The 72,089-nt window shown below is 38.4% G+C and overlaps 2 protein-coding genes across 2 annotated transcripts; one reads left to right on the forward strand and one right to left on the reverse strand.

The window, feature by feature from the left end:
• Nucleotides 1–17,578: 17,578 nt before the first annotated feature.
• LOC141597137 (uncharacterized) lies at nucleotides 17,579–20,122 on the forward strand. The gene is made up of 5 exons (XM_074417490.1): nucleotides 17,579–18,099; nucleotides 19,169–19,221; nucleotides 19,336–19,380; nucleotides 19,462–19,506; nucleotides 19,736–20,122. The coding sequence occupies exons 1-5, from the start codon at nucleotides 17,926–17,928 to the stop codon at nucleotides 20,082–20,084; spliced, it is 666 nt and encodes a 221-aa protein (XP_074273591.1). The 5' UTR covers nucleotides 17,579–17,925; the 3' UTR covers nucleotides 20,085–20,122.
• Nucleotides 20,123–21,038: 916 nt separating this feature from the next.
• On the reverse strand, nucleotides 21,039–25,668 carry LOC141597136 (subtilisin-like protease SBT1.8). The gene is made up of 2 exons (XM_074417489.1): nucleotides 23,913–25,668; nucleotides 21,039–22,092 (listed from the first exon to the last, which is right to left on the reverse strand). Exons 1-2 carry the CDS (start codon nucleotides 25,537–25,539, stop codon nucleotides 21,422–21,424), a joined length of 2,298 nt encoding a protein of 765 aa, XP_074273590.1. The 5' UTR covers nucleotides 25,540–25,668; the 3' UTR covers nucleotides 21,039–21,421.
• Nucleotides 25,669–72,089: the final 46,421 nt, after the last annotated feature.

The raw sequence follows: 72,089 nt of genomic DNA on the forward strand, positions 1-72,089 counted from the left end.
CTTCATTCAAAAGACGAAACTTTTGATGAATTTGATTGTCTTATGAAACGTGTTCAAAACAAATATAAGACTAATCTTGTATCTATTCGTACGGATCATGGTACCGAGTTTGATAATCAAACCTTCATAGAATATTGTTGAGTTAATGGTGTAGGGCATAACTTCTCTGCACCAAGAACTCCTCATCAAAACGGTGTCATTGAACGTATGAATAGAACTTTGGAAGATATGGCTCGTACAATGCTTTTGTGTAGTGGTTTACCTCGTAACTTTTGGGCTGAAGCCATTAGTACTTCTTGCTACATCCATAATCGTGCTATGATTCGACCTATTCTTAAGAAAACCCCCTACGAACTCCTTAGAGGTCGAAAACCTAATATCTCCCATCTTCGTTGCTTTGGGAGCAAGTGCTTTGTGCATAATAACGGTAAAAATCGTTTAAGTAAATTCGACCCTAGGAGTGATGAGGCAATTTTCATAGGATACTCAGATCATAGCAAGGCCTACAAAGTCTTCAATAAGAGAACTCTATGTATTGAAGAAAGTGTCCACGTTATTTTTGATGAAGATAACGTGTTTGATAAGCCTTTACAGGATGAGGAAGAAGACTTGGATGAACCCGACTTTCGTCTTTCAAGAGATGATCCCCCGGAATTGGAATTATAGGACAATGAGATTGAGGGAATAAGTGATGAACTTAATCGTTCCTCAAAAGATAAAAAGGAGAAAGCCAAAGTTATAGTTGATGATACTATAACATTGACTCAAAATAAGGACATCCAAACCAATGTTATAGGTGATGTTACTATAACATTGAATCCAAATCAAGGTGTAGAATTCGAGGTTATAATCGGTTCTAATACAAGACCTGAATTGGATTCGGGGGGAACCTTCTCCAATTCCAATCTAAATGAAGTTGGGACAAGCTCAAATAATGATGAAGAACCAAGTACATCAACTAAATGGAAATACAAGAGCTCACACCCCATGGACAATATTCTAGGGAATATTAAGAAGGGTGTTCAGACAAGACGTTCCTTGAACAACTTCTGCTCTTTCTACTCTTTCCTATCCATGATCGAACCAAAGAATATCAATGAAGCTCTTGCTGAATCTGATTGGATTATAGCTATGAAAGAAGAGCTACAACAGTTCGAAAGAAACAAGGTTTGGCATTTAGTTCCTAGACCAAAAGATCGTTCAGTCATTGGAACAAGGTGGGTCTTTAGGAACAAACTAGATGATGTCGGAGTCATTGTCAGAAACAAAGCAAGATTGGTGGTTCAGGGTTATAATCAACAAGAAGGAATAGATTATGACGAGACCTTCGCACCTGTCGCTCATCTTGAAGCTATTAGACTTCTAATAGCCTTCGCTTCACACAACGGGATGAAGCTCTTCCAGATGGACGTAAAGACAGCATTCTTAAATGGATATTTACAAGAAGAAGTCTTCGTTGAACAACCTCCTGGTTTTAAGAATATCAAATTTGAGGATCACGTTTTCAAATTAGATAAAGCCCTATACGGATTGAAGCAAGCACCAAGGGCATGGTACGATAGATTATCTAAGTTTCTACTTGACAGTGGATTTAGTAGAGGATCCGTCGACAAAACCCTATTTCTAAAAAATGAGGGTTCTGACCTTTTGGTTGTTCAAATTTACGTGGATGACATTATCTTTGGATCCACTAACCGAAGCCTATGCAAATATTTTTCTGAGCTAATGACTTCCGAGTTCGAGATGAGTATGATGGGAGAATTAAAATTCTTCTTAGGTCTGCAAATACAACAAACTGAAGAAGGCATTAAAATCCATCAACAGAAATATATCAAAGAATTAATTCGGAAATTCGGGATGGAAAACTCTCATGCAATGCCTACTCCAATGGTCGAAAACAAGAAATTGACATTGGATGAAAACGGTAAATCAGTTGATGAAACTACTTACCGTGGGATGATTGGGTCACTGTTATATCTGACCGCAAGTAGACCTGATATTATGTTTAGCGTATGCGTTTGTGCGAGATATCAATCGTCTCCCAAAGAGTCGCATATGACGGCCGTAAAACGGAATTTACGATATTTAGTTGGAACGGTCAAGCTATATTTATGGTATCCAATGGAGTGTAATTTTGATCTAGTCGGTTATTCTGATGCCGACTACGCAGGATGTTCTCTAGACACAAAAAGCACGTCGGGTATCGCCACATTTGTCGGACCATGTATCATTACGTGGGGTTCGAAGAAACAAAATTCGGTTGCTCTCTCAATCTTGGCCGAATATATTGCTGCAGGACTGGTATGTACTCAACTTTTATGGCTTAAGCAACAATTACGTGATTATGCTGTTGATATAGGATGTATTCCTATTTTATGTGATAGTACTAGTGCAATTATTATTTCTAAAAATCCCGCACAACATTCACGTACCAAACACATTGAAATAAGACATCATTTTATTCGAGACCATGTTGAGAAGGGGAATATAAAACTTGAATTTTGTAGTACTGAAAAACAATGGGCAGACATTTTGACAAAATCATTAGCTAGAGAACGATTTGAGACTTTACGGTTCGAAATTGGTTTAATCAGTGGTACCTAAGTTTCTATACACGTTCAATTTCCTTATGACTGACTAGTTAAGATAAGATTGTATGACTGTGTCCGTATATTGCGTTGCATGAATAATTTCGTTATTAGAATATATATCTGTTATAAATTTCTAACTGTTATTTAGAATTTTATTATTATACAAACTTATTTCCTTATAAAATAAATATGGCACACCATATCTTGTATAATTCCAATTTACAAAAAAAAAAAATCCTTCCTAAATTGCTACTCTTTGTACACGCCTAAATATTCTCCACATACAATTCTATTTCCTAATTCTTATCCTTTACCTTATTAATTATATCACTTAATTTCCTATACCTACCATAACTCCTATTCCTAATTGACACTTACCATAATTGTTTTCCACTTGCAAACCTAGACCTAGACTACTCCTATATCTACCCCTCCCTTGCATGTAACCCGTCCAAACACCCCACTTGCATACTTTTTATCCTCTCAAAAATTTACCATCATCACAATCTCCTTCTTTACACAACCATCACCATCACCTCCTTTTTCAACTATCACCATCATCATGAATCCAATCCATGCAAAAACCACCCGATCATCAACCCGTCACCACCAAAACCGCCACTTTTATAACCAACCTTCACCACTACCACCGCATGATCCCCATTGCACCACTTTTCCTTCACCTCGACCAAACCCAAATACGCCCCTGTTTCGTGGTCGGGACGAGTCGATGTCCGAAGGTAAAAGAGGCCATTTTTTCAAAGGAAAAAATAAGGTAGTTGTCAATGAAAGTAAAGATGTGGAGGAACCTGAGGTTATAGTTCGGAATGGTGTTGCTCGTACCTTGCTTTGGGATGTTTCGAAAGCCGCGACCAAGGAAGGGTTGAATCGTGTTCGGCTTACTTATGACGAAAGCATCCTAGTTAATCGAGTTTTAAGGTATTCTATTCATGGTGGAAGGTACTATCCGAAATCTTGGTTGATTAATGTTCCCGCTCTTAAATTCTTTGTTGATTTTCTTGATTTTCAAGGGTGGAGTCACATTAGTCAGTTTTCGGGTCCTATTTATCCAGTTGAGGTGATTCAATTCTTTGCTAGTGTATCAATTAAGAAAGGAGTCTTGCATGCGGTTGTTAATGGGGTTGATGTGACGGTCTCTGTTTTGGATTTTTGCTCTGCTTTTTCGGTTCCCGATGACGGAATCGAAATAAATCCGAGTCTTGAATAGTCTAATGTGATGAGTGAAAAAGAGATTTTAATTACAAGGTATTTTCAGGAGGTTGGGACGGATGGAAGTAATATTGTGGTTCGTCCTCTCTCGGCAAAAATCAAGTTCTCATGAACTTTTTGTGGAACACGGTTGTGTCGAGGAGAGGAGGTCATGATAAGGTATCGAGTTTTGAAGCTATCATGGTTTATTCTTGGTTGGAGGGACATAAACTGAATTTGGGTAGGGTAGTGTTGTGTTGCACCGTATAATCCAAACAAGTCTCACGGTAACAAAAGACAAGTTGAGCACCACAATCGACTTACCATATGGGATGTGGGTGTCTCGGTTGTTGGAGATAAAACGAGTGGTGGGACAAGATAGTTACGGTGTTAGTGCACGAGATTGTATGTGTGATAGGTTGATCAAGCTTATGGGTCTTGTTGTTGATGGACCCGAGTTACTTCTTGTTAAGGATGTTGAGAAAACCTCAGGTGATTCGGGTTTGGGAGATATGGAGGCAAAATTGGAAGGTTTTATGAGTGGTTTAATGGAGAAGTTTGAGGAGCATTCAACAAATTTGGCTACGGTATTGTCACGGGTTGAACCGTCTCGGTCTTTAGACTCGGGTTTGGATGCTTCTCGGGTGTATTCTTAGATGGAAACCGTGGATAAGAGGTTAGCGGGTTTTGAAAGGGAATTGAAAGCAATTCGTGGGGAAGTGTTCCCACACGGTGATCGTCTTACTTTTCTTACAAGTCAACGTGGAGCGTTGGTCATGCACGGGAAAGCTATAGCAAGTGATCAATCGCTTACATTGGAGGCCACGAAAGCTCTCTCCCTGAAAGTGCTTAACTTTGAAAGGAGTATTCAGACTCTTTCTCAGCTTGTGCGGAGTTCTTTCGATCGTCTTGATGCTTTAGAGCATCGTACTCGGCCCAACTACATGAACCCGTACCGTACCCGCAACATATGATTTCCTCTCGCCTTACCATATCTAGTTCTTACCTTATTTAGCTTTCTTTTTATTTTCTATTGGTGTGTTCAAACTTCTCATTCGGCCCATTTTGGCAATGCACTTGTGGTTATAGCCCAAGTGTTTCTCTAAACATGTATACTATTCGGCCCATCGGCTTTATGCGTGTTTTCTTAAGTTTCTTTAATAATTAAACTTCTCGATGCTTTTAGTTATGTATAATTATATTAATTTCTATGAAGTTTTATCTCTTGTCTCGTCTTATATTATTCTAGTCATTTTTGATTTGTTCTTAGCTTTTCGATGATGTCAAGAGGGGGAAAGAACGTCTATAGTAAGCATCTACCTAAGCTTGCTCCTTGTCAAGACCGATTGTCTCTTAGAGTCCTTAAAGTTTCGGTTTTTGATAAATTGTTTCGATTTTGCGTTAATCTTTATTATTAAGATGACGGTATTATATTGAGGGGAACTACATACTTAGTCACAGTTTTAGAAGGCTTGCCATCATTAAAAAGGGGGAATTTGTTGAATCATATAGCTTATATGTTTATGTTTTGATGATGTCAAGGTGTTTTATATTTTATATACTTGTTGCGTTTAATCGTTTGTCAAAGTGTTTTAGAATCAACTTATTACAAACGAGCAACAAAGAAGATTGTGACAATTGTATGAAAAGTTCACGCCTTTATTCAAAGATCAAACGGTTTAAAGATTTATTCAAGATTTATGTGAAGACGAAGTCCGTCTAAAGATTAATCAAGCTTGGATGATGACGTAGCCTATACTCGAAGATCTCCTTGAAGATTAGAATAGTATAGGTGATTATCTTGTATCGATAAACAAGAATGAGTTTCTTGAATTGGTAAAGTTATAGCTTTGCAGCTATAACATTACTAGTAAAAGAGCTCAATGTTATAGCTCTCCTACTATAACATTGAGATGTTGAGTTTTTATACACGACTTATATTGTTTCGAAAATTGTTTTGAAAATTGTTTAAAGTTTATTTTAAATGTTTTAATAAAAGTATTTATATAATAAAGCCCGGTTTAGTACGGAGTTTGGTTTTATGTTGGACGTTGACTAGTAGTTATCTTGGACCAACTTATGAGTTGGACCATACTACTAATTAGGGTTTCAATATAGCCTCTCTTAAAACCTAAATTCTAATCCATATGTTAAGACTAGGGTTTGCACGAGTCACGAGGCATATGAGCCATGACATCTCGTGTTACCTAGGGCATATTTGGTAAAGATTTTATTCTATGATAATATCTTTACATATCTTATATATCTTACTTAATATATTTGTTTATGATAAAAGATATTCTTGTTTTAGGAAATCTTATCATAATCTTGGAATTTATAGTAAAGATAATATTTGAATAGAGTATATTCTATCTCTTGAAATATTCTTTATTATCTTTTAAGGCTTTTAGGAAAGAGATAATAAAGAGATATGGTTTGTTTACATATCTTATTATTTCGGCTATTAGGGTTTGTGCAAAACTGTGTGGCCTACTCCTTATTCCGTATAAATACTTTGCTATTTACAACATCAAAAATAGAGACCTTAAGCATAAAAATTGATTTTAATATTACAAAGCAAACCGTGTGTTTTCAAGCAGAAAAACCGATTTGTTATTTTGAAAGGTCGTGTGTTTTAAAACCTCGCATACTTGTTCTTATTTTATCGTTATAAGATAATAGTGCTTAGTTAATTTCTTAACTTGTTCATTAACGTGAACCTTTGTTAGAATCATTAGTGGTTTCTGTGGACAAGGCCCTCGGGAACTGCGTCCGCGTGATCCACACTAGGCATAATCGACTCGAGGTTCTTTCGAATCGAATTAAGACAAATTAGAGTCGCCACCAAGTTTTTTGGGAACTTGGAACCGTTCAAGTCAACTTTACACCTTTCATCGAAAAGCATAAAGCCAATCGACTACGAGTGATTAAAGATAAAGACTTGTACCCTATATCACTCGATTTGAATGACTCTCGTAATCCAATGGTATTTAGACGGATCCACAAACCATAGATCTTGAGTAAGGGGTGAGGGTACGTGTTAGGAAGCCCATAAGGACACCTAACCCCGCCCGTCAATAACGGCCTCTACTAAGTCAAGTGTCGGATTTCAAACAAGGTCATAGCTACTACGATATATGATATGCAAACATCGTTTTCAAAACCCTAACATGTGAAGTTTCTATGTCGATTTAGATGCAACTAAACTAACTTTGTCAAAGTTGTAATTTAGCATGTGGGTTGATTGATCTAACAACATACAAAACAAAGCAAACAAGGCTTAAGGGGGAATGGGGGAGCCGTGGGATCTACCTATTACAAACCAGGCATTTCATGCCGACACAACAATAAATTAAAGATACAACTCGATCTAAATACAATTGCTACATACGATACCATACACGACACATGGCCAATTCGGCCTAGGAAAATGTGCACAAAGGGGTGGCCCACGGCTCACATGACTCACGGCCTTGGGTCACTCCTCGTAATGTGTGCTTTCACTTAATCTTATCGAATTAGACATTGGGTCACGCACCAAAGCATGCATTAGCATAAACCGGGCCATGTTGCTTTAAACAACATGCGATTTACTACGCTCTCACTTGCACTGGGGTATAACCGTCTAACCAAACAAGACTAAGGTTTTTGAAAGAGGTTTTGACTCGATAAAAGAAAACTAACTTGAAAATTACAACTCGATGAACAAACGATAAATTACAAGCGACAAAACAAATAAAGAATGAACGATGCAAAAAACAAACGAAACAAGAAAGGCCAAAGGCCACGGCCAAACCTAGGTCCTAGGTCAGGTTCATTAGGTCAGATATATGATTGCGAAACGGGATAGGAAACAAGTTAGAAAACGAGTTAGAAACAACGTTGATCGATTGGAAGGATGTCGCGCAAAGGTGTATTCTACACGGCCTAAAAGGGGTCAAATTAGGTCAAGTTTGCTAATTACGTTAACTCATCGAGTGTTAATAAGAAGGTGCTAATCACGCACTCTTATACTAGCGAGAAATTAGGTTAAAGAGAGAGATGCGTTCAATTTAAGTTACAGAGTTGTCGATTGATTTTAAAAGCTATGTCGAAGCACCCTAACATGTCTAATTAGGTTATTTAAATGATCGAATGTCGTCTAAATAAGTTATATGTTAACAATCAGAGGTCAAACTAACATTTGAATGGTCCTAGGGTGTGTCGAATTGGCCGAAACAAACAAAGGGTAAAAAACGAGGAGCGAAGTTAGAAGTTCGTTTTATTAATGCCCTACCTTGAACACGAGGATATGTAAATGAGACGGGGGTGTACGACCGACTGATGTAGCGGTTTCTTTTCCATCTCAAGTCAACGCGGGTGTTCATGGTGGTACTTTAACTCATACTCGGACTAAACTAGTTTCGTAGTTAATTAGAACAATCGATAAACAAAAAACGATAAACAAACAAAAACAAACTATAAAAAAACAAACATAAAAAGCGAAATAAAAGGGATAAAGAAGAGGATTTGATGCACCCTCAACCTACATGTATCGTTGACACCGTCTTGGGTCGTAATCGATGGTAGATTTTATCTCGAGAGGCCGTCGTCGACGAAGAAACAAAGCAAACAACACGTTTTTATCGAATCTGGACAGCAACTTTCAAACAGCGATTTCTCTCTCGTTTCACGATGAAAATTCGATTTAAAAGATGTTTTGAAAACTAGAAAGAGAGGAAAACAGAGATCTTAAAACAACCCCTGCTCGTTTTGAGTTATTGGGCACGAAAAACGAGTACAAACAGAACTGGACAGACATGAACAAACCGCGAAAACAGAGTGTATAACACTCTGTTTTTCGAGGGATTTCGTGTACTCTCAAGGGCAATTTGGCTCGTAAATCTTTGTCTAATGTGTAGATGGATGTTATATGGTTAATTAGGAACAAGAAACTCGAGTTTTGATGGAGGTTTGAAGGAGGAACGAACTGTTTTTCGAAGAGGACACACAAACTGTTTCAGTTTGGATGTCGGTTTTGTGGAGGGTTTTTGAGAGGCAATTAGGGTTTGTTTCCGAGGTTTAAAGCTTGTGAGTGAAGGTAGGATGTATCGAGAACTTAGAGGAATGGATGTATGGTGAAGGGTGGGTATTTATAAGGAGTTAAAGTAGGGTAAAAGGGAGGAGAGGCAGACGGGCTTGGCTGAGCATAGCTGCTGTCCAGCAGCTTTTGGGGGGTTTTCTAGGGTTCGTTTGGGGATTTTTCTTGGTGATTAAGGTAAGGTAATATGGGTAGGATATTAGGGTATGGGTTAGGGTTAATGGGCACGGGTTTTGGTGGTATTTGGAGCGGGTTTTGGACTCGGGTTTGAGCTGCGAAACAGGGGGCTGCTTTGTGTTTTGCGCGGGCTGTTGGGGGTGATTTGGGACGGGATTTGGGCCATGGTTATGGGGTTCGAACTGGGGCTGGATGGGTAGTGGTTTAGGTTGGTTAGTGTACTCGAGATTCGTGCCAATTCGTAAAGAAAACGGGCTCAAAAACCGAGCTAAAATCGAGCTCAAAAACACATGTTCAAAACGAGTTCTTTTCGATTTTCAAATCGATTTTTCAAATCAATTAACACATTAAAATAAATGATTTTTCAAACCAAATATACTCATAAAATGATTTTTCAAATCAAATATTTATTTTATTTTCAATAAAATAAACTTGGGAAAATAAATTCAAAATAAAATAAATTAAATTGAAATCACCTTAAAAAGGCTTTAATTTAAATATCATTTAAATTAATAAAATGAACTCACTTAAAAAAACATTAATTTAAATATCATTTAAATTAATAAAATATTCATCGACGACACCCATTCTACATCGTAAAACGAGCTCCAAATAATGACAATGACAACTAAAGAATACATGTGTCCTATCATCATCGGGTGTTTGTCGGGTTCTCTATAAATTCCAATATCGACGGATACGGGTATCTACACTTTCTTATTAGCATAAGTTAGTCACTCGAGTATTTAACGGTACTCATTTAGTTACAGCTAGAGTTAGTTGTACGAGTTGGGTTAGTAAATTTGTAATCCGTAGAAATGTACTAAATTTATTAATCGAGAATAGTGGACGTAGGTTTCGACTTGTGAAACTGAACCACTTCAAAAACCGTGTGTCTCTTCGTTCTTTCGTTTATTTCGTTTATTCTGTTTACTTTCATTAGTTGATTAGTTAAAGTTTAATCAATAAACTTTAAATAATCAATTACATACGCATAATCGAAAAAGCTTTAAAAAGTTTTAAATCCTCAATTCACCCCCCCCCCCCCCCTCTTGAGTATTTTGGATCAATAGACTCTTCATTGGTATTTCTTTTGCGATTGAGCCGTTCTTTTATTGTCTAATGATATGAACTACCTCGGGCAACCGAGATGGTAGCACTCTCGCCTATCGAGGAGTGTCTTGCTAAAGGCTCCTGGGTAGTTGGGGGTGTTACAAAAACATAGTCTGAGGTCAGTCTAACGGATAATGTATAAAGTCTGAGGTGAGTTTGAACAATAAAGAAATATAAAATTTAGTGGAAAGCTAAGGTGGTAGAGTCTTATGCCGAGGTCGCAGAGTCTTAGACACCTAGTTTTTGAGCTTGATTAATCAAGTTTTGCAAGAAACTGAAAGTCGATTTAACGACTAAAGTACAAATTTAATTATTTGTAAGTCTAGTTTCAATCCTAGAGGCCGATTTTCTTCATTTGATATTCGCAATTTGTTTGCTTCGACTTACTCGCTTTTATCCTAGTGAGTTTTCAAGTGTTGATTTACTACGCTTAGAATATTAACTTGGAAACTTTGTTTAAGATGTTCAAAATGCTCATGTATTTTGGAATTTAGAGAGTCTACGTGATCTTTTCACGAGGCTTGCTGAGACGAGGAAACATTTGGTACACTTAAGGGTCTACTTGCTCCTCAAACTTGTATTGGTTATTCCTGCGACAAGTGTAAAAAAGGTTTTTTCGGCAATGACCTATGAATAAAATTCACAATAGCATGAAAGATGATTTAGTTACTTTAATAAAGAGAGATTTATTTTCTAAGATTACTAGTGAAGAACTCGTAAACCATTTTCAAAACATGAGAACTCGTTGGTTCCGACTAGATTAACATTTCACGTTAAGTTTGTAATTTAGAATTTATGACTTATATTTATGAGCAAGTCAACTACCTTTGGAAAAACATCTTTAAGAAGGCACTTCAAGTCGCTTTATATGCTTTTTGTTTTTTACGATTATGATGTACTCCCTCCTATTCTATAATTTCTCCCTTATTTTGTAAAACGGATTATTCAGGTTTTCTTACCTATTTCCATTTTTAGTAAGTTTTGCACCCATAGAATTACCATATTATCCTTGTTATGTTTTTTTTTTTACAATTTTTGCTTCTTATTGTGTTTACATTTAACACTAACTCAACACCTTAACCCAGCTAATTAACCACTAAACTAATTAAGTTAATCCAACCCAACACAATTAACCACCCACTAACGAGAAACCCTAATTACACCCACCTTATTAATCCTCCCTAAACCAGAAACCCTAAAAACCCTCTCGCATCCGCCATTTTCGTCGTCCCTTTCTCTCTCTAAATCGTCGGGAAAAACCCTAAAATCCTTTGTCGTTTCTCCCTTGTCTCTCCTGTTCTTAATTCCAATCTTCGATCTAAACTCTCCCACTCTTTAATCTTTCAATCAAACCTCCAACACGATGAAATTTTCCAAAAAGAGCGATGATTTTGAAGTTGTTGATAAAAAACCCAAAAACTAGTTGCATATTCTCAGATCGTGATAATGGGAGTTGTTTTTTTTAACAATTGCGATTACGATTACGATGATGTTGATGAGGATGTTGTGACTCAATCTGGTGATTATGTGCGTATATCCGGTGATGTTATGCCTGGATCTGGTGATGTTATGCCGGAATCTGGTGATTTGCTCCCTGATTACTCCGTTGTTGTCCTTGATTCCGATGATTTTGTCCCTGATTCCTTTAGCGAGATGGATTCTATGATTTCGGATTCTTGCATGCATGATCAGATTTTGCTAGAAGATGATGAGGGGAATCCTAGGGATGATATGGCGAGGTTTATGAAGGAAGATATACAAAAGAGGACAAAGAAATGGTTAGCGCTGCAAAACTCTCCTGAGCATAGACGTTGGTTTTTGCAAGAACTGTCTAAATATTGGCCTATGTTTGGCCTTGAACTTGAAGATGAAAATAAAGGAAGGTCTATTTCTGTTTCCCTTTCTCTCAAATTTTTAATTTTTTTCCTTTTTTGAGGACTAATGATGAACATGTCGCCTTAAATTGAGTTATTTACTCTTTAATTAATTTGTAATGCTCAATGATCTCTGTTTGAGGGCATTACTGTGCGAAGAACAACACAATTCATGCATTACGCCACCACAACTAAATGTGATGAGACTATGTCACTATGCGTGGGCTGTGTTGTTACTTTAATGTTCAAAACTGAAATGCCTAAATTGTTGAAGTCTTACGACAAGTGCACAGATGCCTTTGTTCATTAATGCTGATTGTTCAAAATAAATTGTGCAAAGTTCATAATTAACCCTAACATCTTGTCTATAAACCTACTATGCAAAAACTGGTACTGCTAAATTGTCTATCTTCCTACTTAGTTGTGTTAGCTTCAAACTTGTACAAAATATGCAAAAACTTGATCTGCCCTACCCCTTGCTTCTTCTTGTACACATGTCGATAAAACTTGATCTGCCATTAGTTGTCTGAATTACCTGCACACATGTCTATGAAAAACTCCTAATGCATTTCCTCAACACCTATTGGACCATTACTGCAACCAAGTTGGTCAGTAATGTTACCAACATGTTCAATGTCATATGTTGGATCATTACTACAACTACTAAGTTGAATTATTACTGCAACCATGTTGGTCTGTAATGTTACCAATCGGATCAATGTCACCTGTTGGATCATTACTGCAACCACCTTGCTCAGTAATACCTCCTGAATTGCTACCTATATTATTAATTGAATTTACGAATTAACTGATAAAACTTCCCTAACCAATATTTTCTACATATCGTATGCACTCCTTAACTAGTACCATGGGAGTTAAATACTCGGGTAGTATACCAGCTGCTGCCTGTTTAGACTTATGCATGTGAAGAACTAGATAATCATTTCCACCTTTGAGTTGCATTATTTCTAACATGCATGCCTGCAATGTGATGAAAACATAGTTAAGTTTAATCACTTCTAACTCATTAAATGCTCTGGTGGTATTTTTTACCAATTCACTCAATACTTTGGACTTTTTCTTTTGTTGAAGGGATTGAATGGCTCTAAAAAATCTCAAGTTCAGTACATTTAAATTTAGAGAATTTGGTGGTTGATAAGTAAATTCAATATTCCACCCATCTGATGTTGCCGCCCTTTTGAATTTGCATCCTTATTATTAATATGGGGTCTTACATTGTCCTGTTGTATGAGGATGTGTTTACAGTAATTTGAAGGCCAATTAGCTTTTATGGCTAACAGCACCTTGTTGATCAACATTTCTTTTGTGACCTGTTTATTAATTGACTTTATACATTTAGTTTCTAATGTCCCTGCACTTCTATTTTTGGATTTTCTTTTAACTGGAACTTCCATTACAAATAGCCATAAACCCAACTTTCTATCACAAATTATTTCCTTATTGGGACCATGTTTGGGTCTTGAAACAACACACATGAACATAACTTTACTAATAAATCTTTTGAATTGGACACATGTATACGGTCTTTTTTCCCTTTTACCTAAGTAAAATCTTTGACTAAATTTGGTTATAAGAAAACCATTTTTCATCCATGTGAACAACAATATTAGTTTCATCCTTAAAAGTAAAATTTTTTTTATACTTGATCATATTGTAAATGTAAAAGGCAATAAATAAATTAAACTATCAAGTTTACTGCGATCTTTTAAACCTGGCTTTATTGCCTTTGTGTGAGAACTGATTTGTTCTTTTGCCACCATCTGATCTGTTAACTGTAGATTGACTCACACCCAACCCATCTGCAACTTCTTGATGAGTGGTCTTCTTAATCATCTCAATATTCTCTAGCTTTTCAGTATCAAGCACAAATCTGTTTTTCATTTTTATGCCTTTCAATTTGTTGTTGACATTAATTGCTTGTCCTAATTGTTTTTGTTTCTTTCCTTCATTTCATAAGTCTGTTATGGGCTTCCTGCAAACCCCAAACTGAAATGCCACTTCTGACATTGCACCGTACTTGGATTTTCCATTGATGTTTTTTTTTAGTAAGATTTGAATAATTCTTGCTCTTTCTAAGTTGGTAAGATTCTTTGTCTTCATTTATTGATTCCTGTTTTCTTGTTTTTGAACTGCTGAGAAAGGGTTATTTTGGTTGGATGCTTATAGATGAAGAAGCAGTTATTGTATATAGACAAACCGAACTGTGCGCAAATTTAAAAATGGATTTTGGTGCAAAAATTAAATGTTCTTGAAGTTTGGCTCCTTATTTAAATTTTGGTGTCAAAATTCAAATAATGGTAACTAACTTAAAGTAACTTGACTTTGACATGTTTGGTTTTTTGTTGAAGGACAACCAACTTGACTGATTGAGCAAAGAGAGCTCAACCAAAATTCTGTTGATTAATAGGAGTATATTGTACCTTTTGTAATATGTTCATTATTACACTAAGTACGTACTGTAATTTATTAACTTTAAAGATATTATTGTTAAATGAAGGCATGTCTCTTTAGGTCATGGTTGTTTAACAACCAGTTTTTTGTATAATGATTTTAATGATGATAGTTTTTTAGGAGGGAACAATTAGGGATGATTTAATATGGCAGTTTTGTATTAAGCAAAAACTAATGATGTTTAATTGTGGCAAAGGAGTATTAACATGGCTGTTGTTTTTTTGGAGGGAACAACTATTTACTCCCTTCATTTCATTTAATTCTATACATTTACTTTATACTCGTATATCAATGCTCGTTTTCTTTTGTTTATATCTTTAGTTACATATTAATAAAAATTTGATATTCACAATATACTCGGTAAAACAATTTAAACAATATCTCACATGACTATCTTTTATGCTATATATTAGAAGTTGTATAGAAGATTGTCCCTACTTATAAATAGTGTTCAAAAAGCAAACGTATAGAATTGAATGAAATGAAGGAAGTACATTAAATATGAGTGGTCCCTTATTTACCTTCTAATTAATCTTCTCTCTCTCCAATCTTCAAGACCCACAAGACACATTATATTCATTGTTGAACTCCCTCCTTAATTCTTGTCCCCAAAAACAAAGGGAATAAAATATTGAATAAGAGGTACTTCATCCGTTTCATTGAATTGTTTACGTTTGCTTTTTGTGCAATATTCATAAGTGAGAAGAATCTTCAATACAACTTCTAATGCATAACATAAAAGATAGTCATGTGGGATCTTGTTTAAATCGTCTTACCGAGTGCATTATGAATATCAAATTTTTATAATTTTTAATGATACGTAACTAAAGATATGAACAAAATAAAACAAGCATTGACATACGTGCATAAAGCAAACGTAAACTATCATATGGAACGGAAAAAGTAGTATATTTTTTCGGTATCTCATGTTTGAATCTTGGGTTCAACCCTACTAGTGTTTAGTTGTCTTCTATTAATTAAAATCACAAATGGTCCATTACTCTCTTTTTAATCTTTATGCCAAAAATAAAGTTATATAAATGATAAGGACGAAGGTAGTAATCATAAATTGTACTCCGTCATCGAATAACAAATAGATGAGTTAATATGAGGCATCTTCACTCAATCCTCTTAATAAACTAATTATCATCTCTAACAGTTCTATTAATGAAAGTATCAGCGTTCTTAGTTTGTATAGTTTGAATTATTGTTTCGGAATATTTACGTGGTATCCTCGAGGTTTGACACTTTGCACGAAATACCCAATTTTTTCGATTTGAAAGACTTTAAGTCACCATAACCCGTACTTCCGAATTCAGAAGACTACGATTCTTTTTTTCAAACTGCTCGTGTTTGACTGATTAAAATTTGAGTGGCCATATCTTTTACTCACGGGTTTCAAATGCAACAAGTTTTTTTTTGAAATTGTAGTTCTCGAAAAGATGAACGGTTTGAAAAAAAGAATCGTCGTCTTTAGAATTTAGGAATACGAGTTATGATCACTTAAAAAATTTCGGATAAAAAAATTAGGTATTTCATACAAAGTGGAAAACTCGGTACCATGTAAATTATCCTTTACTCCCTCCGTACCAGACCAATGGTAACACTTACCTAATACGGCCGTATCACACCAATGGTAACATTCCTTATTTGGCTCACAACATTACCAAATTATCCTTATATCCATTTGATATTTACATAAAATGTCACCACATACCCCACCTACCAACTCACAATTAAACCCACAATTACACACCCCACCTATTTTCTTCCCTCTTTACCACTTCTTTTACTCTTTTTTTTTAAAAAACTCCATTTTTTTAATCACGTTACCATTAGGAATAGTATTAATGATGGTGATGAACGGACCATGTATGAGAAACTCTTAACTGCTTCACGTGTATATATCAGAGTACGACGTCGTGCTTATCGCCCTTTTCCATCTGCCATACTCTGCAACAAAAACAAACTGTACAAGTTCACGTACGTACAGCATGCACCATCAGAAAGTGAGTGAGTGAGTGTCTTTGTGTAAGATTTTGCTGCTGTAGCGCACATTTTTCTATCGTTATGTCACTATTTTCACATCATTCAAAATATTTACAGTACTACTGTCTATAAATCTTTACAATTGTTAAAACTTTTGCTTTCCTCCTTTAACACAAATTCTGATTTATTAAAAACGTGTATATCCGTCTTAAACTTAAACGAGTTAAGTAGTTAGAATAAAACAAAACAGAATACATGGAATAAGCAACATATTTACCTTATATAGTTATATGCACATGCGAGATGATAATTAACCCGTTTTAAAAAGACTTGTTGAAACAACCACTTTATTGTGTAGCTTACAAGTGTAGTGTTAATGCTTATACTCATGGTTACGATCTTAAAACTTGACTTGAGAGGAATAAAATGAATATTAAGGGTACAAAATTCATTAAAACGCGTATTCATTTAGTAGTATAAAGACTAGCCATTATAGTAAATAACCAATTATGAAGTATAATAAATAAAGTACGGAGTAATTCCACAAAAATTCAAATGAAATTGATTATGAAGTATAGTAAATAACCAATTTTATGAGTGTATTTGGGACTATCACTATCCAGTACATAATTTCTCTTTCTCTTTTCTCTGACAAAAAAAAAAAAAAAATACATAATTTCTCTTTCCTACTTAAATTCAAGGGACATATGCTGTATTTATAACATAATCTTACACAACTACTCAAATCAAATTCATTTATACATAAACCTGTCAAAAATGACCCGGCTCAAAAAATCGACCGAATGCTGCCCGAAAATAACCCGACCAAACCCGTCCAAAAATATCATAAACCCAAGAACTGCCCGTCCCAATAATAACCCGCACAGAGACCGTCTCTCTGGAGTTTTTTGTGTTTTATAAAAGCGCAGTGTTACTCAATTTTGTTTATTTCAGTTGAATTAAATGCAATTTAGTTTAATTCAGAAGGATTTAGTTCAAAAGAACGGGATGTATAACATATCTTTTTTTTTCTTATAATGGTATAAAGGAAATCACTATGCCTCAATAATGGCACTCTTATTGTAGCAGACTAGCAGACGCATAAGATAGCAATAGTAGAGAGCGAGCTCCCTACGCCATAAATGTCATGTCTCCACAATTCATAGCTACACTTAAATTATATTGTCAGTCCACCAATCCACCATAATAACCTTATTTCTTACACTTTACCCACTTACCAGTTACCCTACATACTTTTACTTTGTAAATATATTGTTTCCCTATTTCTCCTCTCTTTTCACTGTCTACTAGTCTAACTACCCCAGGTTCTTGCTCTCTTTTAGAAACAAAACACCTTCTTGCCCTTTCCCCACTTTCTGCCCTTGTATATATCATTTTTTTGGGTTTCAAAATTATTAATATGGCTTGTGCTGGGTTAGCCTCTAACTCAGGCTCCGGTTCTGGTTCCGGTTCCGGCTCAGCAACGGTCCATTCACTCCCACCACCGCGCCCAAAGTCTCCTCCTGACTTATATGGTAGACGTAAGGAAAAGGCTAGGCTTCAATTGCTTGAAAGAGAAAGAGGTTATCTTGAGGTTAGTATTCTTAACTTATCTAAATAAACTATTTTAAATAATGCAAGTTTTAGTTAAAATAAAAATAAAAAATTACTACGTACTACGTAGCAAAAATTACTTGTCTAAATATCGCATTTGTTTAAGACATTAGTTTTAGTACAGAGTATGTTTTTTTTTATATATTTACGGTCAAAGTTTAGTAACGTCGACATTCAAAAAGAGATGTGACGGTTCGAGTTGAGTGGACGGACTAACATCTATGTCAAATAGGCTTTATAAGTACTTTTGTGGTAGATTATGATTTAGATTATGTTGGTACTTGGGCTATCTATTCACAATGTTAAATGTTCAAATTTTAGTAGGAAATGTTAGAGGGGAATCTAATAATTTTTCTGAGCTTTACACATTTTTTACTGTGACCTATACATGATTCACTGTTTTATAAAACTGTTGAGTAATAGTAGTAGAGTGATAATTATGTGTGGGAAAGCTACAGGATTTCTTTAAAGGGTAATTTAAATTGACAGAGTAGAAGAACCATCTAAGAATTTTAGTATACTCTTAACTAGAAACATTCTTCAAATGTCAGTATGTCCCTGCCAAATTAAGCAAATTTATTCTCAACTAAATATTATGATTTCTGGGTTATTTACTGTTTAAGAATTTTTTTTTTATTTTTTTTGTAGATTCCTAATATATTAAGTTTATGAGATTTCTGTCACATGACCCTGTGAATGCAACTAAAGTGCAAAGGTAGTATTGTGTTGGGAATGAGGTTCTTTTTTGGGGTTTGGAAAAAGAATCTATGCGACTCTTTTGGTTACTTAGTCACTTGGCCACTTAGTTTAGACGTCACTATCTGTTTTAAGCTTAAAACGGGTCAAATATATATTCTGTAGTGGCATGTATATAAGAATGCATAGGGAAAAACAATATATTTTCAAGTCTCTTGTGCTTGTTTATTTCAATCGTGCTCAAATAATTGAGTGTCGGACACAGGTACACGAGATAATTAAAAGAATCGGAGAAACATGGATTGGCTAGTGGTTAACTTGCATTTTTCTTATGAAGTTTTTTATGCAAACAGGAAGAACTGAAATATGTGGAAGGACTTCAACCTGCTTCTAGATGCTGCAAAGAGTAATACTTGGTTTTGCAATACACTTGTATATCATCTGTGTAGCATATTGAACTCTTGTTATATGGACACTTCAGAACTCACCCAAACCTTTAACTTACTGCAATTTATGGCAGGATTGTCGATTTCGTCTCTGCAAATCCAGATCCTATAATCCCAACGTAAGACATTCATGACTTTGATTTAATCTTTTATGTAAAATCTTCACCTTACTCATACTTTGTGGATTGGATTTTGTCCAGAAACAAGAAAATCCGCAAATCTTGTAGCCTGTGGAAGTGGCTATGGTATGTTTCACTCAAGTTTTAGTATCTGTATTTTACAATGTCAACTGAGTTAATTGATAAGGCAATTGAATAGCGGCACGCATAACCACAGCTCGAAACTCATCAGCAAGAATACTGATTTTGTGATTTCTTATACACTAATTCTAATGTTATGCTTAAATCAACTTTTGCCCTGAATGGCATGCAACCAAAGAGAAGTATCGATTCTAAGTATCAATTCAATGTGCAGCGGATCATCATGCGTCAGTTGTTCATCGATCTGCTGTTGCACCAAGTGCTCAGCAGGTATCAAATTGCCAGAATGCTGTCGTTGCAATTTAAAGGGGTGCTGCTCATGCATCAGCTGTTCGCTACCAAAATGTAGTTGCTGGTGCAATCCCTGCTTTTGCTGCTGCTGGTGTATAAAGAATGCATGCCCCAGAAGTTGTTGCAGTTGCAAGTCGAAAACCTGCACAAACTGTTGTCGCTGTCAATTTAAATGCTCTTGCCCAAAATGCCCCTCGTGCTCAAATGTATGCGCGTGTTGTGGTTGCTTGAGGGATTGTTGCTGCTGTAACAATTGTAGTATATGCTGTTAAGGGCTTGGAATGAATGAAACTCGGCGTCTTTTGGAGCAGATTGTGGAATCGGGTTCTATAAATTGTTTCTGTTGAATGTCAGGGAAATTGAAGAACCTGGTTAGTTCACTGGACAGTTTATTGGGTGTGTCTAGGTTGATACCTAAAGGCATGACACATGAGCTATGTTGTACTCCCTCCCAGTCACTATAATGTTCCCTCTTTCCTGAAACGGATTATTCAACTAATATTCCCCTTTCTATTTTTAGAAACTTTTACTCTTATTTTATTCATTCCTCTCTCCTATCACCAAACCCCACACAACTCTTTTACTCCTATTTTATTATTTTCCTTTATGTTTTGGCCCCACAATTCTTTATTTAACTACTAATAATTTATCCCTCTCTCCTATCACCAACCCCACACAACTCTTTTACTCCTATTTTAATACTTTTCCTGGAGTATTGTGCCCATATCAAATGGGAACAATATAGCGACTGGGAGGGAGTATAATATTTCAGTTCCTTTTTTGTATCTCAACCGGTTGTTCAACTGTGTCGTCGCCGTCTCTGACTAACAAAACCTCCAGAGTCTAGAGGAGTTCAGACCTTTCTCATCCTTCATTTCCTGTCTAAAAGTCCCAGCTAAAGCCTCATACGGATGACTCTGACGAAGCCAGGATTTGAACTTGGGGGGCCGAATGAGTAAATATATAAGATGCTCTCGAAAAAATTTCGGAAAATTTCAAAAATTTTGTTCCCCCCGAAAACGAATGAAAATGGTGATGTTATCACTATCTACCACATTTAGAAATTTTTGAAACTGGGAATTTAAACCGAGTAAAACATGACAAATTTTACATGGTAACTCTATTTATAGTTGCGAGAAGTAAACGGTTAAAGTTGATATCTCGATTAATCAAATAAGGGAATAAGGAATATAAAAAAAGGGATAAAACTTAAAAGTAATACAATATTGCAAATAAACCTTCCTTTAATTGATCAAGGGAGCAGCAGGCCACCAGCATTTAAAGAAACACATCAATTGCAGAAGTAGAAGAACTAGATAAGCATTTTCATGGACTAATAATTAGTGATTACTGATTAGCCATCAGATGCAGTCGGCGACAACTTCAAATCATGCTTTCTAATTTTGATTGAGAGACCTAAAGCCAATACTTCTATTACCACTATTATAAAGCACTCAAATACAATTTCGAAGTGGAAAACACCGGATCAGATATATAAAGCCTCTGCCTCGATACCCCGACAGTGTTTATAGCCACTTGAAGCATCTCCGGTAACAGGTGATGCCTATAGGAGGAAAACATACAGTACCCAGCTAGAAGAAGGAAAAGCTCACAGTATCGCATCCCACGTGAAGGAAACTGGGCTTCTGACTTGGGACTTTTTGCTGAACCACAAAATCGACCCAAAACCACTTTTACTAGGAGGAGGTACCATTCCTTTCTTTGCGGAAAACGAGACCGTGTATTTCTTCTTTTCCCCCACACTCCTGAAATAGAGCTGAGTAGGCCTCACCTTGACTCCCACATTTGGGGGTGCATCGGCATGAACTTGGTATAGAGTGTTTGGAGAGCCCACGTTAGTCAGCTCACGGGTGTACCTCACGACCCTGGACTTGCCAAACAAAATGGAGAATGACGGGTAGTTTAGTTGGCCAGGATCTGAAAGTTTTGTCGAGCAAGTTATGTTGGGCCTCTTAGTGACGGTCTGGAGGTGGACAGGGCTATACTGCAAGGAGCAGAGGAAGGCAATGTAGTCATTGGTTGAAAGGTCATAGACTAGTCCAGGTGACATGGCCTTGTGAGGGTCAACATGGCCTGCCCCGTGAGCCCACGGGTTTGAGAGGGACCCATCAGCAGCATCGCGAAGTGGGGCTTGCGTGTTGTCATGATTATAGGCGGTAGTCATTAGGGCAGATTTGATCGCGCTTGGGCTCCATTCTGGATGGGCTGCTTTGAGCAACGCTGCCAGTCCACTTATATGAGGGCATGACATTGATGTTCCTGCAATCAATACCCCATAAACCAATCGTAGGAGATTTAACTAGAATCGCTAGATAAACACAAAATGCATTACGAGACCCATTACAACATTATTACAGTGACATGATGGCTCCTACAAATAGCGAGGTAAGGGGGACGAGTGTACACCATCTCAACCGAGTGTTAACCAAACAAGAAGAGACTATTTCCAAATGACCCATAATGAAATTGAGTCGACAATTATGTCACTGTTGGTTCACATTAAAAAGAAACCAAACTAGTTAAGTGAAACATTTTGTTTACTCCATTATAAATTAATAATACAGAACCATAGATAGTGGGTGTTTGACTCCATGAGATCCATATATCATAAATCTGTAGCATGTGCCAATGATTGATTTATAAGCACTGAAAGTTCTAGGTTGGTTCTACCATTCCTGTAAAGAACACTTGAGATTCAGACACCTTATGTTACTAGATCAGTAGTAGATCATGACGGATTCCCGTCTCCCGGCCCCAAGTACTCATTTCAATTCCCATCCTTGATTTCTGGCGATATCTCCACATTTTTTCATATCATTTATAAACCTTTCTAAAAGTTGGAGAATGATGAGGGACTCCGTATAGTAGACATCTTATGAACAGTCAGGCAAATCTAGGATGAGGTCCATAAAAGCAAGTAAAGGTGGCATAGGCCAGCTAATGTGTGTTGAATATATCCACCCATTCACACATAGAACCGCAAATTATGCTAAGGCTTTAACTTTATCAAAGTTGGAAGTATGAGTAAGCTCCCCATCATTTGGCACCACTTTAAGAGGTTTGTGGGATACCATACCATTAAGGACATCATCACATCAATGCATCATGACCTTAGGAAACATAGATGATTGACCCATTTCACACTTTCACTCATTGCATTGAAACAAGATGCACATAATGATAAATATTATCCCGATGCCTTAACCGGCTTCCACCCATGGAGAGCCATAATGAATACGACGACACAGCTCCACGCAAAAGGATGAAAATTATGTTGTGAATTGTATCGACCAGCTCACCAACCGCTAATACACAATTCCAAAGGAGACACAATATAGTGAATTATTTTATTTGAGTTCATCCAGTTCGAACCAGACAACCACTTTGCTTTCATTAGACTTGCATGATAAACATTAACATGCCAGCAGACAACTCTCTGTTCTCTAAAGATCAGTGTTCATTTCTAATAATGCTTGGAAACTAGACTTGCAGCCAGGAGGACTGAATCCTCGGTCTAAACTCGGGCAATTAGAGCATAGATTTGTACCTAATTTCAGAATTTTGAAGAATTAAACGTATCATTGGACAATAAACCCGTCCCAAGTATTTACCACATGCTATGCTACATGACTCAATGTCTGAACTCACAGCAAAATCCCAGGTTTTGCAAATGAAAATATCAAGAAGAGGCCTTTTCTGTCGAGCAATTTCTCTTATAATCTCAATCAAACGTAATTTAATATTCCGTATCTGCGATCGACATTTCCTATTTACAATTACCTCACAAAATCCTACAAAATTGTAGCCTAATTTAGCAATTAACATCTACTCCCAAGTTTAGCAATTAAGCCAATTAGTAGCTTCCAAAACTATTAAAATCCTAACAACTTTCCAGTTTCCAATCAAAAACATCTCAATCACAACATTCAAACAATTGACAAACAAACAAACAACAAAACAATTAAATACCACAACACAATCATTAATCAAATCGCTTATCAAACATAGAAACAATTCCGAAACAAGCCTGCAACATCAACACACATCACAATCAAGAAGTTATGAGATTATGAAACTACCTGACATAATATTGAATTGAGTCTTCCTAGTATCTTTATCCAACCCAGTTGGACCAACAGCCTCGGACCAAGCAGCCAATATATTAACCCCCGGTCCAATCACATCCGGCTTCATTATCTCCGGTGTCACCATATTCGGCCCACGAGAACTAAACGCCGCCACTACAGGAGACGGTCTTACATTCAAAACCGTCCCACCAAAACTCAAAACAGCAGTTGCCCCTTTTCCATTCTTCCTAACATACTCCCTAATCACATTCCCAACCTTCATCCCAACCGCCACCGCCGGAATCAAATGCGCATCCGCCACCAATTCCTCCCCACTCGCCGCCGTATTCGCCAATATCATCCCTACCCCACCCGCTTCCTTGACCACCTCCCCCTTCTCCACCCTCGCATTTATACCCCTATCACACAACACCACCTTCCCCTTAACCATACTCGGGTCCAACGTTCCGGGTAAACACAAATTACTCGACCCGTTCCCTTTAGACCCGTATACTAACCCGACCGGTTTCCTCCCCATTCCGGGCCCACTGTAGAGCGACACTCCGATAAACTTCTTTGACCCGAGAACCGCGAAAGCGGGGAAATCACGGTCTAGAGTACCGGCACCAACGGTCATAATCCAAGGCGCGGTGTTAGCCAACGAGGCTTTGGTGGGACCACTGTTGCCAGCAGAGCAAGAGACGAAAATACCCTTTTCGACTGCAGTGAAAGCGCCGATTGCGATTGTGTCACGGAAATACGGAGCGGACCCGCCACCGAGAGAGAGTGACAGTACATCGACACCGTCTCGAATAGCCTGATCCATACCCGCAAGAATATCCGACCCGAAACAACCCGTCTTGAAACACACCTTATACGCTGCGACACGCGCACGGGGAGCCATCCCACGCGCTGTCCCCTCCGCGTAGCCGAGTAGACTGGCGTTGCGGACGTGTGACCCGGCTGCCGTGCTGGCAGTGTGGGTCCCATGTCCATCCACGTCACGGGGACTTAAGTCGGAGACGCCGGAGACACCGCCGGCGCCGGACGCCATCATGTATCCGTGAGAGAATGTCTTGGCCCCAATTAATTTTTTATTACATTTGACGTCGTTGTCGCATTTGCCCTTCCATCTGGAAGGAACAGGCGGCATACCGGAATCCGAAAAGCTAGCGGATTCGGGCCAAATACCGGTATCCAATACACCAATAATGACGTCAGAGGTGTCGATACCGGGTGCGGAAGTGGGTCCCGTTTCAACAGGAAGGTCGAGACCGAGAAATTCAGGAGTGCGGGTGGTGTGGAGTTGGTAAAGAGTGTCTTGGTAGACGCCGATGACGTCAGGGGAGTTACGGAGTTCTGCGGCTTGGGAAGGAGTGAGGGAGGCCGCGTAGCCGGAGTAAGCGGCGGTGTAGGCGTAGAGTAATGAATCGGAAGCGGTGTCGGTGTCAGAATCGGAGGAGGAGGAGAGGGATTGAAGGGAGGAAGAGTAGTAGTCGTGGTGCGTGTTGAAGGTGGAGGGGAGAGAGTGAGGGGATAAGTGGATAATGTAGGTTTGACGAGAGGTGGAGGAGATGAGAGGAAGGAGAGTGAGTAGGAGAAGGAGAGGGAGAGGGAGGGAGTAGATCTTGGACTCCATTGTTGTGGAGTGTGGAGGTTGGGGAGTAACTAGATTTTATGGAGAGAAAGGGGGAAAAAGAGGAGTTTAAAATGGATGAAGGGGAAGTAAAGCAGAAGAATAGAAAGGGAATTGGCAGCAATTGTTGTCGGGATTTGGGGTTGGTTTTCAGCGTTTTATTAACATTTTTTTGAATTGAAACAATTCGGTTGTTTCCTCAAGTTTGGTTTTAATTTAATTAATCAACCGTAAATCTGCATTTGTATTCATAATTATGTAAAAATTACTCCCTCCATCTCAGTCATTTGTTGTCTTTTAGTTTTGTTACAAAGATCAAGAAAAAAAAAAGATGTTCAATTACTAAATGATATGTGGACCAAATTAAGTGTGAATGACCAAATTGTTCATCAAATGCATTCCTAAAATAGAAAGGATAACAATTAACTGAGAAACCTCAAGATAAAAAAAGGACAACAAATAGCTGGGACAAAGGGAGTATAAAACTGTTCTATAGTGCAACCACTTCAAAAGTACAGTCGTATTTTCTCAAAGTATTCGAAGAAAAAAAACACTCAAATCTGTATCCTGAATCCGTTAAAATGTGTGTGAAAGAAGGATTGCGATCAAGCAAGGTTAGTTGTAACTAAAGATGTCTTAGCCTAGTGGAGTAGTAGCGAAGAAGGAGGTAGAATAGACAATAGGTTTCACGTTCAAAACTCGTACCTCTGATATTGTATTACCCTTGTACCTCATCCTACACCAAAAGCAAAACACAAAAATTAAGCAAGGTTGTAAGGAAAACAACCTAGATTCGTGGAGAATAGATAATCAACCGTCAAAACACCAAATCAGTAGAAAGTCCGATCGTGATCTTGACTAAACAGCTTCGTCTGTAAATAGGTAAAGTCAGGAAAATAGATAGCGTAAGCATCTCAGATATTACTCTGAGATCTATTCTAGTGAATAATTATTTATATTCTATAGTCTACATTAGGGGAAAATTCAAATTTAATGGTTTGATATTATCTTACAAAGTTACATAATTCTGATTAACCCATGAATTTGTACCCCTCTCATCCGAAGAATGAAATTTAGATCAATTATTTAGACATGTTTAATTTAGTTGAAAATTTAGCTCAACTGAATTAAATTTTGAAAAATTGATGGATCAGACTTATTTACTTTGTACTTGATAGGAAATTATATCAAGAAGGTTAGACTTGAATCTTATTTTAATTTCTTATCCACATTATTATAACTAGTGTAGTTCCCGTGCTATAGCACGGTACTTTTTAGATTTATTTTATAAAGAGATATTATCAATTAAATTATTTGCATAAATAAAGTATACTTTTAATTTAATGTTATAATCTACTAAATATAATATTAATAAGAGGTTGAAAAAAGAGTTTATTACCATAAGAAAACATTTTAAGTTAAGTTATTTTTTTACTATTAAAAATAACACAATAATTTTATACCGTTACATGCAACTAATTTATGACATTAATAGTACAATTATAAGTTAGTTGTATAGTTTTATTAAAACGCGTATTGACCTTAGAACGAAAAGCAGTAAAAACTATTCCTTGTGCCGAAAAAGACAATTTACGAATTATTAAAATAATGTTTTCACTTTTTTATTTCTAATAGAAAATATATAAGTGTTTTTACATCCTTAAAAAAATAGTCCATATTACTAAGACAAAAATTTACATAATAAATAACTGACGATTTCTTACAAAATAGGTAACATATAAATATAATATAAATTTAAATTTATACGAAATCAAGTTCACCCATCTAGCTTATAATATGACATGTAGAGTCCAAAATTATGGGCTATTAATAACTTTTACTTTAATAGATGGGATTTTTTGTCAGAAAATACCTAACATTAAGGGTAGTTTGTACCAAGGTACCTAACATTTTTTTTTTTGCCCAAAGATACCTAATATTTACAATTTATATGTCCTATGGCACCAAATGCCTATTTCCGTTAAAAAAAAGTCAACAATCGTTAGTTGACTAACGGTTGTCCTTTACATCTTCCCTTCCAAATCTATATTTTTTTCCCTCCATTTTTGCACTTTATATATCATGTTTTCTTTCATCCTCCATTATTACTTCACTCCCAAATGTTGGTGCGGCATTCCTGGTGCTGCGAAAACTTCCAAAATCCGGGTCGAAAGTTTATAGCTGGCAAGTTTTATAATTCAGAGACGGAAAAACGAACTTCAAATTAATTGGGTAATTAAGTTGCAGTATAATTAACGCAAAAATAGGAATTAGGGAACAATATTATTTTTTTGGTGAACAATATTATTAAAGCAAGATCGTCGCAAGAAAAAAAAAAACACAACTCAATTGAATACAAAAAGAAAGCAAGAGGAAGCAGTAAGAAGTTGTTTACCTTGGAGATTTCAGCTTGATTATGCAATGGCAGTAAAGTGTAAGTAAAGTTTGGTAAAAGTAAGAAATAAAGAGGAGAAGCAAAGGGCCGAATGTTTGATAAGTAAACGACTGTAAAAATGTGGTAACAATTACACAAATTCTCATTGAAGACATGACATATCCGTCACAAGCTGAAGACGGATACCATTTTACCTCACAATGTACCCACTTTTTCTCTCTCTGCAACACTATTCATGTGGTCCCCTTTCTCCACTAACCCATTTTGTTACCATTTTATCTCACAAAATATCCGTCACAAATGGTAACCCGTCACAAGGGAGACCAATTGTAACAATTAAAACACAAGCAACTTCTACCAAGTTCCGTTAGTCAACTAACGATTGTTGACTTTTTTCAACAGAAATAGGCATTTGGTACCATACGACATATAAATTGTAAATATTAGGTATCTTTGGGCAAAAAAATAAATGTTAGATACCTTGGTACAAACTACCCTAAATGTTAGGTACCTTCTTACAAAAAACCCTAATAGATGAGATAGAAAAAGTGGGCTACGTATAAGGTACACAATTTACAATCCATTAAATCTTGTTGTGTTAATAGTATTCAGATAAATAGGCCCAATTAAGAAGAAGTTTCTTTAGGCGGGAAAACTAAGAGAATTTGTATTCTCTTAGTAGTAGGGGGATTAAAATCCATAAAAGAATTAGGACTTTTACTCAACCCTTCTAAAATCCTTCATTGTGCATCAAAGTATTAAGCTAATGTCAAATGTATGTTGATAATAATTACATTTAAAGCAATTTGTTTGAGTATCTAAACATGCAAAAATGACTTTTAATAAAGAGATGAATTAAGTAGTAAACAATCACGATAACTTAATCTACCAACTCACTCTGTCATAGTGAATGTATGTTGTGAAAGACTGAGTTTACATAAAGACATGAAACTTATTCATTGCTTTATATTTTAAAACAATTAGTTTAATTCATGTCAAAATTATGTTGTGGAAATTCATATCTTGTGACATTGATAAACTTGTTATTACTGTGATAATTGTAAAACTGAGTAATGGGAGTCTTTGCACAACCTTTTTTTTCTATTTTTTCGTATGAATGAATGTACATAATCACCAATTTATATGGAGGTACTCATATAATACCCTAGGATGATGGTAGGAAGAAGACAAAGTCCTTTGTACAACATTCTAACTACATGTCACATATGTAATTATGTATGTACATTCAACTTACCCTTGTACTATCCTTACTTAGGGGACAAGTAATACATTCTCATTTCTTACTTGGTGGATAAGAGCACCCACAATAGAGAGGATTGATCATCCTCTTAGACCATCCACAATAAAGAGGATGAGAGATCCTCTTAACACTCTCTTTCCTCTAAAGGACATCCTCTCTATTATGAGGTACTTCCTCCATTCTCATTTAATGTACCCATTTTCCTTATTGGGCCATTTCACTTTGATGTACCCATTTCATTTCTTTCTATTTTTGGGTATGATAAATGACCATATTGTCCTTGTTACTTATCCATATTTACATAAAATGCCATCAATTAACACTACTAATTTTCTTATTAACCTAATCTATTTTACTAATAACTCCCTCCCTTTTTTTTCCCACCATATTTTCCATATATACCCAAATCTTTCCCATATTTAAATCACTCTCTCTCACCTCTCATCATTAATTCTCTCATCCGTCCCCCTCTATTCTCTAGATCCTTCCATTGAAAACCCTAAACAACTCCTTCTCTCATTGCGCCGTTTGCTGCCTCTCACATTCTCATCCTTCCATTCTTTCTAGATCTTTCTCTCTCTCTCTCTCTCTCTCTCTCTCTCTCTCTCTCTCTCTAATTTCAGACCTCTCACATTCTTCATCCTCTTTGATTTTTGATTAATCTCTCATTATGTCTACAAAAAAACTTGTCATCAAATCACAAATCTGGAACTTCTTATCATGCATCGCTTGATCATTGTTTATATTTACCAGGTTTGGGTCATGTTGCTCCTAATACATACTCGGGTTACGGGAGCCTACTTGATTCTGACCTCGACGACGATAACGAGGCTACATCGGCGTTTAACGCCGATGTGTAAATACTTTTGTCCCCAGTTCGGTGATTGAGTCCATCCCCATTATGTTCGAAAGTTGATGATGTTCTTGCATGTGGTAGATCTGGTGATTTATCACCAAGTTCGAGGAGATTCAACCAGTTGATTGAACGAAGCGTAGAGAGGCAAAAGAAAAGGGAAGAAAAGAGAGGTAATTTTTGATAATTGTTGCTGCATGTGGTAGATCTTTTTAATTTTATACCATAACCTTTTCTTTAATTGAATAATAACGGGTTGTTTTTGTTATGTGCTTGTAGATGTCCCTGATATATTAGTCGATGAGGTTGTTGAGGAGAAACTCATGTCGGGGGAAAGTCAGAGATCGGCTGATTTGTCACCAAAGTCAAAGGGGTTCAAAAGATTTTGTGATAAATACTTACATAAGGGGAAAAAAACTTGATCACAAGGGAGGTTCTTTTCCAACACTTCTTTTCCATAATTGTTGTTTTCTGGTTTTTTGCTGTTTTCTGGGTTTTTGCTGTTTTCTGGGATTTTTGCTGTTTTCTGTGTTTTTCTGCTGTTTTCTGGGATTAATGCTGTTTTCTGTTTTTCTGCTGTTTTACGGGTTTTCGCTGTTTTTTTCGGGATTAATGCGGTTTTTTTTCTTTGTTTTACGGGTTTTTTGCTTTTTATTTTTTTTCATTTTTCGGGATTAATGTTGTTTTTGTTTTTTCACGTTTTTCGGGTTTTCATTGTTTTTGGGATTTTACGGGATTTGATTAGGACAATTTCGGGTATTCTCATTGTTTTACGGTGTTTGTAATACTTGGGTTTTCTGTTGATTCTAATGAATTTTCTGAGTTTTGCTCAGTTGGCTGATTCATTATGATGTACCCATTTCCTTCTATGACACAATCCTACACTAAACCTCAATGAAAGTCCTAAAGTGACTGAGAGGTTAAGTTAATGTTCTTTGATTGTCACAAATATCGATATAAACCTAAAATAAGTGCTCCATGTTGTTGCCACTAATGTCATTATGTGATGTAGCCATGTTGAGTTACACTTCATCTTAGGTTTTTATGATTAATGACCCATATTTGATGCCACCAAGGGTTTTTTCATGTTGAGGCAAATTTACTGAGTTTCCATGTTATGTTGCCCTTGATGAGGCACTTATATGTGGTCAAGTTACTCAATGAGGAAAACTTGCTTGCTGAGAGTAACAATGCAATGAACATTAAACTTAAATACTTCTAGCCATTTGCATTTCCAAATTGATTGCTTACATAGTTCATTTGTCAACAAACCGATCTTACATACTTCACCAAAATGGACCATTACTATGTTGCTTAGTTTCTGATATTTGGCTTGACAAACAATCATGTCAAAAAGATCCATGATGATTGTTTGTCATACCAAACACCTAATTGGGTTTTCTCAAAATGGGACTTCAATACCTAGGTCTAACATGAGTTGATCTAATTCACCTATACATCCACAAGTAATTAAAAGCGAATACACTCCTTCACCAATTCTTCATCGACTTGTAAATCTCTAGGAAGTGTCCCTTGTCTTCTTTGTCTTTGCTTTGGCCAAGTGTGGTAGTGGGTAATCATTATGCCCTTTTTTTTCATTATTTCAACCATACAAGCTTGCAAGCTTAGCCAAACATTGTCTAGTGTTAATCTTTCGCTTCATATGCTTCGTGACACTTGTGACCAACTCATCAACTGTCATGGCTGGATTTTCATCTTGTAGTGATTGTATTGACCTAAAGAAACCTAAATCTAAGATGTTTAGGTCGGGAGAGTTGGTGGTTGTTGTGTTAACTCGATATTAAACCCATTTGATGTGGTCGCCTCCATGAAATCTTTATCTTTCCCATTAAAATGAGGCTTTGCATTATCTTGTTGAATGCTTATGTTCTTACTTTCGATGTTGGCCATTTTGTTTAATGGTGGAATAACTTTGTTGATAAATGCTTCTTTTGTGACTTTCTTGGTGATTGATTCAACTGGTTTTGTCACCGGTGTTCAAACCTCTCTATTTTTGCTTCTCCTTTTAGTGGTTCTTGGAATGTAAATGGCCATATACCTATTTTGCCATCAAATAGAACTTCACCATTCTCCTTGTAAGTCGGCCTTGAATCGCAGCCCAAAAACATTACCTTTGTAATGTATCTCTTGCTCTTACAACTCCTATATGGGAGTGCTTCATTCTTTGCCTATGTAGTACCTACACATTGGATTTGTCATATAGAACCACTTTTCATCTATGTGAATAATACATCCCATGTCCTTAAACATTACACACCTCAAGATTCTATCAAAGACTAATTTACCCAACACAAAATGTAACCTAATGATCTTGTGATCTTCACTCAATTTGGATGTATAGAGTTTGTGTGAGATTTAATGATACCTTCCTTTACCCATCTATGGCAGGTAGATGGTGAATGACCTATAGCCTTGCCCAACCTCTTCAAAGTTGTTCTCTTTGATTTATGAAGTGCCATGATGACCTCTATTGGACAAGGTACCCTTGCTTTACCCTTCTTGCCTTTAATTTTACTCCTTACATTGATAGGCACTTCATGTTCCCTCTGTCTTTTAGCTGCTGTCCATATCTGAAAAATGCATTTCCTTGTGACATTGAATTTTTCTGCAACTTCATTCATCATCCCATGTCGTGGTTTCCCGTTTTTGCAGCTCTCAAACAGAAGGCACACAACCCTATGCCTCTCATCGTCACTCAAGTTCGGTTTTTTCATAGTGTAAACTCAGATTTTGTAATTTTTTTTCTAAAAGAAGTTGTTGTAATGTTGCTGTAATTTTTTCAGCTGTAATTTTTTTTGTAGAAGTTGTTGTAATGTTGCTGTAATTTTTGGTTTTGAGGAGGTTTTTCTTACTTTGGCAGTGTAATTTGTTAGGCTCAATGCTTTATGTAATCCTATTTAGCCTAAGTCTAATGATGTGATGTATTTTGGTGGGAAATTTAAAACTTTCATTTTCCCCCTCATTTTGTAAAATATCTTTTCCCACACATTTTTCCCTCTCTTTTTCTGGAAACCAGGTAATCTGATTTTTGGTGGGAAGATTAACACATACCCCACCACTAAATAGATGTACTTTATTTGATAATTAAACACACATTTTACTTCTAATCTTTATGCATTGGTTTTTGATCCAAAAGTAAATGGGAACATCATTATAGAATGGAGGAAGTACATGTTAGATGCCCTCTTAGCAAGAGGAAGATGCTTACTTCCTCTAGTTTTAGAGGAAACTAGAGGAAAGCTTACCTTGGCCCTAGTGCCTACCAACCAATCACTATTTGTCTTTTACCTAATAATACTTTTGTTTTTTTCTTTTTTAAAATTTTAGAGATTATTTAAAGTATAAGAGATAATGTAAGAGGATCCTCTCTATTGTGGGGAAAATTAATGAAAGAGGATGGTGATGGTGAGAAATGAGGTGAATGAAAGAGAAAATGAGGTGTCAAAAAAATAGAAAGAAAGAGAAAAATTAAGAGGAAGATAACATACTCTCTATTGTGGATGCTCTTAACCCTCTCTCTCTTCTAAGAGGACATTCTCTCTATTGTAAGACATATGTTACATGTCCTCTTAGTAAGAGGAAGATGGTTACTTCGTCTACTTTTAGAGGAAAGTAGAGGAAAGTAAACATTGACCCTAGTGCGCACTAACCAACCATTATTTTCTTTGTGTCTAATAATTTATTTATTTGTCAAATATGAGATTATTTAAAGTAAGATTAATAATTTAAGAGGATCCTCTCTATTGTGGTAAGAAAACTAGAGGAGATAAAGGAAGATGATGATAATAATGAAAAATAAGATAAATAAAAAGATATTGAGGTGTCATAAAAATAGAGGGTGAGTGAAAAAATAAGAGGAAGGTAACCTCCTCTCTATTATGAATGCTCTAAAAGTAAGGTAGTTTTTGGGTCAGTAAACTTCTTTGGTTTGTCAATTGTTTCTAGATTTTATGCATTTCTTTTACACTCCCTCTGAAGATGAGTGTGCTGTTGTGTTGGTTCATGGTGAGAGGCTTTGTAAATACGTCTGCTAGTTCATGTAGGAAGGCATTTGCCATTTATCACATCCATTTGATATGTTTGCCCGTCATTCATCATAGCTACAATAGCTAACAAGGATCTCACGTACTGTGGTGGTCATCTTGGCCATTGGTGCAAATGTCTTTATATTATCCAGTTATGCCCTTTGTTTACTTCCTTGAATGACAAGCTTTAGTTTACCAACTTAAAATATGCAATGCCCAGAGTAATTTTGAGATTTCAATGCTTCATAAATATCCTTGAAAACACAATTTTGAAAAATATTATCTTTTAATCGAATGGTTTACACTTTCGCAGTTTAAGTCTACTTAAAGCTAAGAATAAGTGAACATAATCTTTACTTTTTCGCAAATTCTCCCTTGTGACGGGTACTATTCCGTCACAAACACTGTTCACATTTGCGACGGGCTAAATGTGACCACTTTTTGATAAAATGTGACCATTTTTTTTAGGTGACATTTTATGAACAGTACTTGAGTGGTTACATTTTATCAAAAAGTGGTCACATTTGCCCGTCGCAAATTGTGACCGTTACAAAGGAGAATTGCTGTTTTTTTTAGCTTAATTTTAGTTTTTATAAGTCCGGTTCAGATAGACATTAAATAAAATCGAATTAATTTCAACTAAATTTATAAGGATTGATATTAAGTTTAAATGAACATGATCTAAGTGTTCTTAGTCAACATTGACAAAGGTTTTACTTAGACAATAGATGAGTGCGTAACCGGATATTTTTAGGCTCTTTTCTTTTCGGCTGAAAAGAGCTAATTGAATTGAACTTAATAGAGCTGAGATGAACAAAACTGAGTTGAACTGAACTCAATAAAGTTAAACTAAATTAAGAGTTAATTTGTGAAAAATATGATAAACTGAACTAAACTGAATTGAATGAAGCTGAACTAAACTCTGAAAAATAGGAAAGAATCATGGTGATCAGCTAACAAACGCGTATCAAAAGAACAATACTCCCTCCATTCAATATTTATCACCCCATTTCTCCATTATATATGAGAGGTATTATATTGAAATGGGGTGATAAATGTTGAATGGAGGGAGTATATCCCATGAGAGTGCATTTATTGGTTTCATATACAGAATAAGAATATGATGCAGTAAGAGACAATTATTATTAAACATAGTCAGAATGTAAGGTGGCCAACCATGTTAATTATGCCACAGAGGAGTGTAACACATGGTGAGGCGGGATTATGGGAATGTAAACATTCAAGTCGCTCTCCGGTTGTAACGGCTATTTTTACGTATGAGCGAGCACCCACACCGTTAGTTGTCATGCATTTGCCACAATAACAACAATAACAATGCTCCATACTCTTCTTTCTGCCTTCCTTTTTTGACTAATTTCGCCTAACTTTGTCTCTAACGATTATAGCTTCGACCAACTTTTTCTTGTTATTGGTAGAATTAAAGCCCTATTTCTCATTTGGAACGGAAAGTTACATTTTCTACTTCTATTTTTACGTGAGCACCCACACCGTTAGTTGTCATGCATTTTCTACTTTTTCTTATTATTGGTAAAATGACTAAAATCTAAGTTTGAGCTCAATATCGGCTCGGAAATTTTAGAACTCAAAAAATTAAAGTTCGGAATTAACTTGGATTAGGCTCGAGCTCAACTCAAGCTCTGTTAAATCATTATTTTCTGTACCTTTTTAGCTTTTAAATCAAATTTAAAATATATATGTTTTAAGATAAATGAAAATATAAAATACTTGTCAAATATACTGCTAAAAATATAATCATAAATGCTAAAATAAAGTTTTATTAAGAACAAAAAAACCATTGTAGAATACCAAAATTAAATACAATATAAAAATAAAACGAGCCTAAATGAGCTTTCGATCCGAGCTGTACTAAGCTCTAAATCGCCTCGGATTTGGTCAACCACGGCTCGAAATCGGTGCAAAATCACTTTTGACCGATTTGCTAACTCAAATATTAATATTAAAACATTATAATTATTCCATATCTTTAACCTAATAAATACTCCCTCCCGATCATTTGTTATATATTCATTTCGGCACGAAGACCAAAGAAATGAGAAAAAAAATAGAAAAATAATGATAAATTAAGGAGTTCTCTCACATGTCCATTTGCCCACATTACATACTCGTTCATTTGTGTATATTTTAACATAAGTAGAAATAGATAACAAATAAGGGATAAACTTTAAAGCAGAAATAGATTATAATTGATCGAAACAAAGTAGTAACATATCTTCGAGTTCAGCAAGTCTCCGTTGTGACCGACAAAGTTTGCGATGAGTCAAGGCAGGATTACCCATATAGGTAGATAAGACAAAATATATTGTTATTCCCTAAACACACTACTTTTATTTTATCTACCATTCTACCCATATATGTAGTATTTGATCTGTCGCAAATTTATAACGGATATGTCCGTCAGAATCTGTCCTTCGAGTTATCCTAATTAGATAAGCTTCTTAAAGCTTAGGTCAACGTTAGACGTACGTAAACAGAGTTTATATTGAGATTTTTTTTATTTTTTTTTGACAGCAAGTTTATATTGAGATTGATATGCGTAATGTTAAGGCATACACCTGCATGCCGACCCCAAGTCTACAATATATTGACATGTGTCTAAATATATGTTGACGAATGAAGCATGCAAGAAGTTACAATCTCGTCTTCATTGGTTTACATTTTGGCATTCTGCAATTTTCAGGAATACCGCTGTTCCAATTAATCCTTTATTCATTCACACATTCATTTATGCCATTTATGCCACAGACCACAGTATACAGTATACTCCTTTATACATTTGAATATTTGATTGATTATTATAATTCATAGATTGGATGACCATTCCAACGTCCCTAAAACTCAAATGCCACCGTCATCATCCACGATACAACGATAGTGTGCATCAGTGCATGTGATCCATCAATTCCATTAATTCCATTAATTGATAGTTAAAATAAACACAAATTCGTGTTTACTTTAAGATAGTATATATATCAAATCACATAGTGACATAGTGAGTTACTCACGAAATTGATAAACTAAGTGATTGTGTAAATGATTTTTGTGTTGTCTTATTTCATTAGTTTCTTAGCAATATATAGTACAATGAGAACGGAATACAATAATTGAATACAAAGAACCTACTTAGCCAAATACAATGAATTGGCTAATACAAAGAATTGGTAAATACAATTGACGGAAAACTATGCAATGGTAAATACAAGGATGACGGAATACGGAGGAGGCCTACACGGCCTAATACCCCCCTCAAACTAGAGCATGGAGATCAAGAATGCCTAGTTTGCGAAGGAGGAAATCAAATTGAGACGATGCCAAGGATTTTGTAAAAATGTCAGCGAGCTGGGATTGGGTAGGCACATGAATCGCTGTAATCAAACCATCAGAAATAGCGTCACGAATAAAATGGCAATCAACCTCGATATGCTTCGTCCATTCATGAAAGACAGGATTTTGAGCAAGATTAATTGCTGACTTACTGTCTGTAGATACCCAGTATCTCACCTTCCAAAAACCACCCGATGATGATCGGACTATAACGTGTTTTTGATATGCGTGTGTGGATTGGCTATACATGAGACGGTTTAATGCACTACTCGGATATGAAAAATGATTTCAAAAGTTTTCTAACTTCATTTGCATTAAAATAACACTATTTAGAGTTAAAACCGTCTTCGGACCCAAAACCGACAACTCGAGTCAACCTGAGTCAACCCGATTCAACCCAAATCTCGAATGTCAAAAATAATGCCATGAATGTCTTTATCATGTCATTTCCATTAAAATAACTCTATTTAGAGTTAAAACCGCTTTCGGACCCAAAACCGACTCAGAAACCCGCAACTCGAGTCAACCTGAGTCAACCCGAGTCAACCCAAATCTCGAATGTCAAAAATAATGCCATGAATGTCTTTATCATGTCATTTCCATTAAAATGACCCTAATTAGAGTCAAAACTGACACCGAGCCAAAAACCGACTCGAAATTCAAATCCCGACTCAAACGGGTAAAACCCGAGTCAAAGATACAAAATACCTACCCCAAATATCACCTAAGAGTAAGCTTACACGGCTAAGCAAACCACAAAGACCACAAATCACAACCAACAAAACATTGGTTAGAACAAATGCAAAATCCAAATTTGCGAAAGGGACAGTACACTCCATTGAGTCACGGGGTGGCTCGCGCCTCAATGGGGTGTCTCCTTAGCCTCCAAGCAAAATCGACCGACCTACCATCCCACATTTCTCTATAAATACCCACCATCACACAACATAATATTCACGCGAGAGTTCGCCCCCTCACATCTCCCTTAAACTTCTATACTCGACTTCCTAAGTCACAAAATCGACACGTGTTTACGACCTACCGATCGTAAACACAAGCCTTACACATATTGTTTGGTACCGTCGCCGTGCATTCGACCGACCCATTCGACCAACTCAACTCATCAATCAACATGTTTTAATTAACATATTTTTAACTCATTTTCAAAACAAAATCCTTTTTTAAGGCACTCTTTTTAAACTTCTTGATCGTGAGTAGTCGCTACGAGAAAACTTGTCTCTAAAGTCGTCTATGTCGCAAACATCATACACGTAAGTTTGAGGGTGTAAATAACTCACTTTATTTCATGTATTTACTGTTTTTATGAGTCTATAAGCATGAACAATGCATAACACGATTCAAATATAGGTTAGACGAGCCAAAACCGAGTTTTGGACCGAGACAGAAGCCCTTTTGTAACGCCCCGTAATTTCGGACCGTTGATATATTGCGGAAGTAATTTATTAATCAAGTAAAATTTGATATTAATGTATTTGAAGTAATAATAATTCAAAGAAATATAATTTTATTATATTTTGAAGTAAAGTAGTATTTATTATGATAGTTTCGAAATGTTTAAAAATAGTTTAAACTGTGTAAAAACTTTTTATTTCGAAATAAGGGCATATCGGGGAAAAATGACAACTCTTTTGAAAATTGGGCAAACGATTTTGGAAATGGGTCGTATGAGTATTCAATTTTCTTGTAATCTCGTGTTTAAGAACTTTGGTCTTGTCGGAATTTGCGATTAATGACGGTTAATTATTATCGAAACGAGCCAAAACCGACTCGTAAAATCCCGACTAAAACCCGCTCCCTTCCTCCTTTCCTCTCCCTTTCCCGCGGCACCCTCCCCCTTCCCTTTCCTTTTCATTTTCTTTTTCCTCTTTCATCTTCCTCTATGTTCTAAAACCTTCCAAAACCAAAAACCACCATCAAAATACAAAATCCAAGCAAATTTCATCATAATTTCTTCGTTACTAGTCCGTTTTTCACAAAATTTATATTTTCGGAATCCTCTCTTCGAGATCTACAACCTAGTATGTTTTAATTTCAGTTTTCTTGATGTTGATTTAAGACGATTTTGGCATAATTTCGGTTTTTATACTTATTATTGTGTTTTTATTGTTTATTTAGGTGAAGATTTGGAGGACGAGTTTGGGGACTCGTATATTGTTGAAGATAGTGGCTAGTTGTGTGTTAGGGTTTGATATTCAAGGTGCTAATTGCTCATTTTCTAGCTTAAGGTAACATATTTCGAGTTAATCGACAAATAGTCGTCACATTCTTTGCTTTTTGTATGTTTTTGTGATTTTTGTTTGAGTAGTAAATTTTCACATGATAAAATGGGTTGCATGCATGTCTAATGCTTGTCTTTTGTTAGTTTAAGTTAACATATTAGTATAGGAATGATTAATTGATGTTTCAGACGATGTTAAACTGAACAAAAATGGAGAAATGGAGGGTGGGGGTGGTGGCCAGCCGAGCAGGCAGCCGTGCGGGCCAATGGCCGGGTCGGTCAGGCCGTTGCTTGTTTCGCGGTTTTTCATGCAATATTGGTCATTTCGGGTTAATTAATGTTATAGTTAGTATAAGTCACATATGAGTACACTTTTGAATTGAATCATATTAGTAGTAAAAATTATGTTAATGGTAAAAATTATGTTTGTATTGGTAGTTGCACATGTTAGTATAGGTTATAAAATGAAATTGTAATGAATAGGCTCAAAATGAATTTTATAGCAATAATTGCAATGTTTTGATGATTGTAGAAAAATCGAGCCTTAGTCCTTTTGATTGATTCGATGTCGATCAATTGAGTGATTGGTCACCGCAATTTAACCCGCACTGTCGCAGATCGGGGTTTCGGGTAAAAATTCGGTTGGATGAAATTTTATATGAATTGGATAATCGGCCTTTTTCTTGTTTTAGGCCATTTATTATATTTTTATTTCACATGTGTAGTTAATTGATTTGAGTAGCTTCTTATATTGTAGAAACGGCCCTAGATTCCCTGAAACCTTTAATATTGTTAATATTGTTAGAATTGGAATTGGTATTAAATACTTTTTGCAGGTTGTTGTGTTTGTCATAGATAGGTCTTTATAGTCTTTGACGAGTATATGTTCACTGCTTAATAGCCTTTGTGTTCCTGACTTGGTGGGATTATATCCAAGTTGGGGCATGACCTCGTTACTTATTTTGATAGTAAGTGGTCAGCTTAAGTACTAGCCAACCCTTTGGTGGACTCCTTAGGGTACTCACTTTGTTTTAGAAAAATTGTGGGTCTTGGGTGCGGTGGTGTGTATCCGCATGTCTAGGTCTGCGCAGATTTTAGGCTAGGGTTGTGTTGTGTCTTGGCCATGTTTTGATAGAACCTCTGAGCCAAGATACCGGTTCGATTACCTTCCCTACCTCGTGGTATAGACTCGAGTTACAGAGTGACTATTGACCGTACTAAGAACTTATGCATGTCTTTGATATATTGCCCTTTCTTGTATGGTGATTTTATTAATTGTAATAGGTGAGATGTAAGCCGGTTACAATTGATAAAGTTTGGATTACTATTTGTTATATGTTTCACATGATAGTTTAGTTTGGTCAGTTTAGGGGTCATAGGTTAGAATACTTGATAATTAAATTGTTTATCATATTGTTTACATGTTACACTACATGTTACATTAAATATGACATTTCGTGGCTGGGAGGACTCGAAGTTACTCCCCACTGAATTGTGGCTTTCGTGTTTGTATAAAATGCGATTGTGAGTTGATGATGCTTAGTTGGGGTACACGGACGAGCTAGTGAGCAAAAGAACCTTGGACCTAGTTTGGCTATTTTTGTAGTAAACCTTTTAACTTTTGGTTGTGTATATATTTTGATGGGACATATGTCTCCCTCTTTTTCTTTGGGTTGTATCACTATAATTCCTTGTCTTTAGCATAGTTATGTAAATTAGTTTATTAGCTTTTGCAGGTTTTGGGCACTCTTAAGTTGGAGATGTTTGTGAATGGTTTAGGAAAGTTTTAAAAATTACAGGTTTTGTCTAGTTGAACCAATTACAAACATATCCTGTCAGTTTTTCTGTAAATTTTACGTATTTAATTAACGTTTTTTTTAAAGGGTGTCACACCTTTGATATGCAAAGTGGCTCACGCCTCTTGTGGGTCTCGGGTCAGACTCATCCGTGATTGTTCTCGTCTTTCCTCTTTATTTCATTTCTTATTTGTAATCGGTTTTTACCGTTTCGCATGTTTCAAATCATTTTTATGATAAACTTTTTAACCATAAATCATAATCACCCTTGGTTCTTTATACCATGACGGTTTAATCCGTGTCTCGGTGATATTAATTGGTTAATTACATTTTGGAAGAAATCCTTTTTTTTTTATTTACCATTTTATTTCATTTTTATGATACATACTTTGGCCATTATAAAAGTCATCCTTGGTTCTTTATACCATGACGGTTTATTCCGTGACTCGATGATATTATTGGTTAATTATATTTTAATGGGTATTTTAACACCCTTTTCTTTTATTTAGCATTTTTCTCATTTGTTTACATTTGTAAACATATTAGTCATAATTCATAATCATCCTTGGTTCTTTATACCATGTCGGTTTAATCCGAGTACGATGACAAACTTGACTAATTACAAATAATTGAACTTAACATAATTAGTTCAAATCAAACATTTTCCTTTTACACATTTTATTATGCTTTTCAAACATGCAAATCCGACAACGAATATTACTAACATAATAGTAATTATTCCGAGTCATGGAAATCATATTTGCAAATCTTTCATCATAAATACGGTTTTAAACAACCTTTTCAAAAACCATGAGATGCCCCCTTGGGTCGGCTCATGGCTCGCGCCCTAAGGGACCGCCTGTTTTCACATTTCAAAACCAGGGCAGAGCCCCTTCTATCGCCAATAGGCTCGCGCCCCAAGGGGGCTGCCTAACACTGTTCTGCCTCGTTTTTAGCACTTGTCTAGGACGATCCCGATTACGGTTAATCCAAACACATGACGGATCAGATTGGCAAGCTTACGTTTTTACACTTTGTCATTTGACACCCTTTTTCAATAAATGGATCGTGTTAAGCATCATAACCCGAACTTGGTAAATGGATGTTTAATTTCCGTTCTCACATGCAAATCAACCATAAATCCAACTTTGACATCTTATACTTGATATTTGGATTAACAAACCGACTTAGAAAGCTCACATGTTAGGTTAAGACTTTTGGATGTGCATTCATGCATTTACACTGTTTTATCAACTTTTGCACTTAAACAACCACGATCAATCAGTAGAGGCCGCTAAAGCGGGCGGGATTGGGTGTCCGATTAAAGGGCTTCCCAATACGTACTCTCACCCCTTACTCAGAACCTTTGGATAGTGGACGGCCTTATCCAGGGCGTACGAGAGTCATTTTAGGCATAAAATGCTAAAAGGGGGACGATTCCTTATCTTTAGTACCTATGTCAAACACTGCTTTGTGCTTCGTTTGACCGAGGTATAAAGTGGATTTCGAACGGGTTCCAGGCATCCCATAAATGCTTGGTGGCGACTCCGAACATCTCCACATCGTTTCGCGGCCCTTGCCGAGACGATACCGACCGATCTAAAGCGATCCGGTCGAAAGCATTTTACGCCGCCGAGCGTGGCTTTCAAAAGACATTTGCATGTCCCGTTTGGCTTGGCGTGCAGGTGGCCCGTGACCGCGGATCGGTAGGCGGCCTAAATCCGCAAACCGAGACATGGCCCATGTCCACACTGTCACTGTAAACATTCAAGGGACAAGGAACAAGAATACCGAGACTGTCAAATAAACCCACCAACCATTTCAATTCGCACAAAACTGCAGTCATGGACCGATATTCGGCCTCAGCAGAAGAAAGAGACACCGTCTGGTGTTTCTTTATTTTACATGAAACGGGAGAGTCACCCACAAACACGATCCAGCCTGAAACCGATCGCCTCGTCAAGGGGCAACCCGCATAATCCGAATCGCACCATCCCGAAATAGCAAGGGAGCTATCGGATCGTAACAATATTCCTTGACCCGGTCTACCTTTGAGGTAACGCACCACCCTAAGAGCTGCATCCATATGCTCTTTGCGTGGTTTGTGCAGAAACTGAGACAGGATATGAACTGCATAAGAAAGATCTGGACGAGTAACCGCCAGGTAAACCAAACGTCCCACAAGACGGCGATATTGTTCGGCATTCTCAAGAAAATCACCCGAAGCAAGACCAAGTTGGTGATGTTGCTCAATGGGAGTAATGGCGGGTTTAGCGCCCAAAAGACCAGACTCGGAAATAATATCAAGGGCATATTTGCGTTGACACAAATAAATTCCCTCGGAGTTACGAGCCACTTCGATACCTAGAAAATATTTCAGCTTCCCCAAATCTTTCATATGAAAACGAGTCCCAAGATATTCTTTAAAGGATTGAATGGCCGCCGAATTATTTCCGGCAAATACGAGATCATCGACGTAAACTAAAACGTGGAGACAAACCTCGTTGCGAGAATAGCTGAAAAGAGAATAATCGGAATGAGATTGAGTAAAACCGTAGTCACGCAAGGCAGCGCCCAATTTGGCAAACCAGCAACGCGGAGCTTGACTAAGCCCGTATAAAGACTTCCGTAGACGGCACACCTTACCCTCTTTACCTCTACTGAAACCCGGGGTTAACTTCATATAAACTTCTTCGGACAAATCTCTGTGTAAGAAGGCATTATGCACGTCCATTTGATGAAGCTCCCAATTTTTGATAGCTGAAACCGCGAGCAAAGTCCCAACAGTTACCATCTTGACGACAGGTGCAAAAGTTTCACTGTAATCAATTCCTTCAACCTGATGATTTCCGAAAATAACCAACCGAGCTTTAAACCTCTCAATACTACCGTCGGATTTATATTTAACCTTGTAAACCCAGCGACAGCCAAGAGCTTTCTTATTCGGAGGTAGATCGGTAAGTTCCCAAGTCCCATTATTTTCAAGGGCCGTGATTTCTTCTTGCATTGCTTGACACCATTTAGAATCATTGATATCAACACGAAAATTAGGGGGCTCAATACCCGCAGTAATCGCTGCCAGAAAATGTCTATGTCGAGAGGAAAAATTATGACAATTAAGGTAATTAGCAATAGCATAAGGAGTACTTGAGGATGTGGAGTCGGGTGAGTCGGGTTGCGGCGTAGCGGAGGCAGTGTTGGTCTTGAGAACATAATCATTTAAATGCGGAGGAGGCCTTTTAACCCGTTTTCCACGCCCAAGCTCGATAACAACTCCCTCAGCTTGGACCGGTTGTCCATTAGTACCAGGCCCACTCTCATTAGATACACCCTCCCCCTCATCTAAGACCCCAAGCCCGTTCGTAGCATTAGGCTCATCCTCAACATTAGAGCCCAGTGCTGAAGGGCTAGAAGAGTCGGCAGGCCCGTCACCAAAAGTAATGGGCTGTTGGACCGTAGAAAGATCATCAGAATAGGGAAATGTAGTTTCGTAAAATCTGACATCCCGTGAAACGAGGTAATCCCCCGTAGCAAGATCATACACCTTCCACCCCTTCTTATTAAGTGGATATCCGATTGTAGACATCTCGTTTCTGCACCTCCCGCAAACCACCCGGTGATGATTGGGCCGCATGTTTGATTCGCGGAACGATTTGTGACAGTTCGTAATATTATCGTCAAGTGTTTGCTCAAATATTAATGTCGACCTCTTAGTTGTCATCTACGTCCTGATACGGTCGTTTTGGCAGTAATTAGAGTACATTCGGAGTCCGGGTCAAAAACCGTCTCCATTTTCTGATAACTGTTAAATCCCGAGTCGGAATGTTCTGGAATGTTCCGGATATTTCTATTCCATATTTCACAAATTTTATCTTTTGGCAAATAATATCCCGTAATATTCATAAGATAATCGAATTATTTCCGTCCTACCATAACTCAAACGCGGAAATCTTTCTTGACGGGAGGAAACCTCACGGGAAGACGACGAGCGCTGCGCCTCTTCCAAGGGACGCAGTGTCTGCTGCGCCTCTTCCCAGGCCCTTCTTTGCATGATTTACGTATCTTTTTTATATCTTTCCGAGATTCACTTCCAAAGAGTCTCCGAAACCATAATTCCGTCGCGTGATTAGTATAAATAGGAGCCTTCGTTCCTCATATTTCTCACGCGAGTGTCCGCCCTTCTCTTCTCCCTTTGCATTCTAGACTTCGTTCTTACTAATTGGCGCCTACGTGCTTGGACTTCCGACCACGTAAGCTCGGATCTTTCCGGGTACCAGCCTCTCCGTTGCATGACCGACCAATTTGACCAACTACACTCAATCAATCTAATTAATCAATTTATTTCAATCGTTTTCCTCTTACGAGGGCACTCTCTTTGCATTCGCGTCGAGCATTCACTAGTCGATATCTTAGTTCATCTCGTTCCGTCAACATGTAAGTCTGAGGGTGTATAATCCTCTTTTATTTATTGTATTTACTTTTCGTATCACCATTGTAAGATTTATGTCGAATACACCATTAAAACCGATTCCTAAAACCGTGCTTTAAAACCTGTTTTTACGGATTTCCATGAGACAGAGACGTCGAAAAAAGACGCAGCAATCTGCTGCGCCTCTTGAAGGAGCGCGATTCTTGCGCCTCTTCGTGAGGCTGCCGCAGTTCCTGCTTCTTTTCTTCTTCTTCGTCCTCTGTAATTCGTCTTTCTTATTTGTTTTCATATGTTTGTCTTTAATTCTTTCACATGACAGTTTATATTCACATGTATATTAATCATCCTCATTAACATGTTTAATTCGTCATTGAATCCCGACTTAAATCCCAAGTAATCTCATATTTGCGGGTTTTCGTCATTAAATTCAATTCCGGGTTTTGGAGATTCGATTTGTTCGTATTGAGTTTCTGGGATTCGTCTTTGATATAGTTTTAAATCATTTGTTCACATGTTCATTGTATATTCGTCATATATCGTCATATCTAATGTTAGCTAATTGATTTTAATAGAGGACTCATTCATTAACATCGTCCCTTCATCATTAATCCGTTTAAATTCCGTCTCATCCAAGTTTTACTGTTTTTATGACCCATTCACATGTAATTAACCTGTAAATCACTTTCATCCGAGTACATAATCTAATCAATCCTTAAATTCATCAATTCACGTTAACGATTTGCAGTTCCGGCTTCACAGCCAGAACTCACCCTTGAACAGACGCGCAAGAATCGCCGCGCCTCTTCCAGGGCGATCTCTGCGCTGTTCGAGATGAGTTCTGTCCCTGAACTCCGTTTCTGCCTTGACCTAGTTTGATTAGTCTACGTATTAATTCACTAATATCCGTAATATCGCTAATTCCTGTTCGTTAATTTGTTTATTTTATTTCTCTTATTCTTTTATTCCTTTTTCTCAAATTATCCGTTTTAAAGGTATTTTCGACATAAATCACCTATTCCAATGTAATTATTGTAATTTTCATTATTGCAATTTTCAATTATTATATTGCTTTTATGGTGTGTATGCTTTCACATGTAAATCAACATTAAATCCTACTTCGACCCAATTGTATGTTAATTAATTGTTCACCGACTTAGCCTAATTCTCACATGCTAGGATTAAAACTTGGATGTTGCATTGCATGCATATAGCCGACGATATATCGAGTACGAATAACTTCCCTAATCATTAGTAGAGGCCGCTATCGAGGCGGGCGGGATTAGGTGTTCGATCAAAAGAGCTTCCTAATACGTACCCTCACCCCTTACTCCAGATCTCCGTGAGCACCCGTGTTCATTGGCATCCACGAGAGTCATTCTAGACATAGAATGCTAAGGGTAACGATTGCTTAGTGTTCATGTCACTACTTTGTGTCTTGACATGACACGAGGTATTCGAACGGTTCCAATTTCCCATAAAAATTGGTGGCGACTCCTTACAAAATGCAAACGCTTGTCCCTCGTTTCTCGCCAAGCGCCCCCGTGGGCGGCCCGCTGTCCACAGTTTGGCGACTCTGCTGGGGATAATACACTTACGTGTAGCAAGGGTGAAACTTGAACAAGGTTAGGGAATAAGTTTGTACAAGACAATTGTCGGTTTTCATGACTCGGTCTTCCTAGATCGTTTTAATTCGGCCTTCCTAGGCCCAACCCAACCCATTCGACCAATCGTCCTGTCTAAACGGTCCTAATTCTTATTTGGGCCTAAGGATGGATAGCGATTGACGTCATCCATACCATGATGCTTACTCTTGTTTGTATCAAGGGCCTTCACTACTTGAGGAAATGGACTAGGAATCGGCCTTACTCTTGTTTGGCACGAGCCTCTCCACAGACTTCGGGTTTGATGGTTCGGTATGGCAACCCACCCTTTAAACCAAAACCCTTTTAAATGCACTCAGCATCCCGTTATAATGCTTGTATGAATGTTTGTACCTTACGTGATCACCATTTTCTAAACAAAACCTTTTTGTAAAATAAAATCCTTTTCAAAATGTAAACATTTTCAAAATAGCGCAAAATGAGTCAAAACTCTGTCCATATATCGAGTCAAACTTCGGGCCTCAAACCCATTTCAAAACTAAATACAAAAACAATAAAAAACGTTAAAAAAAAAAGAAAACAGAAAAATCCAAATCTAAAAACAACAAAAAACAAAAAAAAAAGTCCAAAAAAAAAAACGAAGAGAAAAAAAAAACGAAAAAAAAAGTCCAAAAAAAAAAACGAAGAGAAAAAAAAAGCGAAAAAAAAAAGTCCAAAAAAAAAAACGTAAAAAAAATAAAAACCAAAAACGTTTTATTCAAAATATTTTCCAACCATGTAAATGTAGATATGTAAATTCAATTGGGCTAAGTTAGAGTCAAAAGTTCAAACCGACTATGTCCTAGTCGGAACTCTGTCGAGTCATAAACCCGTCTCTCCTTACATTTTGGGTCTCTTCAAATCCGAGTCAAGTCCTAAGGCGTCACGCCGTCATTTTGGACCCCCTACCCCAATTCAGTTAGGATCTAAACACTCGAGTCACACGTTCCGAGGCTCAACACACGAGTCTCAATGGGCCTCATATTTGAGTCTAAACTACTGAGTCTTCTTAACACCTATAAGCAAACCTCGAGCCCAGAATCAACACGTGTCATCAATCCCGTCAATAAGGTCAATCACATAAACATCACTCTGTCAAAGTCAACACTCGAGTCTAAAGGTCAAGGTCAAACACCGTGAATTCAAACACGAGAAGTCGCTCACGACATTTCACGAATTCACAAGTCAAGTCTAGACGTGTCATCTTGTCCCTTCCTTCGTTTGTTGCCTTGGTATGCGTGATCCCATGTCGAATCGAGTTGTAATGCGCGTCATTTCTGTCAAGTAGGAATCCAGCAAGTTCCGTCAATCAGCAAGGTCACGAAGCAGATCAAGCCACCATCACCGCGTCTCTCCAAGATGTTTATGCCATGGTCCTAGGAGTTCAAGCTACAGTGGAAAATTTGAGCATTCGCGTCTTCACCCTTGAAAATGCAATGGTGGAAAAGAACATGCCAATTAGGGAAACCTCTAGTCTAGGTCATCCAAAGCTTACCTCTTGCAATAACCATCGTCCTAGAAAGCCGAAAACAGCTGAAAGGAAACCTGGGAGGCATCAAAGGGTGCTTTCTGATTTAGGCATGTCTTATGCCGATGCTTTGAAGAGACTTTCTGCCCAAGGCAAGATGCATCCAATAGGTCCGACTCCGGATCCACCTTTGGAGAAACAGGTGAACCTCTGGAAGAGCAACAAATACTGCTTATATCACCAAGGTAGAGGTCATGATATCGAAGAGTGTTTTCTCTTGAAACACACCATCCAAGATATGATCGAAGAGGGCAAGCTTCCTAAGCCACCTTCTGTCGGCCAATCCAAGAAGACCGACCCTCTTGGGTCCAATATCACTAAACATGATGAAGAATCATTCCTGGATTGTTCTCATCTCCTCGATCCTCGTGATGACAAAGAAATCAACGTGCTTGAAGACGACGATATCCAAAATGGAATGCTCATGCTTTCCAGGGCCTTTGACAATAAATTTTCCAAAATAGAGGGAGCTATTGATAGTCTAAACTCTCGGCTTTCCAACATAGAGAACCAGTTTGCTGAAATGGGTAAGAAGCTTGATGCCCAACCTCTCAAGATGAAAAGTGTCCAGACAAACCCTCAATTTGACAGTCTTAAGGAGAAAGTAACTAGTGAACGATCTATTCCTAACAACTCTCCAAGGTCATTTACAAAGGCTTCCGAAAATAAGGGCACACCTCCTAGGAAATTTACCAACATTGGTATTACATACACCGATGCCCTTCAGAGACTTATGGAGCGACGGATGTTAAAGCCTATAGGACCTACTCCCGAACCCGAAAGGAAGTCCAAGTTCTGGGATGAGAATGCCTACTGCAAATACCATAGAGGCAAAGGGCATGATACAGAGAAATGTTACAAATTAAAACATGTCATTCAGGATATGTTTGAAAGTGGGAGGTTGTCCCTCTCAACCTTTGACCCACAACGTAGCTTAGGCAATCCTCATGGATATATCACTTATCAAGAAACTCTTCTTGACTGTTATCCTTCCAATGTTCCCAATGATGAGGATGAGGTGCTCAAATGGATGAATGCTCAAAGTCAGATGCCAAAGCCAGTTGCTGGAAGAGAAAATGTTCAAGTATGGGCCAATGATTACGAGTCTAGGTCTAATATCGCGTCAAAGTCCGGGTCCGAGTCCGAGTCTTAGGCTTTCTATCTCATATTTGTTCTAGTATCTTTCTCCATTTCCATTTCTAGTGACAACCTGGGGGCTGTCCCACGAGTCACATGTCTTCTCAAGTCTATGTTAAGTACATTCATTACTCATTTCAATAAAAGCACACTTTTCAATCCACATATTCTATCATATCTTATATGTTATCCCTTTTCCCGTGACAACAAGAATTGATTTGAGTCATTTTTAAAACGAACAACCACAAGTTCCAAGTCGATGTGAGTGCACTTCTTTGATGTTCCATTCCAAGTTGTAGAGGACCTGAAACTCCGTGTTCTTTCCTTACCTATTCCATGTCTGGCAATAGAAACCACAATATGACCCCAGTTTAGACAAGCCTATCTCAAGAGATTCTAAGATGAATCCAGACCATCTCCCTTGTTAACGATCCATGACGGAAGGCAAGCCCATTCCCCACAATAAACAACCCCTGTTTACAAAGACCAACCCGTTTCACACTAAATGTGCTAGTCTGACCCAAATCCATGGTAGAAAGCAAATCCAAGACGATACGAGCCATGATCAAAGACAAAAGGCTCAATCAAGAGAAATACCCAAGATCAATATCCGAAGCCGTAGTTATGCCTATAGCCCAAGACAAAAGAGACAAAAGAAGAAGGCTCAATCAAGCAAGTCAATATCCAAAGTCAAAGTTGTCTTCAAAACCTGAATCAAAAATTTGAGCAAAAGCCAAGATATATTCTAGACCAAAAATCTGAGCAAAAGTTTAGATATATTCAAGACCAAGAATCCAAATCTGAATCAAGAACAAGCCTGGAATCAAATGCTATACAAAATACTCCTGAAGTCTATAGACCCAAAACATCAACGAAGCCGGTCAGCTAGCACCCTCGCTTAGCCTTCCCCACATCACACACCCTAAAGTCCTTCTCGAGACCGTTATCAGGGAGATAGTTAAAAATTTTGAGAATCCTCTCAAGCTTGTCAAGTATACCTATCCTTTAGGGCCAAGACATGGAGACTTGAACCCACGTCATTTTAACCTACCTTTACGTGCTCAGGCTACATCAAGCCAAGAGACTCCATTTCCAAGCTACATTACAAGCCATAACCCCATCAAGCCTTAACTCCACAAAATCAAGCTCCAGAGATTTGTTCATTAAAGCCTCTTATTACCGAGCTCCACATTCCAAATATCCAATCCAGTTTCACCTTGACCCAAACACGGAGTCTTCAAATACTTTGCTACCTAGAACGGGACGAACCCATATCATCCTTAGGGTCCACTAAGTGTGCTCACATTACAAGGAAATTTTACAAAATAAATTATACCTCTTTGGTCTATGATCAGAGGGAGTTATCTCAAATCGATTCTTCGAGTCACCAAAGGAATATTACCCTTGCGACCCATGCACTTTAAGGCCCTAACAAAATAGCTTAGGCACACACTTGAACTACGAGCATGGTTTGATTTCACCTTCTCAGGTGGATACGTAGGCAGTCCTTTCTTACACAAGAAGGATACAACCACAACACCCAAACAAAAATTAACCAAACCTCAGAACTACGATCTGGTTTGATTTCACTTCACGTGAATACGTAGGCAGTCCTCAGGGACACAACCATCCCAATTAACAACTTTTAAACCTCAATTAACAACTTTTAATCACCACCTCAATTATCAACCATCCTAATTATAAACTTTCCCTCAAGGACACAATCATCACAACCATTCCAACCTCAATTAACATCCTTTCCACAACCAACACCTCTATACTGGGGGCTCCTTATTGTCGCCCAGCCTCCTTTTTACCAAAGTCCAGAGCCATCTTCTCATCTTGGGGGCTTCTCTTCCGAGATGCCACCCTTCCTTTATTCCTCTCTTATTTTAAGCCAAGTTAGTACTCGGTCCGGACAATGACAAGGGTCTTAGATCAATTCTCCGATTTATCGTGCCTCAAGAGGGGTCTCTTTTACAGCGAGCAGCAGCAAAAGAAGTCCTAGTAGACAGATGGTCTATGGCTCATGCCTTGTCTTTATATGCCTTCATCTTTCTTGCAATTTCTTTTACCTTTGGAACTGATACGCATTGTCATGCACACTTGGCTAGGGGTTGCGCATACTTAAGCAAAGTCTGTCTAGGTCATCTATGTGTCGCGTCAAACCTAATTTAGTGTCGCGTCAGTCAAACCTAAGTCTACATTTTGCATCGCGTCCTAGTAGATCTGCGTCATATCAGTCACGTGTCTAAAGCCCATTGAATATGCATAACGCATTACAAACGACAAATTTCTTTGAACAAGTTTTTAACAACTTTTATAAAGAAACGCCTTTTGCAAAGCCTATGTGTTTCCTCATTTAGAGGTCCATGTGATAATTGCTTACGTGCATATATTAGATTGCATTCTTGTGTGGCTACTAACCATGCAGGTAAGTATCAGAAGCAGTGCTCGCTCCGACTAGGGGCTTCACCCAAGTCTTCATTCTCCCCAGCGCAGCAGTATTTTGCAGTATTGCTCACTCAAGATTTCTTCCATGGCGATCAAGATGTTCCTAGTCGTCAAAATATTTGTCCCCAGTGCAGCAGTATTTTGCAGTATTGCTCACTCAAGATTTCTTCCATGGCGATCAAGATGTTCCTAATCGTTAATATATTCCCCAACAAGAATTCGCTTGAGACCGACGCAAGCAGATTCAACCTCAAGTTTTGCCAGAGTTCGCTTGAGACCGACGCAAGCAGATTCCCCAGCAGTTTCTACCGACGTCCTGCTATCCTTAATATTATTGTTTCCTCACGGAGTTCGACAAAGGTGTCGTTCTCCGAAAGTTCCCAAACCAAAGCCTCCTTCCTTAGGTTCGTAACCCCAAAGTTAGGATTCTTACCCCTAGATTCTTAGATCCCAAAATGGCTTCCCATAGGTTCATAAGCCTTTAAGCTTCCACACCAACGACCTTAGGTTCATAAACCCATAAATCCTTTTGGATTTCCCATACCATAGAAAGCTTGGATGCATGTATCCAAAACAAGAATTAATATCCCAGTAGTTCCTAAACTTAACCTTAGGATCCCAATTCCTCTTAGGTTCACAAGCCTTTAAGTTCTCATACCAGCCGTCCTTCTAGGTTCATATACCCAGGTTCACACACCTAGCTTCTTTTAGGTTCCCAAACTCCCTAGAGTTCATACACTTCTACCCTTAGGATCATATTCCTTTAGGATCACCTTTTCCTTTTAGGATCATATTCCTTTAGGATCATCATTTCCTTAGAGTTCCTACGCTCAAACCTTGGTTACCCCTTTAAGTTGAACTTATATTTGGCCTCCTTCCCGTCAATGCTTTCCTTTAGGGCCCCATACCCTAGCACCAATCCTTATATATCTTTTAGGTCTTACCCTTAGCTCCTACGCTTAACCTTAGCTCCTATGCACCTCCAGAAGCATCTCGAGAAGAAGTCTCAGGTATGGTCTCTTCTTATGGCTGGCGAGCCTCCTTACGTAGTCTAATGAACTTTAAACGACCCTCCCCGATAGTCGACAGACTCTAAAATGTTCCCGACGATAGGTCCTTGGTTCAGACCCCTTGAGCCGCCTCGCGTCGCCATAGTCGTCAGGTTGTAATCTTCGATTGACCTGATGGCTATACTTTGACTTTCGCCTTGTCCAAGCCTCAGTCAAAGTGGGGGCTCTGTAGACATCTCGTTTCTGCACCTCCCGCAAACCACTCGGTGATGATTGGGCCGCATGTTTGATTCGCGGAATGATTTGTGACAGTTCGTAAGATTATCGTCAAGTGTTTGCTCAAATATTAATGTCGACCTCTTAGTTGTCATCTACGTCCTGATACGGTCGTTTTGGCAGTAATTAGAGTACATTCGAGTCGGGTCAAAAACCGTCTCCATTTTCTCGATAATCGTTAAATCCCGAGTCGGAATGTTTGGAATGTTCGGATATTTCTATTCCATATTTCACAAATTTTATCTTTTGGCAAATAATATCCGTAATATTCACAAGATAATCGGATTATTTCCGTCCTACCATAACTCAAACGCGGAAATCTTTCTTGACGGAGGAAACCTCAGGGGAACGAGACGACGCAGCGCCTGCGCCTCTTCCAAGGGACGCAGTGTCTGCTGCGCCTCTTCCCAGGCCCTTCTTTGCATGATTTACGTATCTTTTTTATATCTTTCCGAGATTCACTTCCAAAGAGTCTCCGAAACCATAATTCCGTCGCGTGATTAGTATAAATAGGAGCCTTCGTTCCTCATATTTCTCACGCGAGTGTCCGCCCTTCTCTTCTCCCTTTGCATTCTAGACTTCGTTCTTACTAATTGGCGCCTACGTGCTTGGACTTCCGACCACGTAAGCTCGGATCTTCCGGTACCCGACCTCTCCGTTGCATGACCGACCAATTTGACCAACTACACTCAATCAATTTAATTAATCAATTTATTTCAATCGTTTTCCTCTTACGAGGGCACTCTCTTTGCATTCGCGTCGAGCATTCACTAGTCGATATCTTAGTTCATCTCGTTCCGTCAACATGTAAGTCTGAGGGTGTATAATCCTCTTTTATTTATTGTATTTACTTTTCGTATCACCATTGTAAGATTTATGTCGAATACACCATTAAAACCGATTCCTAAAACCGTGCTTTAAAACCTGTTTTTACGGATTTCCAGTAGACAGACGTCGAGAAAAGACGCAGCAACTGCTGCGCCTCTTCGAAGGAGCGCAGTTCCTGCTGCGCCTCTTCGTGAGGCCGCGCATTCTCGCTTCTTTTTCTTCTTCTTAAATCTCGTAATTCGTCTTTCTTATTTGTTTTCATATGTTTGTCTTTAATTCTTTCACATGACAGTTTATATTCACATGTATATTAATCATCCTCATTAACATGTTTAATTCGTCATTGAATCCCGACTTAAATCCCAAGTAATCTCATATTTGCGGGTTTTCGTCATTAAATTCAATTCCGGGTTTTGGAGATTCGATTTGTTCGTATTGAGTTTCTGGGATTCGTCTTTGATATAGTTTTCGTCTGTTTGTTCACATGTTCATTGTATATTCGTCATATATCGTCATATCTAATGTTAGCTAATTGATTTTAATAGAGGACTCATTCATTAACATCGTCCCTTCATCATTAATCCGTTTAAATTCCGTCTCATCCAAGTTTTACTGTTTTTATGACCCATTCACATGTAATTAACCTGTAAATCACTTTCATCCGAGTACATAATATAATCAATCCTTAAATTCATCAATTCACGTTAACGATTTGCAGTTCCGGCTTCACAGCCAGAACTCACCCTTGGAACAGACGCAGCAACTGCTGCGCCTCTTCCAGAGGGCGATCTCGCTGCGCTTTGTTCGAGATGAGTTCGTCCCGAACTCCGTTTCTGCCTTGACCTAGTTTGATTAGTCTACGTATTAATTCACTAATATCCGTAATATCGCTAATTCCTGTTCGTTAATTTGTTTATTTTAGTTCTCTTATTCTTTTATTCCTTTTTCTCAAATTATCCGTTTTAAAGGTATTTTCGACATAAATCACCTATTCCAATGTAATTATTGTAATTTTCATTATTGCAATTTTCAATTATTATATTGCTTTTATGGTTTGTATGCTTTCACATGTAAATCAACATTAAATCCTACTTCGACCCAATTGTATGCTAATTAATTGTTCACCGACTTAGCCTAATTCTCACATGCTAGGATTAAAACTTGGATGTTGCATTGCATGCATATAGCCGACGATATATCGAGTACGAATAACTTCCCTAATCATTAGTAGAGGCCGCTATCGAGGTGGGCGGGATTAGGTGTTCGATCAAAAGAGCTTCCTAATACGTACCCTCACCCCTTACTCCAGATCTCCGTGAGCACCCGTGTTCATTGGCATCCACGAGAGTCATTCTAGACATAGAATGCTAAGGGTAACGATTGCTTAGTGTTCATGTCACTACTTTGTGTCTTGACATGACACGAGGTATTCGAACGGTTCCAATTTCCCATAAAAATTGGTGGCGACTCCTTACAAAATGCAAACGCTTGTCCCTCGTTTCTCGCCAAGCGCCCCCGTGGGCGGCCCGCTGTCCACACCGATAAAAACACATTTCCGACTCCGTTTAGAAAATTTGTCACCACGAGCATTTTGATTGTGTAAAAAACAAAGACAACCAAACACTCGTAGATTATCGTAAGACGGAACGGAACCAAATAAAATTTCATAAGGTGTCTTATTCTGTAACAAAGAAGAGGGAGTTCGATTAATTAAATGCGCTGCGGTCAAAATACACTCGCCCCAAAAAAAAATCGGGAGATTACCTTGAAACATTAAAGCACGAGCCACATTTAAAATATGACGATGATTGCGTTCGACACGCCCATTTTGTTGGGGAGTGCCGACACAAGATTTTTGAAAGAGAATACCATGCTTGAAAAAATACCCGGCCATAGGCTCAAATTCGGTGCCATTGTCTGACTGAATAATTTTTACCTTACGTGAAAATTGATTCTCTACCATGGCCAAAAACCCCATAAACATTTCCGTAACTTTAGTTTTATTGGTCAATAAATAAACCCATACAGCCCTGGAGCAATCATCGACAATGGTAGGAAAATATTTGGCACCACAAGACGAGCGAGTACAACAAGGACCCCAAAAACCACAATGAATTAAATCAAAAATTGTAGCGGCCTTATTATTATTCAAAACAAAACTATTCCGACTTTGTTTAGCAAATTGACAAACGTCACAATGTTCACGGCTAGGAATTTGTAAATGACAAACAGGAGGGATTAACTTGACGACTTTATTAGACGGATGTCCTAACCGTCTATGCCATAAACTGAAAGAATCTGCACTGCTCACCTTATTCACCAATCACCACCGGACCAGCCACTGCTCGCAAATAGTAAAGCCCATCCCGTAACGCACCGGCTCCAATCCTCGTCGTCAAAGAACGGTCCTGAATGGAACAAGAAGTATTAGTAAAATTGACGACGTAATTAGTAGCAGCGACTAATTGGGAAACAAAAATAAGGTTGCAAGTGAGGCTAGGGACAAATAAAACATTGCGAATAAATAACGAATCAGTCAAGTAAACGGTCCCGGCCAAATTCGCGACAATCGAGAGCCCATTTGGAAGGCTGACTGTGTGAGGCGGAATTGTAAAAGACTCGGTCAGCCAACGTTTATCACTGGTCACATGATGTGACGTTCCCATGTCAATTATCCAATCGGGAGACATACCGTTAAGACGATCGTGAGACGAAGACGAGGAAGGTTCAGAAGTGAGCAAATTTGCTCGAGCAGGAACACGTGAGGCAGCACGTTTGGCAGACCGAGTTCGCATTTCTTCAAGAGTTCGAGGCCGATCACCCCACCACTCGGGGAAATTCTGAGTTCTAATAAAACAGTTTTGGGCACCATGACCAGTTGCCTCACAATGAAAGCAAGTTAATTTTCGACGCTCTTGACGTTCTTGCTCACGAAGCGCCCGCCAATCAGGAGCAGCAGCAGTAGACAAAGCAGTAACGGCAGCAGACGGAGCATAACGAACTGCGAACGCCATAACATCAGATGGGTCAGCAGCCCCAATGGGATCACCAGCCTGCAATCTTTCTTCTTGGAGAACAAGATTATATGCTTGATTCAAAGACGGTAATGGGTCGAGAGCCAACTGATTTGAACTAATATTACCATATAAAGATGAATCCAAGCCCACGAAGAACTTATGCCAACGCTCCGAGTCTTGACGCGCGAGAGCTGCCGCTGTAATTCCACATGTGCACTGACCACATTTACAAGCAAATGGTGGTTCATGAGCAGCGAGAGCATCCCAAAAAAATTTCAGATTGCCATAATAAGTAGTAACTGACATTCCATTTGATTGTTTACAATCATTCAATTGAGATTTCAAGGCCTGAATTTTTGACCAATCAACAACAGAAAAACGCTCTGCTAATTCTTTCCATAGCAGGGAAGCGTCTTCACTGTACGAGATACTGTCCCGAACCGAGGGATCGATTGAATGTATAATCCATTGCACAACCGTGCAATGGACAACCTCCCATTGATCAAGAAGGAAGGAATCTGTCGGCTTAGGAATCGTCCCATCACAAAATCCGAATTTTCGTCTCGATTTAAGAGACATACGCCTTGAACGACACCATTCTTCGTAATTGTCGTTTCGGAGTTTGATATGGGTGATAGCTTGTCCGGGGCCTTCCTGGTTGGATAGAGAAAAGGGAGACAAGGGATCAATTTTATTAGCGGAAGCGGAAGAATCCGAGTCCTGTGTCATCGTGAGGAAGGAAGAAAAGGATGCGCAGGATGTCTGACCAAGGTTATTTGGTGATTAATTTTGTTACTGATACCATGATAAACTAAGTGATTGTGTAAATGATTTTTGTGTTATCTTATTTCATCAGTTTCTTAGCAATATATAGTACAATGAGAACGGAATACAATAATTGGATACAAATAACCTACTTAGCCAAATACAATGAATTGGATAATACAAAGAATTGGTAAATACCATTGACGGAAAACTATGCAATGGTAAATACAAGGATGGCGGAATACGGAGGAGGCCTACACGGCCTAATAGAAATGCCATTAATTACCACCGTACAGTACTACTTGACCCATTTTAAAATTTAAGATGGATAGTCCGTCGATAAATAAATGTATAATTGAAGGAGAAAATAATTATGAGAAATATTTTGAGGAATTGTTTTTTGTGTGTTGTAATAGCATAGTTCTCTCACAATATATACAGCTTTACAATGCTAAAAGTTAGGAAAGAATAACAAATTTCTTAAACTATATCCTGAGAAAATGGAACAAAAAGATACAAACATGATGCACCTAGTCAGTGTAATCTTCGGTCAACTATCATAATATCAATTCCGAATATTACGCTAACACCCCCTCTCAAGTTGGAGCATGGAAATTCGAAATGCCCAACTTTCCTAAAAGACTTAGAAATTGAGAGCGCCAAGAGCTTTTGTAAGAATATCAGCGAGTTGAGAAGTGGTGTTGACATAAGATGGTGAAATAGTTCCACGCAAAATCTCATCTCGAACAAAGTGACAGTCGATCCCAATATGCTTCTTGCGCTCGTGAAAGACGGGATTATTAGCAATATGTAAAGCCGCTTGACTATCACATTGTAACGAGGCTGCCGAGGAATGATCAATACCGAAACTCTGAAGCAAACCTTTCAACTAAAGAATCTCACAGGTAGCGGAAGCCATGGCACGGTATTCTGCTTCAGCAAAAGATTTAGATACAGTAGCTTGCTTCTTTGTTTTCCATGAAATCGGCGAGCCTCCAAGAAAGACAAAATATGCAGTGAGAGAACGACGACTTAGCGGATAAGCACCATAATCAGAATCACAATAGGCCTCTAACACCAACGGAGCATTGGCTCGTAAGAGGATCCCTTGACCAGGATTGCCTTTTAAATATTGAATCACCAGTAAGGGAGCGTCCCAATGGGCTTGAGATGGGGTTTGCATAAATTGTGCGAGAATATGGACCGAATAACTAAGTTCGGGCCGAGTAAGAGTAAGATAAATCAACTTACCCACCAGACGACGATATTTGGACGGATCGGAAAATAATGGCTCTAAAGAAAGTGCAGGCTTGTGATTTTATTCCATGGGAATAGTAGCGGGTTTAGAACCAAGAAGTCCGGTCTCCGTTAAAAAATCAAGTGTGTACTTCCGTTGACAAAGGAATATACCACTAGGATTACGTGCTACTTCAAGTCCCAAAAAATATTTTAGCTTACCTAAGTCCTTCATATGGAACCATTTACTTAGATAGCATTTAAAATCGGTAATAGCAGCACTATCATTTCCCGTAGTCACCAAATCATCAACGTACACAAGAATGTTAATGACAATGCCATCTTTCCGATAAACGAACAACGAATGGTCAGACGGACTGTAAGAAAAACCATATGAACGTAAAGTGGTGGCGAGTTTCGCATACCAACACTGCGGAGACTGACGAAGTCCATATAAGGATTTATGAAGGCGACGGACTTTTCCTTGCAGCCCGTGACCAAACCCCGGCGGAAGCTTCATATAGACTTCTTCGGAAAGATCCCCATGAAGGAAGGCATTTTGAACATCCATCTGGTGTAACTCCCAGTTATTTATTGCAGCAATAGTAAGAAAAGTTCGATCCGTGACCATTTTGACAGTAGGGGCAAAGGTTTCAACAAAGTCAATGTAATACCCGTCCTTTTAGAGACCCGTTGACCGTCGTTGACTGACCTTGGACACCTGTGTAGATCTTCGGAAACCTTACGAGCTAACCTTGTGACGTTATAACCCTTTAAGGTGTTGGTTACTCGATCTACCGGAGGCTACTCGATCGAGTAGCTTAGTCACTCGATCGAGTAGAGGCCACTCGATCGAGTAATTCGTTTACTCGATCGAGTAACGTGAGTTCAGCGGGGAATTATATATCGCAATATCATGAAACCCAAATCATTTCCTTTCCTTTTCTCTTAAACCTAAATGCCGTCACATCATTTCTCTTTCACCTTGAGTCACCTAACACCCCCGTCTACCAAGGAACCTTAACAAGACCTTCCCCAGCAGATAAGGGCGTTACCATCTCGGTTGCCCGAGGAATAGTAATAATCAAATGTCGATAAAGGAACAGTTATATTAAATTACAGGTGATATAAACAAAATAAAAGATACAACTCGTGATAACTATCGACTAGGTAAAACTATCTCTACCAAGACCCGTGGTAGACTCATCCCTCCAAGTACCCAGCTATGATCCAGACATCAACCTGCTAAGACCGACTGCTCACCATAGTGGATCACGGCAGACACAACACAAGAAGACAACACAACAGCACCACACAAGGTCATTAACTGAAGGAACAAATACAAAAGCAGACACAACAAACACAGTAACACACATATACCACCTCCTCCAATCACCCACACATCTCTGACTGCTCGAAAGTCCAGTCCTTCCAGATTACCAATCGCAACCAGTAATCCACACCGCCAGTGGGGGACCGCAGCCTTTCTCACCTAAGCCCCGCTCATCTAATCCGAGTGATAACTCATGTTCTTTAATGTGCACATCCCCTTCTGTGGTGGGTTCCACGGAGGGAGAATCAAGGGCGTGAAGCCACTCCCGCAAGTGACTCCACTCAGCCGAGGACGCACCTCACGAACCAGAGACAAACAAACAACAATGATCAACAACAACTAATCTACACCACCAACAACGACACCAAACCAATTACACAAACAATCAACACACTAGACAACCAACAGTACTGAGTAGAAAAATCTACCTTTAGCAAACCGCAGCGATTCCGCGCACGGCCATAAGACAACAAGCAACCACCATAACCACGTATAACAACCAGCATAACCATCTATTACTACTACCATAATCACAACTGAAACCAAGGGAGACGATGATGATGATGATGACAACATACCTATACAAAGCAATCCGGCGTCAAGACCGCTACCCGACTCATGCTTTCCATTCCCATGGTGTCTCCACCCTCAAAGGCTCCAAAAGGGACATTCAATGCCTTCCACTTGATGATTCCCGAAAACCACTAATCTCGCTTTATATCGTTCAACCATCCCATCAGACTTGTGCTTAATTTTATAGACCCACATAGAGCCAATGACCTTTTTATTGGGCGGTAAGTCAACGACCGACCATGTATTGTTGGCTTCTCGTGCATCAATTTCTTCTTCCATTGCTTTCTTCCATTTTGGATTACGAATAGCTTCTTTAAAAGATGTAGGTTTCGTTTCACTAGAAATAGCTGCAAGGAAATGTTGATGGGTAGGAGAAAAAATATTACAATTTACATAGTTAGCAATGGGATATGGAGTACCTGTGACAGGAATTGTTGTGGGTGACTGTTTTGAAGGAACCAAAGTCATGTTAATAATTTCATTAATTTTGTCCCAAGTGACGTAGTCTTTATTGTGAATATTGTCAAATTTCACTCGTTTGCCTCGACCCATTTCTTCAACACCAGCCTCGTGATCCATACTACTTTCGGTATTTTGGTGACCTGTATCAATTTCATCAACAATATCAATAAGCTCATTACCGTCACTATCACTGCGTGCAATATCTGAATCAACATTGACAGTACTACTAGGTAATGTATTATCAGGTTGTTCACTCGTGTCCCCGGGATTAGTCGGGACTGCAGTCTTATCATGAGCCCCCCCCCCCCTTGAGACTAGAAGATGGTTGGTCGATAGGAGTAAACACCATAGAGTCATCGTCAAAGGTGGATGCCTCCTCGGTAAGCCCCAAACTACCCGAATCCGAGGTAGAGTCCGTCACATTAGCAAATGGGAATTGATTTTCGATAAAGTGAACATCCCTGGATTGAAAATACACCCCCGTCTCAAGATCAAATAAATTCCAACCCTTCTTTCCAAATGGGTAACCGAGAAAAATCTAACGACGAGACCGGGAATCAAACTTGTCACGAGGTTGTAAATTTTTATCATAACAAAGACACCCAAAGACCCGAATTAAACTTAAATCCGGTGCTTGTTGAAAAAGTAGCTCAAAAGAGGTTTTATTTTGCAAAATACGGGTAGGAGTACGATTTATCAAATATGCGGCAGTTAAAACACATTCACCCCAAAAATCAAGAGGTAACGAGCTTTGAAATCGTAAGGCACGAGCCATATTCAATATATGCCTATTTTTTCATTCTACGCGCATTTTGTTGGGGTGTTTTAACCATGGAAGTATGATGAATTATCCCATGTTCCCGAAAATATGGAATAAGACCACGTAATTCCGTCCCGTTATCACTCCGTACAATTTTCACATGACCATTAAATTGTCGATCAATGAGAGAGAGAAAATCACACATAAGCCGTGGAACTTCATCCTTGGTTTTCATCAAATAAACCCACATACATCTCGAAAAATCATCGATAATAGATAAAAAAATAACGGGAAGCACAAGCACGATTGGGTTGATACGACCCCCAAACGTCACAATGTATTAAATCAAATAAATGTTCGGCTTTATTATCACTTAACGGAAAAGAAGTTCGGGTCTACTTTGCGCAAAAGCAAATATCACATGGAGTAATAGATAAATTACGAGAAAAACAAGAGATATCAGGAAGGTACTCCATCGCCCGAGTTGAAGGATGTCTCATCCGTTGATGCCATAACTCAACATTCGCATTTCCATTTCCAGTCACGACATTAACACGATTTGGTTCCTCCATATTCAGGTAAAAGAGCCCATCCGAAAGCTCACCTACACCAATCGTCGTCAAGGCAAGGTCCTGTATCACACATCGAGAATTAGTAAATTGTATATATAGTTTTTGTGACGACAAAAGTTGGGACAGCGGGAGCAAATTGTAATGAAATGTTGGAACAAATAAAACATTAAGTTTTATTCAAACTAGCACCATTTGGTAACCCAATATTAATGGGTCGAATTGAATAACAAGAGTCAAATAACCGATCATCACAACATACATGAGTCGAGGCACCGGTATCAATTATCCATGTAAGAACATTCTTACCATTTAAAGGAACCATATTTTTAACGACTTGAGGCTCACCCAAAACAGCGTTGGCCTTAGGATTAGTCGCACCAGAGGTAGAAGTCTCCCCTGATCGTGTACAGGAACGACGAGGGTCTCGGTCACCAGGGTATCCATGCTTCTCCTAACATCGATTCTCAGTATGCCCGTCCTTAGTACAGAAGGTACACTTGTACCGAGTACGCCCACCCTTATCCGGTTGTGGCTGCTTACCATTGTTACTAGCATGAAGAGCAAGAGCCATAGGAGTTACAACATCAACGCGAGATTGAGTCAGAGATCGTAGCTCCTCTTCTTTCACAAGGCGGGAATAGACCAGTTGGATCGAAGGCAGAGGCTTTGTGCCAAGTATATAGGAATGAACCGTTGCGTAAAAAGGTTCGAGACCCATGAGAAAACCCCGAACGTGATCTGCTTCCCGTCGTTTGTGCAAGGTGGCATTCAAATCGCAGCGACACCCAGAGCAATTGCAAGATGGCAACGCATCAAAATCATTGATGTCGTCCCACAGTTTCTTCATTCGCCCATAATAATCCATAATGGACTCACCGGTTTTCTGCTCACATTCCGACAAATCGCTTTGAATTTGATAAATCTTAATTTCATTCCCGACAGTGAAAAGCAAACGAATATCTTCCCATAATTCAAAAGCGGTTTCACGATAAGAGATAGACGATCGTACGCGTGATTCAATGGTATTGAAGATCCACGCGATAATCAAGTAACTAATATTCGTCCAATCCTCGACCTCATTCGGATCAGACGGTTTGTTCTTGAGCGTTCCATCAATAAAACCCACATTCCTCTTGGCTTCTAACGTAACCTGAAACCCCTTTGCCCATTCCTCGTAATTTGGTCTTAGGAGAACGACATGAGTGATTTTTGCCCCGTACCATCTTGCGAGGAAACAACGTAAATCGGGTTGGGAGTGTGAGAGGAACTGTGAACGTCCCCTGCCTTCTTGTCGTAAACCATAAACAATCAAGAAGAAGAAGAAGAAAAATAATCGAAAAAAATTGTGTCGCAAGATGAACCTGCTCACGATACCATGAAGGAGAAAATAATTATGAGAAATATTTTTGAGGAATTGTTTTTTGTGTGTTGTATTAGCATAGTTCTCTCACAATATATATAGCTTTACAATGCTAAAAGTTAGGAAAGAATAACAAATTTCCTAAACTATATCCTCAGAAAATGGAACAAAAAGATACAAATTATCGTAATATCAATTCCGAATATTATGCTAACAATAATAATTGATAACACTATTATAAAGACCGTTTAACCGTGCTAGACGTCTTTCAATTATTAGGGAAGGCATAATGTTACTATTAAAATCATTAATGTCACTTATATTTGTGAGACAATGAATAATATCGGTCTCTTGCTTAGACTTAGCTTGTATTTTTGTCATGTTAAACAAAAGTATAGGGATATTATCCTTTTTCTATTAATAGTGATATTGAATATTTAGCTTATAAAATTGATCTAGAGAATAAGGAATGTAGGGACCATAAGACTATCTTATGCTGGTAGACTCGCACTCATAAATTCAGTCCTGAACACTTTATATTTCTACTGGGCAACCATTTTTATACTTCCCAAATATAGTTGTTCATGGGTCGTCTCGTCCATTAAATCTGATCCATCTCGCCTGCAAAATAGGCGGGTACGGACATGGCATATTAAGAAAACTACAAAGGCCCGGTCCACTAACCCGCTTGTCCGTGGGCCAGAAAATTAATCTGAGCTCAACCCATGTCCGGCCCAAGCTAGTATATTATCACCTCTATTCCAAAAGGAGTGGTGGCAAAAATTGTGAACATATGTCAAAATTTCTTTTGGGATTGTTGTACAAAATACCATAAGAGTATAAGACCTCCCTTGTAGCTTTAGACAAAGATAACTCTACCAAAAAATAAGGGTGGCCTGGGGTATAAATAGGCAAAAACTTGGAACATAGTAGTAGTTGTGACAAAATTAGTGGATTGGATCCATGGTGAAGCGGATTAATTGTTCGTTGGGCGAATTAAGTCTATATAAAAAACTAAGATTCTCCCCTCAAGATGTTATGGAGCCGACGAAGCATATGTAAAGTCAATGAAAAAATGTGAGATGAGTTTCTTAATGGAAAACTAGAATTTCATGAGAAAGGATAAACAAGGCTTGAGATATTTATTTAGGCCCAAGATAGGGCCATGGGCTGCCCAATAAGGCCAAATGTAATTTTTGGCCAATCTTTGGTCTTAGATTTTGGATTTGCCAAGTTCAATTAAGGAGGACAATTTTTTAAGATTTTAGGACTTTTTTTTTTGTAAATAACTCCCTTTTATGTACAAGTTTTTACAAATAACCCCCTTTTATATTTATTTTTATAAATATAACCACCTTAAATATCACTTAATCTAAAAAATTGCCACCTACTATTAACTACACTAACGAATTTTATAAAACCCGATCTATATACATTACGACTTAAACTTAAGCAATATACTTAAACAACCCATACCTTAACACACACACACACACCCAACTAACACCCATTCTAAACTCCCAAATTAATTGAAATACTCAACACCCAAATCAATTGTTCATCACTGCTCCCTCTTTCCCCTTTCTATCACTGCTCCTTCTAACGGTATCATCCACGACTTTTGGACTTCAATTTCAATTGCTCCCACCTTCCTCCTTCCCAACTCGACTCAAGTTTCAAATTAGGTTTAGTTTTTCTGTTTAATGTATGATTTAGCTTACTAATTGGACCTCTTTAAGTGCCAGATGGAGCGAGAAAACGAGTGACAAGACGGGTTAAGATAAAATGAAACGAATACTATGCAACAAAGTCTATGTTTGGCAAATGCTCCAACAAAATCACCAACACTCCCTGCTACCTTAGTAAGCTCTTCGTCATTTCCAATTGACTAAAATTTTCAATTAATCCCAAACCTCCTTAATCTCCATTATCAACCCAATTCACCCCTTAATCCACCATGAAAACCTATATGATCACCCTATACTTTCACTTTTCCATTATCAATCACCATTATAATTCCACCATAAACACCACCAACAATTCGTCCTCTCCACCATGAAACCACCTTATAACTCCTTCCGAAACCCAAGCCCGAAACAAGCAAAATTTATGCTGCTATGGTTCCAGTACTGCATCTCAGCGAACTCATGATACGTGCATAATATATAGTCTTTTTAGCCTATTTCAGCACGTATTTCTATGCATTTTTTATACTGTTTTTATAGTATTTTGCCCCGAATTGGCTACTTTGGTTCGTTTTGTCCATTTTGTAGAAATGAACGCGAAAGTAGTGGAATCGTACTCTTTTTCGTCCTTTTTGCATGCATTTAGAGGAGACGAGATGTTCCTGAGTGAGATACTGCATTGGGAAGCGTAAAGGCACGCATTACGAGGTAGTCGGTGACGGACTTGAGCTGAAATGAAGACTAAGGACTCGATCGAGCAGTTTTACCACTCGATCGAGTGGTTTTTACATCCCAAGATGGTCGATCGAGTAGTTTTCTACTCGATCCATAAGTTGCTGGAAGATGGGTTACTCGATCGAGTAACTTTCTACTCGATCGAGTAGATGTTCCGAGGTTTTGCTCGATCGAGTGGTTTTATTCCACTCGATCGAGTGGTTTTCATTTGTTATGGGCTTTAAACAGCCCGTGTTATGTTTTATTCCGCAAAGACTTAATTATTTTCTTATTTAAGCACGCTTTACTAGGTCATTAGGAGCTATCTTTTAATTATCTAAGTTTCCTACTGTCAAAACTTTACTACGCTGCTTTTCCCTTCCACTGTAACTTCGTTCTCGGATTTACTTTGCTTGGATTTGTGTTCTTTACGCCGGAATTCGCTTGATTGTAATTCCTTTCTCTTCTCTTAATAATAATTAATCATTCGTTTGCTTTAATTGCTTGTTTACTTCGTTTATTCTTCTGCTCTAATTCACCTTTATGCATTTTATTTGTTATTTCATAATGTTTATTGCTGGGAATTTATCTGCTGTTAGTTTAATTAGCGACATGAGTAGCTAAACCCCTTTCATGTTGGGATTAGGGGATCTGCGGTAGGAATGTGACGATGTAGTAAATGAAATAGACGAATTAATTATGAGACTCTGTCACCATAGCATTTTAATTGTATTTATCGACTTAGTTGAGTGCACGCTTCTGAGTCATCCTTTAATCTGGCTAAAATTAATCCTAGATTGAAAGATTGGACTAAATAGGCCTGCTATAAACAGTAGACTACCCTGACGAGAATGAAAGTTAAGTTAATGGTATTTTAGGATAGAAAGTGGACCGAAAGGACCTTTCAACATCCGTCTTACATTAATTCGTCTGAGTCATTTACAGCTGAGTCACTGGACTGCCGTAGTGAACCGAAATCCTGACATGTCTTTTTTTATCTGATAGTTTAAGCTTATTTCTTGCCCTTATTGCTCTTGCCTTTATTTCTCTTTCCCTTAACCTTCGTAGTTTAGAAAACAATTCAAACACCCCCCCCCCATCCCATTTGTGACCAAATAGAAGGACTTCTACAAATATCTTACCTCCCTGTGGAGATCGACCTGACTTCCCTAGCTATATAGTTAGTTTAGTTAGTTTATTTTTGACAGGTACACGACAGACGTGTCAAATTTTGGCGCCGTTGCCGGGGAGGCAATTGCCCTATTTGTTTTCGTTCCGTTTATTTTATCCGTCTCAGGGAATTTTTATTCCTTGAGGCAGTTCTTGCTCATTTTCTTTCAGTGCTGTTTATGCCCAGGTCAGACAGGTGTGAGTTAGTTTCAGCTGATTCAGAACCAGAGAGACTATTCAGGCATAGACTCCGTCTGCAGAGAAAGTCACGAAAGGAAGACTTGAGTACTTTCGAGCCAGAGCTACATCACTCTCTTTTCGAAGACAGCCCGATTTCTACAGTAAAGATGCCAAAGCTTTCCAGTCATTCGGTGCCTAAAGCATCCTCTATTCCGAAGGGTTTCAATCTCCAGACTGAGGATGGGAATACATTCGACATCCGTCCTTCTTATATCAATCTGGTGGAGAGAAATATCTATAGAGGTGTGGCTGGTGAAGACCCGAGGAAGCACATGGAGGTCTTTACAGATTACTGTTCTACTATCCCTGCCACTAAGGGGGTAACTCAAGATAAGATTAAGGAGGTTTTATTTCCTTTCTCTTTAGCCGATTCAGCCAGGGCGTGGCTGACTGACTTGGACCGCATGTTCTTTGGGGTTCTGATTGGGAGTCTCTTGCTCTTGCCTTTTACAAAAGATATTTCCCTCCACAGCGCACTAATCTGTTGAGGGCCAAGATTACCAGTTTCAAGCAGGCTCCCACTGAGACTTTTTATGAGGCGTGGTCACGATTTAAGAAGTTGGTGAGGTCTATTCCTCACCATGGCTTTGACCCATGGTTTCTAGCTAATCAATTCTACAATGGGCCGTATGATGACCACAGAGCCATACTTGATGCGGCATCTAGTGGGAGATTCCAGGAGAATACTGATGATGATAAGGGCTGGTCCCTTATTGAAGAGATGGCCAACCATAGTGCTGAGTATGGTAACCCGAGGGATAGTATAAGAACAGTTCATGCAGTTGATAAGCAGGTTTTGGCTCAGCTGGAAACCATGAATGCTAGATTTGACAAGTTGGAGTTACAGGCTGCTGGGGAGCCTCAGACGGTCCATGTTCTTACTAGAGGAGAGACCGTTTCATGTGAGAGATGTGGGAGTAATGATGGTCACACTGCTGTTGGCTGTCTTGTGGAGAAGGAACAAGTCCTTGCCTTTCAGCAATATAGGCAAGGAGGGAGTTCCTATTACAACAATCAAGGGGCAGTCCATCCCAATTTGAGGTGGACTAGTCAAAATGTGCTCAATCCTACCCCTCCTCCGCACCAGCAGCAGCCTTATGTTCCTCCACACAAGAATCAACAAGGCTTTCAGAAGCCCCCTTCCTTTACTCCTCCTAATCACGGTGCATCATCTTCCAGTGGGGTGAGTGAAATTGGTGAGCTTAAGTCTATGTTGCAAGCTTTTACGAAGCAGTGGCAGCTGAGTGATCAACAGAAAGATGCGTCCATTAAGGCACTTGAAACTCAAGTTGCCCAACTAGCCACTAATCAATCTTCAAGAAAGCAGGGTCAATTACCGACTCAAAATGAGAAGAATCCACACGAGATGGTAAACTTGATAAATCTGAGAAGTGGTCGTTCATATGAGGGACCTGGAAATGCAAAAATCGACCCAAGGAAGGCTATAATCGATGGTGAAAAAGTGTTTTGGCGAAGAAAATGAGCTCACGGCTAAGAAAGTGCTCGATCGACTGGTTTCTGGTGGTCGATCGAGCATATTTAGTGAAGAAAATGGTCGATCGAGTAGTTTTTCTACTCGATCGAGTGAACAGCAAAATGGAGTTACTCGATCGAGTGAAAATTTCACTCGATCGAGTGACATTGATGAAGATTCTACTCGATCGAATGGGTATATTGGTCGATCGAGTAGTTTTGATGACGGGAAGCTTATTCGAGAGCCTGCTAGTGCTCGTTTAAGCGATAAATCACCGGAAAGACCTCGTTCGAGAGGTAAGAAGCGTCTAAAGGATACAGAACTTGCTCCGGGTGACACATTGGAAGAGAGAAACAAGGGACTCGAGATACCTATCACGGTTCCCTTCCCGAGGCGTCTGCAAAATACTAAGGCCAATCAACAATTCGGCAAATTTGTCGAACTTCTGAAAAGCTTGGAAGTCACTGTGCCTTTCACCGAGTTGTTGACAAAGGTACCCTCTTACCTTAAATTTATGAAGGAAATTTTATCGCGTAAGAGGAATATTAGTGATAATGAGACCGTAGCTTTGACCGAGGTGGGGTCAGCCCTATTTCAAAATAAGTTACCTCCTAAGCAGTCAGACCTGGGTAGTTTTTCAATTCCGTGTCATATCGGTACCTATTTGATTGATAACGCGCTATGCGATTTAGGCGCTAGCGTGAGCGTCTTACCGTTGTCTCTGGCTAAGAGACTTGGTTTGACAAAGCTGAGTTGCACCAACATGACTGTCCAGATGGCCGACCGTAGTATATCACGGCCACTAGGTGTAGTAGAAGACATACCTGTTCAGATTAGGAAGTTCTTTATTCCCGTTGATTTCGTTGTCTTAGACATCCCCTAAGATGCACACACCCCTATTATTTTAGGGAGACCATTTTTGTCTATTGCTCGTGCAGTTATAGACGTCGGGGGGAAGACTTTGACCTTCCAGGTAGGGGACGAGGAGCTGATTTTTCATCAGTCTAAGTTCCGGAGGGCTCCCATGCAAGCTCAGCCTTGCAATGCCCTCTCTTCTATTGACCCTATTATTGACACTCCAGATGAAAATTTGGAGTATTGTGCTGCAATTGTTACCCCTCCGCCTCAGACTGAGAGCAAAAAGGAGGAAAGTTCGTCTGTTTTCCTTGCTGCAGGTACAGATGAAAGCAATGAAGAAGTTGTCAAGGGACATGGTGCAATTATTGTCAATCAAACTGGAGATGATGACGCTACAGCTGGTGATAGAGGAGCATGGACGAGGAAAGTTCGCGCTTATGTGGATGTGAACTATTCCCCTCCTACCGTTTCAAATGATTACTCAAGCTCATGGAAGTTGAAGAGGACAGTCAATATTGCTGAGATGACGTCCTCCAGTCAGGAGCCCTCCCAGGGGCTTCTGAATTACCTTGGGAATTGAGCGGGGAAATGCCCCATGTAACACCTTGTAAAAACAGTTTTTAAATTTTCCGTTGAATTTGTTTTAATGCTTTTAATTAGGACAATTAGTTTATAGACTGTTTTTAGCATAGATTTAAGACTATAGACTGTTTATATGTGTATTTGGTATGTTGGGATATTTTTGCACGTGTTTTCATGCAGGTTTGGGGAAGTTTTACGCATTCCAAAGGAAGAAATGACGAAATTCAAGAGCTTACGCGAGAAAAGAGCTCGATCGAGTACTTTTTGTACTCGATCGAGTGAAAATATGGTCGATCGAGTGCTTCTTCCAATCGATCGAGTAAAGCATAAAAGGGGACTTCTCGATCGAGTAGAATTATACTCGATCGAGTGAATTGTAAAAGACGCAGAGAGTTTTCTTCCTTAAACTCTTTTATTTTGTTCTAATTTCATTCTTCACCTAATTTTCGTCTAACACCTCCCTATTTGCGATCAAACTCACCCCAAATCCCCATTTT

Source organism: Silene latifolia, chromosome 8 (assembly GCF_048544455.1).
Source record: "Silene latifolia isolate original U9 population chromosome 8, ASM4854445v1, whole genome shotgun sequence".
NCBI classification, from domain to species: domain Eukaryota; kingdom Viridiplantae; phylum Streptophyta; class Magnoliopsida; order Caryophyllales; family Caryophyllaceae; genus Silene; species Silene latifolia.

Coding starts and splice junctions, on each gene's coding strand:
- LOC141597137 (XM_074417490.1), top strand. CDS start 17,926: ATGGCTTGTGCTGGGTTAGCCTCTAACTCAGGCTCCGGTTCTGGTTCC. Junction 18,100..19,168: donor GAGAAAGAGGTTATCTTGAG/GTTAGTATTCTT, acceptor TTATGCAAACAG/GAAGAACTGAAATATGTGGA. Junction 19,381..19,461: donor CCAGATCCTATAATCCCAAC/GTAAGACATTCA, acceptor GATTTTGTCCAG/AAACAAGAAAATCCGCAAAT.
- LOC141597136 (XM_074417489.1), bottom strand. CDS start 25,539: ATGGAGTCCAAGATCTACTCCCTCCCTCTCCCTCTCCTTCTCCTACTC. Junction 22,093..23,912: donor TCAATTCAATATTATGTCAG/GTAGTTTCATAA, acceptor TATTGATTGCAG/GAACATCAATGTCATGCCCT.